The sequence below is a fragment of the Rattus norvegicus genome, chromosome 1 (assembly GCF_021556685.1).
Source record: "Rattus norvegicus strain SHRSP/BbbUtx chromosome 1, alternate assembly SHRSP_T2T, whole genome shotgun sequence".
Classification (NCBI taxonomy): domain Eukaryota; kingdom Metazoa; phylum Chordata; class Mammalia; order Rodentia; family Muridae; genus Rattus; species Rattus norvegicus.
Genome location: NC_141534.1, coordinates 61,162,467 through 61,223,414, shown reverse-complemented (window position 1 = coordinate 61,223,414; position 60,948 = coordinate 61,162,467). Strand labels below are relative to the sequence as shown.

At 45.9% G+C, this 60,948-nt stretch overlaps 3 pseudogenes across 3 annotated transcripts in view; all 3 read right to left on the bottom strand.

Annotated features, from left to right (window-relative positions):
- Positions 1–21,523: 21,523 nt before the first annotated feature.
- On the bottom strand, positions 21,524–23,179 carry LOC148007070 (sperm motility kinase Y pseudogene; annotated as a pseudogene). Its single transcript, XR_015646159.1, has one exon. The product of XR_015646159.1 is annotated as a sperm motility kinase Y pseudogene (transcript).
- A 25,546-nt stretch (positions 23,180–48,725) lies between these two features.
- LOC148007069 (sperm motility kinase Y pseudogene) lies at positions 48,726–51,397 on the bottom strand (annotated as a pseudogene). The gene is made up of 2 exons (XR_015646158.1): positions 50,780–51,397; positions 48,726–49,730 (listed from the first exon to the last, which is right to left on the bottom strand). The product of XR_015646158.1 is annotated as a sperm motility kinase Y pseudogene (transcript).
- A 5,709-nt stretch (positions 51,398–57,106) lies between these two features.
- LOC148007068 (sperm motility kinase Y pseudogene) overlaps positions 57,107–60,948 on the bottom strand; it is an 8,203-nt pseudogene continuing 4,361 nt past the window's right edge. Inside the window, exons 3-5 of the transcript XR_015646157.1 lie at positions 60,349–60,948; positions 58,054–59,888; positions 57,107–57,937 (exon numbers count right to left, since the gene is read on the bottom strand). The exon at positions 60,349–60,948 is cut by the window's right edge and continues 372 nt beyond it. The product of XR_015646157.1 is annotated as a sperm motility kinase Y pseudogene, transcript variant X3 (transcript). The remainder of the gene's footprint in view (positions 57,938–58,053; positions 59,889–60,348) is intronic.

The window sequence follows — 60,948 nt, the reverse complement described above, 5'->3', positions numbered from 1 at the left end:
ATAGGTCTCCCTTTATATGTTACTTGACCTTTTCCCTTACTGCTTTTAATATTCTCTCTTTATTTTGTGCGTTTGGTGTTTTGACAATTATGTGACGGGAGGTGTTTCTTTTCTGGTCCAATCTGTTTGGAGTTCTGTAGGCTTCTTGTATGTCTATGGGTATCTCTTTTTTTAGGTTAGGGAAGTTTTCTTCTATGATTTTGTTGAAGATATTTACTGGTCCTTTGAGCTGGTAGTCTTCACTCTCTTCTATACCTATTATCCTTAGGTTTGATCTTCTCATTGAGTCCTGGATTTCCTGTATGTTTTGGACCAGTAGCTTTTTCCGCTTTACATTATCTTTGACAGTTGAGTCAATGATTTCTATGGAATCTTCTGCTCCTGAGATTCTCTCTTCCATCTCTTGTATTCTGTTGGTGAAGCTCGTATCTACAGCTCCTTGTCTCTTCTTTTGGTTTTCTATATCCAGGGTTGTTTCCATGTGTTGTTTCTTGATTGCGTCTATTTCCATTTTTAATTCCTTCAACTGATTGATAGTGTTTTCCTGGAATTCTTTCAGGGATTTTTGTGACTCCTCTCTATGGGTTTCTACTTGTTTATTTATGTTTTCCTGGAATTCTTTCAGGGATTTTTGCGATTCCTCTCTGTAGGCTTCTACTTGTTTATTAATGTTTTCCTGTGTTTCTCTAAGGGAGTTCTTCACGTCTTTCTTGAAGTCATCCAGCATCATGATCAAATATGATTTTGAAACTAGATTTTGCTTTTCTGGTGTGTTTGGATATTCCATGTTTGTTTTGATGGGAGAATTGGGCTCCGATGGTGCCATGTAGTCTTGGTTTCTGTTGCTTGGGTTCCTGCGCTTGCCTCTCGCCATCAGAATATCTCTAGTGTTACTTTGTTCTGCTATTTCTGACAGTGGCTAGACTGTCCTATAAGCCTGTGTGTCAGGAGTGCTGTAGACCTGTTTTCCTGTTTTCTTTCAGCCAGTTATGGGGACAGAGTGTTCTGCCTTCGGGCGTGTAGTTTTTCCTATCTATAGGTCTTCAGCTGTTCCTGTGGGCCTGTGTCTGGAGTTCACCAGGCAGGTCAGTTGCAGCAGAAAAGTTGGTCTTACCTGTGGTCCTGGGGCTCAAGTTTGCTCGTGGGGTGTTGCTTATGAGCTCTCTGCGGCGGCAGCAACCAGGAAGATCTGCGCTGCCCTTTCCGGGAGCTTCCGTGCACCAGGGTTCCAGATGGAGTTTGGTGTTTTCCTCTGGCGTCAGAGATATGTGCAGAGTGCAGTCTCTTCTGGTTTCCCAGGAATGTCTGCCTCTCTGAAGGTTTAGCTCTCCCTCCCACGGGATTTGGGTGCAGAGAACTGTTTATCCCGTCTGTCCCTTCAGGTTCTGGTGGTGTCTCAGACGCAGCGGTCCTGCTGCACCTGGGCCCTCCTCTGCGGGAACCCAGAGGCCTTAAACAGTTTCCTATTGGGCCAGGGATGTGGGCAAGGGTGAGCAGTGTTGGTGGTCTCTTCTGCTCTGCAGCCTCAGGTGTGTCCACCTGACCAGGCAGTGAAGTCTCTCTCCCACGGGGTTTGGGAGCAGAGAGCTGCTGCAGGCCGGGATCCGCGGGTTTGGGACTCCCGGTAAACCCCGGAAGTGCCCAGTCCTAGAGGAATTTTTGCCTCTCTGTGTCCTGAGTTCACCAGGCAGGTCTCTTGCAGCAGAAAAGTTGGTCTTACCTGTGGTCCCGAGGCTGAAGTTTGCTCGTGTGGTGCTGCCTATGAGCTCTCCACGGTGGCAGCAACCAGGAAGATCTGCACCGCCCTTTCTGGGAGCTTCCGTGCACCAGGGTTACAGATGGTGTTTGGTGTTTTCCTCTGGCATCAGAGATGTGTGCAGAGTGCAGTCTCTTCTGGTTTCCCAGGCGTGTCTGCCTCTCTGAAGGTTTAGCTCTCCCTCCCACGGGATTTGATGCAGAGAACTGTTTATCTGGTCTGTCCCTTAAGGTTCTGGCGGTGTTTCAGACGCAGCGGTCCTGCTGCTCCTGGGCCCTCCTCTGCAGGAACCCAGAGGCCTTATACAGTTTCCTCTTGGGCCAGGGATGTGGGCTGGGGTGGGCAGTGTTGGTGGTCTCCTCTGCTCTGCAGCCTCAGGAGTGCCCACCTGACCAGGTGGTGAGGTCTCTCTCCCACAGGGTTCCGGAGCAGAGAGCTGCTGCGTTTCAGGATCTGCGGGTTTGGGACTCTCGGTAAACCCCGGAAGTGCCTGGTCCTAGAGGATTTTTGCCTCTCTGTGTCCTGAGTTCACCAGGCAGATCTCTTGCAGCAGAAAAGTTGATCTTACCTGTGGTCCCGAGGCTCAAGTTTGCTCGTGGGGTGCTGCCTATGAGCTCTCCGCAGCGGCAGCAACCAGTGACCCTGCCTTTTTTCTTTTCTCCCTACACCCTTCTGGTGGCTCAGGTTGGACAACTAGGTGCCCATGACCAACTCCTCATTGTGGATGAATTTAGTCTGGTTGGACTTTCTCAGGAAAGGTATGACTAATTGGTCACTTAAACGCGTCAACTAATTGGTTAGTTTTAGTGTACTGAAGTGATAGTTTGCATTTAATTTTGAAATTTGAATTCAAAAAGAAGTGATGTAAAAGCTCTTTGTGTTTACTCACCTTCACTATAACCCTAGTTCTTAGAGCACATGAATCTCATTTTGGGTTCACTCATAAGAATGTATATTAGTATAGAACATTTCATTAAATAATTATATAAATATGTACACATATACTTAGAGCTTGAAAATCTTTAAATATCTTAATGTTAATGTTATAGAATAGAATATATTTACCTGTTTTATAATTAATTATCATAAGTGATGTGGACAGAACATAATCTTCTGAAAGTCTGGTTTATTTCCCCAAACAGCAACCAGGCTGAGGAACCTAAGCACAAGTATTCTGAACATAGACTCCTCTATGACAGTGAGCGCTGTTTCTTTATATTTTCTTCCTGGGGCAGCAGAACTCATGACTACAACCAGTTCCATGGTTACACTGGAAGTTGCAAATCAAGGCATCCTCTCTCACTGCCTGTCCACCTGTCTTACCCAGCCATTGTCCTCCATGGTGCAGAGAGGTAAGAGCTAGTGACTCAAGCCAGGTTAGCCAACATATAGTAATCCTGTATTGAGATATGGCTCCTCCTAAAAGTTATCAAAATCTGGGGCTGGAAAGATGGTTCAGTATTTTACAACACCAGTGTTAGCTCACAACTGCCTAAAACTCTAATTTCAGGGGATTTGAAACCTTCTTTTAAGTTCTTTGGACACCAGTCAAGCATTCATGTGCACACATGCTGGGCAAACACTCATACACATAAATTATTTTTATAAAGTGAGACCCTAAAAGTCCCATGTAGTAGCTCCTACCACAGCTCTTGCTCAGCTTTTCAAGGAAGAAGTTAGTTGAGACTGAGTTCATGATGCTGAGAAATACTTCTGGATCATGATACAGATCAGATCTGATGGTACGGTTTACTAGATATATTCACAGTCTGTTAGGTGCAGTATTGTGAATCCTCTTCTGACCCTGACTCAGCTTTTATTTTTACTTTTTATTTTTTCAGTTTTATTTTTATTATGCTACTCAAGTAAATTAATACTAAATTAATGAATCTGGGAAAATGAGAATTAGTTTAAATGAGTAAATAAAATGTGAAATGTTTTTTATTGAAAGCATAGTGTCAAAATTATAGTTTTTAGCAGGGCATTTAATACATGCTTTTTAGAAAACCATTTATTTATTTCCTTTACAATCCTGTCTTCCCAGTAACCCACCATACAATTCTTCCCTCCATCACACGTTTCCTGAAATGGCAAAGCTTGTTTCGGGGTGTCAACCCCCATGAATGCTTTTTAAAAGATTGTAAAACAGATACCTGAGGAAAAAGTATGCCTTTTATGCAGTTTTAAGCATCTGATTGTTTACTTCTTTACATTTCACAAGAACAGACCCCTCTACCTAGACCTGAAGTTAGGAGCTAAATTTCAGGAGTGGCAATGCCACAAACAGCATGCATCAGTGTATAGAAAAAATCTTTTTATTCCTTTGTAGACACAGGAACAGCTGGCTACTTGGCCAGTGAGCCATAAAGCAGAGTCAGGTCTGGTTATATAACCATTCCCCAGTTTTTGTTACCTCCTCTGTGAGGAAGAAACATGCATGAAATTTTGCTAATATCTCTGGTGAGTCCCTGAAGTAGTATAGCTTCCTCTTTTCTTTTCTCAGCCTCTTACCCCATCCAAGGAAGAGCTTCAGGAAGTTTAACCTACTTGAGCTCCACTGAGTAGAGGCTGGCAGGGTCTCTAGTGTGACAGTGATATGTGGATCCAGAGGTCCTCAGTGGAATCTAGCACATGCAGCCAGGAGCACCTGAACTCTTCCTCCAAGTCAGTTGCCCCTGCTTCCACTCTGACAAAAGTGGTCCTGGCCATTGGGAAACCCCAGCAGAGGTGCTGCCCACCCCTGTGACTGTCTCCCAGCCCATATGAACAGACCTCCCTCTACCACCTCCTCTACCACAGGTCCACTACACCAGATATTGGTGGCATTTCAGTGGATTTGCCACTCCCCCCTCCTTCTGCAAACAAGGCAGCATCCCAGTCTGCACAGGTGGCTGGGAAAAAAGAGTGAGGAGCAGCAGTGGTGGTCTGAGATATAGAAGGCCTGTCTGGACAAGGAAGCAGAGAGGAAGCACAGGGAGCAGGAGAGGAAAGGGCGACAGATGCACTCTCATTCCCTGAACCTGCTTCCTTCTCATCTTTGACCACACCGACCAAACCAGGAAAAACTTCCACACTGCAGAGGCCCCAAGGAACAGTCATTCTGGTGTTGTAGTCCCCGCAGCAGCCCCCCACTATTGAGCACAGGGATCTGCAGTTCATAACTATCAGTAAAGAGGAGTTGTCCTCTGGGGAGTCTGTCTCCAGACCCATAAAAATAAGATGTCAGGAAGAAGCTGGAGAAGCAACAGCAAATGCACCTTGGGGATATGCTAAGCAAGGAGATCCATGAGTTGCAAAACAAGGGGGACGGTAGTGCAGAGGAGACTGACTGCCTGTGGACGCTTATGCTGGAGTGGCAGTTCCAGAAGAGACTTCAGGCCATATTTCTTGCGTTTCTCCCAGGTTCATTTCATAAAACTGTTCAAGAAGCACAACATTTGATGTTTCCATAGTAGAAATTTATAACAACAATGTTTTTGCCCTTCTGGCCTTAGACAGTTCTACAGTGGTGTCTATGGTTAAGTGCCAGGCAGTGAGAACCCAGGAGTAACATTCAGAGGTACAAAGAATGACGAGCAGGTGAGGTGCTCCTGGAGCCCAGTGTCCTGATTGCAGGTCCTCAACCTTACAGCTGCCCACTCCAGCTGTGCCTGGGATGGAGCCAGTGCTACCAACTTAGGAGGCATCTCAGGGAGTGTGCTTAGTATGTGCCCCATTGCTTCAGTGCATGACAAGGTTAATCTGCAGGAGTAGCAAGGATTTTAGCCAGCTCTCGTTCTGTATCTGAGGAAGAACATGTCTTTAAGAACATCAAGATGCTCACCTCTAGCACATATCAGCTTTATATATCAAAGATATCATAATAAAGCTGTTTAAAACATAAAAAGTTATAAGGTAGCTCAAGGGTAGGATTACTGACCCTGAGTATTATATCTAATTACACACACACACACACACACACACAAACACACACACACACACACACACACACACACACACACACACACACACACACAGAAAGAGCTACAAAAGTTGGAAAAATAAACGAATCTTAAAAATATATAAATAAATGTATAATTATTAAAATCTATATGAGAGTCAATGTTTATCACCCAGCATTGAGGAAGGGGCTTAGAGAAATGAATTATCCCCCTCCAACCTCAAAAAACATACGCACACACACAATCAATGACATGTGTAATTATACCAGGAAATACCCGTATTTTATAGAATGCCATAATCCAAAGTAAGAAACATCTTTTTTGTTAAGGGTTGCGAATACATTCTTTTTCCAAGGTGTGTGCAGCTGTGCCAGTCTTGTTCACTATGGGATGGAAGAGGTCCCTGACCTGTAAGCCTAGAGGTGAGCAGGGGATCTTTGCTCCATTCTGAGACTGAGAAAGGCAGGATGCCCACTCAAGGGTCCATAGCAGGGAAGGTTTTCAAGCTATGACAGTGCTGGAAAAGCCTATACAAGGCACACAGTTAGCAGTGATGTGTTTGCAGGGAGTCCAAGGAACCAGCTTTGTACTGATGCAGGTGGGCAAGCATTTATCATCCACCTCCCACTATGACAGCAATGAGAGTATTGCTTAAGTTTTATTTCATAGATTTGATCCCTGACCAAAATACCAAAAACTGCACCCTTAATGATGTAGCAAATAGAATAGTGGATGCTAGGCCAGGAACCTTTGACTCTTCTAATACCATTGTGTATTTCCGAGCAAGGAAGGAGAGGTATCAATGGACAGCAGTCTGTTTCCCCACGAGTACTCTACCACTGAGTTAGTAGCCTTAGCCCTCCTCACCTCTAGAAAAAGGGTGTCACTAAGTTGTCCAAGCTGATCTTAAACTCATGATGTAGACCAGGCTAGCCTTGAAGTTCTGATCCCCCTACCTATTGTGTGTCTTGAGTGTCTGGTATTACAGGCCCGTTTCTCTATGGATTAGTAGCCCATGGAAGAGTCCATGATCCCATGACCCTCTAGTTCTCACCCTGTGGAGCTATTGGCCTAAGAGGGAGATGGAGTCCATCTGAAGGGATGGGTCAACAAGACAACTCTGTAGAGTGGGGAACTCATCATTCATATTGGGTCCCTGCTGGGAAGAGGAGAAATCAAGAGGAGGGAGGAGATTGGTGTTGGGGAATCCTCCTCTTCCTCCTCTTTCTCCTCCTCCTCCTCCTTCTGCTGCTAATGCTGCTGGTGCTATTGCTGTTTCTCCTGTTGGTGCTGTAGCTTCTGCTGGTGTCTTTTCCTTGGCCATGTGTCTGAAATCACCTCCTGTTTATACTCAGGACATGACAGAATTTCAAGATGGCACTGTGAGAGAAAAAAAGTCAATTTATTCTAAGCAAAAATCTTATGCGGTAGAATACTTAGATTACCATTTGGAGCTTTGATTGCCTTATTATTTTATCAAATATTCTCTTCTACTTCTCAGTTAAGATTTTTGAAAGAAATCATTTAGAAATGTTACATATATATATATATATATATATCAATTGCTAGGTCTTAGGAATGAAAAAATCAGTATGCAAAACAATATGCATGCATGCAGGATTCTGACCATCAACAATAACCAACAAACTAGGTTGTTGATACTTATTCAGTGACAAACCTTGTTATTAATTTTAAGGCTTAATGGAGTGGGATGTTACATTTGAAAACATAAGACTCTGTTCTGCAGCACTTGTGATTGATGACCACATGTGCTAGAACCAGTAGCCCATGGATGAGTCCATGAGCCCATGAATCTCTAGTCCTCACCCTGTGGGAGCTATTGGCCTAAGGGGGAGCTGGAGTCCATCTGAAGGGATGGGTCAACAAGAAAACTCTGTAGAGTGGGGAATTCATATTGAGTCCCTGCTGGGAAGAGGAGAAATCAAGAAGAGGGGGAAGGCTTGGTGTTGGGGAAACCTCATAAAAGAACTTAGAGAAGATACAAGGTAAGAATTGTGGGGAAAATGGAAACCAGAGACAAAGGAAGGACCAGGATAGAGCAAACTAGAAAGGACAAAGCACGAAGGTACCTGGGCTGTGCCTGCTGCTTGTTATCTGGACTCTCCCTGTGGCTCATTTCTGTGGGGAGATTCTGTTCTGCCCCAGGCGAGGTTTCTTTCTCCTTGGCAAGCAGCAACAAAGCTTTATCAGGGCATTTGCTATATTCCTGGTCCACCCCTTAAAACCTCTGTGCCGGACCCTGCTGGAGATGGGCTTATCCTCTAATGGGGCTCTGTGGGAGAGTAGATTATCTTCTTTTATTTCCTTGTTGCTACTCTTCTCACTGAAGATGATTGTTGTTTGAATGTATGGGACACTCATGGCACATTTGTGATAGTGGTCCTGTGTAGGTGTCATCGGTAGTGGCCTGAGACGACCAGCCACAGTGGACCTTCTTCCTCCTTTTGGATGAACCTTCTGGCCATAATGAGATACGTGACCTTGGGAGAATGACACCTGCAAGGTGTCAAGGACTGGCAGGCTTCCACTCCTCTTTCTTTGTAATCTAAAAGCAGCAGCAGTATCAAGGCTAGGAAATGGGGCTGCAATGGGACGCACATGCTGTGCCTGGGCTGTGCAGCCATACCCTGGGAGAGCCTGCTGTTGTAGGAAGCAATAAGTTGCCATTTCCTCATTATATTTTCTTTTTATTAGGGAGTATTTTATTACAGAGGCTTGAAATCCCATGCATTTCATCGCACCCAAAATTTCAGGGTCTGGCCTGAGGGGAAGCAGTTCTTCACAACGAACTGTGAACCCCTTCCCATGTTCTTTGAACCAGGCGTGTTTCATCACCTCGCTGGCTGTTGGTCTATACATTGGATTTACTGTTAGTAATTGACTAAGGAGGTTCTCCAGTTCTTCTGAAACCCCACAGGGGGCAGGATACACCCCTGTAACAACTTGTTTTTGTAATTCTTGGATGATCACAGAATCAAATGGGAGCTTTCCCACTACCATATAATACAAGACCTCTCCTATTGTCCACATATCATTCTTCATCCCGTCATACAGAAGTCCAAGGAAGCGTTCCGGGAAACCAAAAGAATACGCACCGCAGTGCTGGTTTAGCATTTGTCCAGGTTGTGTTTCGGTGCTAAGCTCAAAGTCGATGACTTTGACCTTTTTGTTTTTATCAATCATTATATTGTCCACTTTCAGGTCTCGGTGAACAATCCCCTTTCCATGGCAGTAGCTCACTGCTGATAATATCTGTTCAAATATTTGCCGGGCCTCATCCTCCTCTATGTGCCCTGACTCTCTGATGTACTGGTAGAGTTGTTGGCCTTCCACCAGCTCCATTATGAGGTATATTCTAGTTTTGTTTTCAATGACTTGTAAGAGAGAAACAATGTTGGGGTGGTTGATCTTTCTCATTATGTTTGCTTCTGTCATGGCTGGCCGGAACCACTGCTTGTTCTTTCGGAGAACTTTGACCGCCACTCAGGTTCCTGTGAGCCGGCGGTGGGCCAGGAGGACCTTGGCATGGCTTCCTTTTCCAATAGTCTTCAATACTTTATATTGGGAACGAAAGGTTCCCTCCTCAGAGATACTGGGATCGGGGCTAGGAGGTGGTAACTCCTCCTCAGTCTCTGTAGGCATTTTATCAGTACTAATGCTACCTAAAAATAACAAACAAATGGAATCAAATAATGAAAAAGATGGAGCAATTCAGGAACTAAAATTACACATGTGGAACCTAAAAGAAACAAATGAAACAAAAAGAAAAAAATAATAACAAAGAAAAGACTAGACTAGAAAAATAGAGTAAAATTATGAACAGGGGGAAATATGAAGAATCATAAGTAAAAGCCACCCAAATAACCATCCCCAAAAGAGAAAGCCAAGAGCACACAAATACTAAACGTAATGATGAAAATAAAAATCGTCATACTACAATAGGATTGGGCGGCCAAAGATGGTCAATACTGTGAATGGATTGTTTGAAGAAAAAGGTCAGATGAAAGAAATGAGAGGAGAAAGACTGAGTATAAGACAAAACAAACAAATGTAAAAAGCCAACACTTAAGGGAAAACTCCATTGAATTTCAGGACCTAGTGATCCACAAAAATCCACAACTCTCCAGACCAAAATACTGAAAATTAAAATTAACCAACCACAAGGAATAAGGCAGTTAAATATCAGTGAATAGTAAACCTTAAACAAAGGTCGAAGAGTCAAAGTGTCACAAAGGGCAAATTTGTATCAAGTCTAAGCCAATGATTGCTTGTACTCAAAATAGAGAAACAGGAATAATGTAAAAGGATGAAACCGCAGGGCATTGAAAATGGAGATAGAGTTAATCATCCGACTGCAGAACCGTAAAAAATCAAAGCCGTAATATAGCATGTGAGAACATAAAAACCACCACCAAAATGAATCCAGCAATCCATAATAAATAAATAAATAAATAAATAAATAAATAAATAAATAAATAAATAAAACAAAACCACAATAAGGAAATAGCCAGTGGTCTTGAGAATATATGGCCTAATTCTATCTCTTAAACACATAGAAAAAAAATCAATCCATAAATAAGCAGCCAGCAGTCTACGTAGGCCTTTAATCTGATATTATTGGGTTGGCATATCAAATTCCTGGGAGCCACTGGAGAGCCAAGACAGGTACTTGGGCAGCTGCAGGCCAGTGAGAGAGCCTGTCTTGAAAATGAGGTTGAGGACCTGCCTCAGGAACAGGAGCCACGGTGACTTCTAGCCTCTACACTCTTTTGCACTGAGGTGCAGGTAATATAGATACAAGGGGCAAAAGGGGATAGGCACGTGCGTGCACACACAAACACACACACGCACAGGCACACACACAGACAAACACCCAGATTCATACAAAACACACTCACGTAGGAACAGGCACACACATACTTACACACAAGTAAACCTGGAAAAATGCACATCACAGACACACACACACACACACACACACAGGGACACACACACACACAAAAGAAGTGGTACACACATACAAACATACACACAAACAAACCTGTAAACTCACACACTCCTACATATACTGACAAAAACACAAGCAAAAGTGTACACACACTCACACACAGGCAAATCTGTCAGCACACACTCTCTTACACACACTGATACATACACATATATACAGTACAGTAAAATCCAATACAACCACACACAGCTCACAAGATACAAACAAGTCGCAGAGGGCTCCACTCCACACCTCCTCTCAAAGCACTCAAAGAAATCCAGGCCTGGCAACAGCTTAACATCTGTTGGCTGGGACGCCTCACAGTCGCTCCTCATTAGGTCACAATAGGACCTGTCATGACATGGTTGGGAAGGGCTTCAAGGCTCTGGCTTCTTGGGCTATGGAGAGATTTAAGGCTTTTAGAAATCAAAGCCTGTAAGATGTTTACCTCTCCTCGGTTCTCTGTTTTGAATGTTTTCTATGCCGCCTGCTTCAAAGTCGTCATGTCTACACTCAGGGTGTCACTTTTTCATTGAATTCTGAATGATTAGCCTCAAACTGATGGTACACTGTTAAAAAAATAAAAAAAAAACAAAGCTGTGTTTCTAAACTGACCCATCAAGATGACACTGATTTCATAAATCCTCAGAAAGGCTCTAGGTTATCATCAAACACCTGAGACAAAGCTGCAGGGATAGGCAGAGCACTTGCCTCCCAAGGGTAAGGAATTGAGTTTCAATCCCCAAAACCCCCATCAATGTTGGATGCATCAGCAAAGCCCATAAGCTCAACATCTGTGGAGTGGGGAGTGGTTGGGGCTTGAAGACAGGTGGTCTGACATGCAGGCGTGAGGACCTGTCAGAGGATGGCCTCTGACAGGACATGGAGTAGTGGTATGCATGGACACCTAGGCACATAAGGGGGTATGCATACACAGGCAGACACTTCCTATCACACAGAGGTTGGCATGATGTATAGAAAACCAAGTCCATCCTGAGTGTAGGGCTCACTTTAAATATTAAGGTCCAGTGATGGAACAGGCATGTATGAGGACAAGGAGCTCTGTGCAACCTGGGGCCAGAAGGAACAGAGTGGCTATGCTGACACAGTTGAAATGAATTCTCAATCACAGTCTGTGACAGCCAGGTCACAGGACCCAGTCTGCTGTGTTATTTGTGAGCAGCCAGTGCAGCCAGAAGCTAACTATTGAGCACTGACTGGCCCAAGCCCAGAAAGGGTCTCTGTTTCTCAGAGTGCTGGGGGCAGTGCAGTGTGTAGCGCTTTCCTTCTGAAGACTCTTCTGGGGTTTGGAGTCCCCTGTAGAGGACTCTCATGGCTGCAGACACTAAGCCTGGGAGGAAAGATCCTCATCTGTAGAGTTCACTGAAAGTCCTGAGAGCAGAAAAGGAAAGAAACAGCAAAATGTGCCACCTCTGCTCACTGTGGTTCAGCTTCTGCCTTTGCAGCTGAGCTCAGGTGCCCTGGAGTCCTCCCTAGCCTGAGTCAGTGATCTCAAGTTTAAGTCCCTACTTCCTGGTTTGTAGTATCAAACAAAGCACAGTTTCAGGCAAGAAAAGCTGTGAACACCATCTAGACATTGCTGTCTACATTTGAGGGGGACTGTTGAGCCCCAAAGGGAGCAAGGGTTACAAGGTCAGGTATTATAGGAATGGCCAGGGTTGGAATCCAAGTTCCAATCTCCCTTTGCTCTGGGCAGAGGGTAGGCCTCGCAATTGGTTCCTGCTGTGTACATGGGGAGAATCAAAGGGTCTTATGGGATCGCTGGCACAGACCTGCCCAAGCATGGCTTAGGGAGCCTCACACCAACTCAATATTTGATGTGTTCCCAGCTTTGTCTACCACCCTCAGCTGTGTGCCATTTTCCCTGCCTCCTGCAAGGGACTCTAAATATCTTCCTATAAAAGCGATCAAGGAGGAGTTGCACAAGGACAGGTGGGGCTCTGTGGGGAGGTTCACATGGGCTAACACATTAGAGGGCCACACTCCCTGGATTGATGCTGGATGGACACCCTCCTCTGACATCCAACAGAGAGATCTTCACAGAGATCAAGAGAAGGCTTCTCTGAATAGCTGTGCAGAGCACCTCCGATTCATGGACTTAGGACTGACACCCATAGGATGCTTTTGAGGAGCCAATTGTGATTCAAGGGCTCATCTGCCTGGGTCCATGTGCCTCTAGAGATGAGCCCAGGACTTGGCTGTGGCTGGTTATGGGGTCAGATCAGAGGATGGGAGGGGGCTTGTCCTTGGCTCCTGGGAGTAGAGCAATATTTCTTTCCCTGCCCCTACTTTTTTTGCTTTTCTTTCCTTGGTATAAAAAGGGACTGGAAGAAGTCTGTCAATGGGGAGTGAGGCTGGCTGGGAAACTGCTCGCTGTTCTACATTGTCATGCAGCTGGGGGCTTGGGGTTGTTGGCAGGATAACCTCTGCACCATTCCAGTCTGCTTCTCTCCACTTTATCCATGCATCCCTGTCCCAGGGCTGGGAGACCTGGATACAAAAGTCCCACGTGTAGCTTCCAGTCCAGGGATGGAGTCCCTCAGTGAATGGATTCCAGATGGTTCTGTGTAAAGCTGCATCAAACAGGGTAGTTACTGAACATGTGGGTACATGGAGGAGGATACTGCACTGCACCCACCCACATTTCATATAAAACCAATCCTCATGCTCTGGGACTAATTGTTTCTTTTTATACCTTTCACCATTTTTGCTATACACTGTACTGTTAAGGGTGAATTTTCATTGTTTCACTTCTGCAAAAAGACAGAGTTTAGCATTGGAGACTCCCTACAGCCTGGCTGGAAGGGAGGCCTACACCCATGTTTCCTTCTAGGAAAAAGCTCTTTCATAGGATGCCTCCCTGAGTCCCAGGATGTGTGGAGGGCTCTGTGCCCTACCCAGGGTTGACCTCAGTATATTAACGGGAGCAGAGGCTTCTCTCTGATAGAACAGTACCACCCTCCTGCAAGATGTCTATGATGGTTTGTATATGCTTAGCTCAGGGAGTGGCAATATTAGGAGGCGTGGTCTTGTTAAAGTAGGTGTGTCACTGTGGGCATGGGCTTTAAAACCATTTTCCTATCCACATGCAAGCCAATCTTCCTCAAGCAGCCTTCAGATGAATATGTAGACCTCCCACTTACTCTGGCACCATGACTGCCTGGATGCTGCCATGCTCCCAGCTTGATGATACTGGACTGAGTCTCTGAACCTGCAATCCTGTGTCCATTAATGTTGTCCTCATAAGAGCTGCATTGGTCATGGTGTGTCTGTTCTCAGCAGTAAACCCCTAACTGAGACAATGTCAATGTTCCCTGCTCCAGCTTCCTGGCTATAGAAGCTTCACACATGACCGGTATTCTCTTGGGATATGGGCCTAATAAGCTCTAGGCTGTCTGCTTGATCTGAGAGTGTTAGGACATCCTGCTCCTAAGGGCATTGTTACTGTTCCCATGCAATACTGTGAAAACATCAGCAGGCTCATGCTTTCTTACCCCCCTGAACACGATGCTGCCTTTTCCAGGATTGGATCCAACAGCTCTCAGAACCTCCTCAGGAACTATGTGTTACCCAAGGATTACCTGCACTTGCTTACACACCCCTATTCTGTGTCCTGAAAACTTTTCAAAGCCCATTAATCTGAGACTGGTGAGTTCAGGATAGTAGTCCCAAGTGTCTTGTCCTACGCTGACAGTTCATTCTCATGAGGCATCACCTGCCCTTGACAGAGGATTTTTCCAAGGGGCATTGGATGTGCAGGAGAATTGTGTGTGCTGACTCCTGTCAGACCAGCACAGGATAGCATCAAGGCCCCATTTGCTCTTGATTTTGGAACTCATGGTCTTGGCACTGTCTTGTTGGTATTTAGGTCCCTGTCAGTCCCTAATTGAATTTTAGCATGGGAACCCAGGGCAGTTGTCTACAAAGATATTCCTAGTATGGACCACATCTTCACCGTGCCATACGTAAAGCACAACAAAACACCAGGCAGGCAGAGAACCCTCAGGGGCTGGAAATGGCATGTACAAACACTCTGGCTTGACCTTGGCCAGCAGAGATTCAGAGAACAGCTTCTATGTAGGAAGATCTCCTTCCTCCTCTCAGAGTTTAGGACATCTAGAGGTAGGTTAAGGTGCTGGCACACATGTGAGCAGGGTCAGCACTCTGGGCTTGTTCAGTGTCAAAGCCTCCCTGCCACCCCTGTATCACAGTCACAGCAGCCCATCTCATGAGAATTCTAGGGGTGCTGATATCCTGGATGAATAATCCATGTTCTGCTGCTAGTTTCTTTGCTTCCACATGGACAACTGAGAGAAGGGATTGATTAAATGTAGGTGAGGAAGCCCTGCAAATATCTACTTGGTGTTACCAAAGACAATGGGTTCTGACTGGCAAGATCTTTGAATTAGATTTTGAAAAATGCCACCTAGGAACAGTTAGTAGGTACTCTCAGGAAGGTGCAGCATGGTGGGCACAATGGGACAGGATCCCTGAGGCTGGTGCAGTGGGACAGGGTCGTTGGGGCAGGTAAAACTGAGTAGGAAACGTGAGCCAGGAACAACCGGGCAGGGACCCTGGTTCAGTTACAACAGAGCAGGAATCCTGGGGGAGATGCAAGGGGGCATGATTCCTGGGGAAGGGATCTTGTAGTTGTGGCCCTGTGGCATGTGCAACTGGCAAGGACCCTGGGGCAGGTGCACTGTGACGTGCACCCAAGCTGGAATGTTCAGACAGGTGTGTGTTTGCTTCATGCAGCTGCTGTCTGAAGTAGAGAACACTGGCAAACTGCCCCAGAGGGGATTTTGGGAACTCCTTCCAAGAATCCCTTAGCTCCTAACTGAGAAGCTATACATTCCACAGATGGACCTTTATTGAGATGAGCAGATTCTAAGGGAGCTGCCTTGAATGAACAGCCAAAGAAAGCAGAAATGAAGAACAAGCAATTGCAGCAGACATGTTCAGTGTGTTTTCGACCAGAAAAGTAGGAAAGGAAGAAACTGATTAAGTCAAATCACTTCTCTGTCTATCCACCCACCCACCCACCCATCCATCCATCCATCCATCCATCCATCCATCCATCCATCCATCCATCCGTCCATCCATTTCCCTGAGGGAAGTCAGCTTTTCTTTCTGAGGTCAAAGCAGCGCTCCCTTGTGGTGACAATGAGGATTGCAGGCAGTGAGATAAGTGGGTATTTATTTATTTATTTATTTATTTATTTATTTATTTATTTATTTCATCTGCGATAGACTGCCACTTGTGGCCAGTCCCCATCTGCATCAGCCTTACCATAAACCCAGTCTCAGTGTGACACAGAAAAGGCCTAATTGGAAAGTATGTCCTCTCTCTAAGCGACACTGTATAATAACATACTCTGGACTGCAGGTCAGTCAAGGCCTGTGTTTAGGAGACTTGTGGACAGATGAATGTCTGTGAGTCTGGACTTAGACTCTGTGGAGGGCTCAGGTCACCTGACTGTCCTAAAGCTTCCCACTGTGATTTATTTCCCTCCTACAGAGCCAGACACCTGAGCAACTGCATTTCCTGGTTATCCCCTAATCCTCTTACACTGTGTAGTGTGTTCAATCTCAGGGAGGGCCTGGGAATCTGAGAGATACCACTGAGCCCCCTGGGCCTGGCTGACTCAACCTGAGGCTACTCTGTGTGTCTTCATTTTGCTCACCCTCCAGAGACCTCAAAAGTCAGCAGTGAGCTTGCTGAGAGGTCAGGAACCTCCATATTGGCCCAAGAGCAACTGTCCTCTTTTACAGGTTCATCCACAGAGCTTGTAATTCTGATTGGTGCAACAGTCAGGAAGAGTGAAAGATGTCATCTCCCAAGGACAAGTGCTGTGCTAGTGGACACTGAGGAACTTCAGGGATCAAACCCTTCCCCATTCTTCTTCAGCCTCTCTTGTTCTTCGTTGAGATGTTTCCTGAAGATCTAAAAGATCCAGGCAATCCATGACATGGGTTTGAACATAATCTCGACATTTTATTCATTGCCTGATAACTAAGACTAGGTAAAATTTATTTATTTATTCATTCATTCATTCATTCATTCATTCAATCAATCATTCGTTATGCATACGTACAGGGTAGCTGTATTTAGAAAGACCAGAGAGGGCATCAGATGTCATTAGAGACATTTGTGAGCCTCCATGTGTTTGCTGGGATATGAACTCAGGACCTCTGAAAGAGTATTCAGTGCTCTTAGCCACTTATCAATCTTTCCATTTTCCAGGCTAACTTTTTTACTTCCAATAATGTCTTCTTTATTCAGGTTACATCCTGATCCCAGTCACTCTCCCTCTTCCCTTCCCAGTCCCACCTTACAAATCCTTTCTACCATAATGCTCTCCCTTCTCTTTGGACAAGGGGAGAGTCCCTGGGTACCACACCACCCCGGGACATCTAGTCCCAGGTGGCCCGAGCACATTCTGCCCCACAGATTTACAATCAGGCAGTCCGGGTATGGGGAACAGATCCAATGGCAGGCAACACAGACTGAGACAGTCCTGGATCTACTTGTCAGATGACCCACATGGAGACCAACTGCAGATAGCTAACCTGGCTCTGGGGTTGGTTGCACAGGCTCTAGCATACTCCATGGTCCAAGGTATCTGACGGTAGGGGACTTCTTGTAGTGTTTTATCCCAATCAGTTTCCTTGTCACTCTCCCCCCACTCTTCCACAAGACTTCCCGAGCTCCATCTGAGGATTGGCTGTGGCTTTCAGCTGCTGAGTGAAGCCTCTGGAGACAGGTGTGCTACTTTTCTGTCTGCAAGTAAATCAGAAAGAATATCATAAATAGCGTCAGAGGTTGTGTCTGTCACATGAGACAGATCTCACTTTGTGTCAGTCATTGACTGGTTGGTCCCTCAATATCTGCTTTACCTTTATCCCTGCACACTTATTGGCAAGACAGATTTCGAGTTGAAAGTTTTGTGAATGTATTGATGTCTCCTTCCTCTTCCAGAAGTGTTTCTTGTTACAGGAGGTGGCCATTTCGTTTTCATGCTCTGGTAAGCCTGCAAGGGAGGCTTTGTGTTGGGTCCAGTAGTTAAAAGCAAGACCTGGGAAGAGGAACGGCAGAGTTGTGATCTAGGACTTCCTGCAGCAGCCAGCTCTGGGTCCTGGGAGCCTAGGCAGGCTTTGCAGTCATAGAGCTCCATCCACTGCCCAAGTCCCATCCTGACACCTTCTCCATCTCTATTACAGACCATTGTAATTCTGGCATAGTCGCTCTGTCCTGGGCCCGATAGGCCATCCTACCCTGGAAGAACAGAGAGTTCAAGGACGGCCAAATTGCACTTAAGCAAACTTGTTCTCAGACTGTGTGGTTGCTCTGTCTTAGCTCTCATAACACACTTTCCTCTACGTTGCCTTAGGCTGTATCCTCCAAGCATCCCACCATGCATCAGCTCCATATCCTGACGAACCTACCTTAGGGTCCCTGATAATTCCAGATACTTTAATGTTCTCCCAGGATAGACTGTGGCCTCTGGTGTGGCTCACATTGACCCTAGAAGTTCTTGGGAGCCTCCATGCCATGGCATAGGATGTCTCTGAATCCGCACTGGCCTGAGGGATTCCATCTGGCACAGGATTCTCTCCCTATTGTTGAATTTTGGCTCTTACGTTTTTCAGGAATGGCTCTGCATGTGGTCAACACACACTACCCTGGAAGACCAGAGAGTTCAAGGACGGCCAACTTTCACTTAAGCAAACTTTTTCACAGAGTGTGTGGGTCCCATCAGCAGAGAGTAGCCTCCACATTGCAATGATGTGCAAACTTCTGCCTTTCAGCCATGATGGACTTTAGGATCTACCCTGAGGACCCTCCACAAGCCACAGGTGGGTGATGTGTAAATTGGGCATGTTATTGGGTCAGGTCTTCAGTGCAGTGCCTTAAGCTGACAGCCTTTTGGGAGGGCATATGCTTCTCTATTAAATGAACTGGTTCCACTGTTGGCCTGGACTCTGCTGTGTCTGCCGCTCATGCTCTCCTCCAAGTCTCTAACTGTCCCTAACTCTCCTTGACTGGCTGGTCAATCAGTCTTCATACCAGTCTAGAGCCATTCTATAAACACAGAGCCCAGACTGTCCTCTGCCGACGTTTAACAGGGCTGATGGTTTAGTGTCCTGGGTTCCCTATGGGGGTGCAAACTCAAGTTTCTTAGGTCCCTATGTGTCTGACAAAAAGCCTTTAGAACAAGGTAGATGTGAAGAAATCAGGAAATAAACTCCTGCAGTACTTCATGTCTACCACTGGAGGGCTCTACACTTTTCTGGTCCTGGTGTGCTACTCAGCAAACCCTCTCACTGGAAGGCTCTGTGCCTGAAGCAGAGAACCTCTGCTAAACACAATGTTACCAAGAAACTGGCTGTATCTTCACGGCAGCCTGTAGAAGATTCTCCACGACCCTGGGGACCCAATTGGGAAAACTTAGGTAGGCAGGGTGTGGGAGCCACCAGGGCTTACCCAGAATTTAATCTCCAGCTGTGCATTCCGATTAACATGACCCACACTCCTATGAAGGTCTCTGGGTGGCTCCTGATATGAGTTGGGGGAGGGGGGAGGACAAGGAAGCTGGGTCAAGACAGAAGCACTGTCCTTACTCACTGCGTCTGGGCTTGTTCCTGCCCTAACTGGGAAGCAGGAACCAAACACCCACTCCTCATGGGACTGTCCGTGATGAGGCCAGCTGAGGATCTGAACTGTCAGCAAGAAAGACAGGAGCTGTATGTGCCACAAACCAGAGCACAGTGTCCCGCATAAGCCCATCTTCAAATGATGCCATCTCCTCCCTAGAGTGGCTCCAGTCTGGGTTAGGAGTGGGTCATGTATTCCGAGCTCTCTGCTACTCCTGCAAACACAGCAATGGTGCCTTCTCATGCTCATCTATACTGAGCCTAGGGAGCAGCCAGAGGTCATACTCATGGGAATTCAGACTCAGTTCAATCTGCTATCCTGTAGCCCATGAGTCTGGACTCAACTTTAGTGGTCAATGCCAGTGGTTTATTTCCTGGACAAGACTTTAAGAATGTTAGTGACACATTGTATGCCCTTGGCTGGCCTTCACTCTAATAGCCCTGAGTGACTATTCCAGCCTGCACCCAGGGATTCAGATCAGCATTGGCCAGAGCAGGCTCTTTGCTACCTGGTCCTATAGCTCACCCCCACTGTAGTTCATGTGTCCTGGCTGCTGCAGCTGCTCCAGAAGCTACCAGATGTCTTCCCACAGAATCCTGTAGTCCCTGTGGGCTCATCCACAGACATCTCACACTCTCCCTGCTGGGAGTTAGGCTGGATGCCTGCTGTGTGGGAGCTGCCTTGCCTTGTGGAGCAGAGTCAGAAGCAGTGGAGGAGATGTTGTCTGTTGCTCTTAATGTCCTCAGTGCCCAGGGCTTGCCTGTGGTGTGGTTGTGGTCCAGCTCCAGTTAATCACTGATATAAATTCAGCCCGTAGAAGCTGCGTACCCCATGAGGCACAGGGAGGACCATAACTGAGGGGGAACCATGCAATCCAGGACCCTGTGGGGATCAGGGAATATTCCAGGTCCCCTCTCACGCAGGATGCAAGGCTAGGAGCTCTGTGTGCCCTGACACAGGGGCATGGGACCGTGACTCCCATGAAATGCTCCTTCATACCTATTACATCATCAGCTTTGAGAAGGTCTTCCTCAGTAAGAACATTCCACACTGCTTGCCTCTGCCATCTGGCTCTCTTTTCCAGGGCTGCATGCCCTCAGGAACATTGACATGTCTTCTATGAACATTAATATTCTGTTAAATCATTTTGATAAACAGTTCTCAGCATGATATCTGTGTCCAGAATTAGTCATCAGCAATTCTCACGGGGACAGGGAATCAAAATCTTCCCCCTGCTGTTCATCCTCCTCTTTCTCCTCCTCTTCCTTCTCTTCCTCCTCCTCCTCTTCTTTCTCCTCCTCTCTTCATCTTCCTCTTCCTCCTCCTCCCCTACCCTCCTCGCTCTCCTCCTCCTGCTGCTGCTGTGCCTAATGCTGCTTCTGCTATTGTTGCTACTCCTGTTGCTGCTGTAGTTTCTGCTGGTGTCTTTTCCATTGCCATGTGTCTGAAATCACCTACTGTTTATACTGAGGACATGAAAGAATTTTCAGATGACACTGTGAAATAGACAAGACAATTTATTCCAAGCAAAAAAGACAGTGAGGTAGAATTCTTAGCTTTCCATTTGGGGCTTTGTTTTGCCTTACTATATTATAACTTCTTTTTTCTACTTCTCAGTTGAGGTCTTTGAAATAAAACATTTAGAACTACTACCTATAAAATTCAATAGATCACTAGGTCTTAGGAACAAAAAAAAAACCAGTATGCAAAACAATATGCATGCATGCAGGATTCTGACCATCAACTATAACCCACAAACTAGGTTGTTGATACTTATTCAATGACAAACCTTGTTAATTAGTTTTGAGGCTTAATGGAATGGGATGTTACATTTGAAAACATAAGACTCTCCTCTGCAGCACTTGTGATTGATGACCACATGTGAAAAGATCAGTAGCCCCTGGAGGAGTCCATGAGCCCATGACCCTCTAGTCCTCACCCTGTGGGAGCTATTGGCCTAAGGGGGAGCTGGAGTCCATCTGAAGGGATGGGCCAACTAGAAAACTCTGTAGAGTGTGGAACTCATCAATCCTATTGGGTCCCTGCTGGGAAGAGGAGAAATCAAGAAGAGGGAGAAGGCTTGGTGTTGGGGAAACCTCATAAAGAACTTAGAGCAGATACAAGGTAAGAATTGTGGGGAAAATGGAAACCAGAGACAGAGGAAGGACCAGCATAGAGCAAACTGAAAAGGACAAAGCACAAAGGTACCTGGGCTATGCCTGCTGCTTGTTCTCTGGACTCTCCCTGTGGCTCATTTCTGGGGGGAGATTCTGTTCTGCCCCAGGCGAGGTTTCTTTCTCCTTGGCATGCAGCAACACAGCTTTATCAGGGCATTTGCTATATTCCTGGTCCACCCCTTAAAACCTCTGTGCCGGACCCTGCTGGGGATGGGCTTATCCTCTAATGGGGCTCTGTGGGAGAGTGGGTTGTCTTCTTTGATTTCCTTATTGCTACTCTTCTCAGTGAAGATGCTTGTTGTTTGAATGCATGGGACACTCACGGCACATTTGTGATAGTGGTCCTGTGTAGGTGTCATCGGTAGAGGCCTGAGACGACCAGCCACAGTGGATCTTTTGCCTCCTTTTGGATGAGCATTCTGGCCATAGTGAGATACGTGACCATGGGAGGATGACACCCGCAAGGTGCCAAGGACTGGCAGGCTTCCACTCCTCTTTGGTTCTAATCTAAAAGCAGCAGCAGGATCAAGGCTAGGAAATGGGGCTACAACGGGACTCACTTGCTGTGCCTGGGCTGTGCAGCCATCCCCCTGGAGAGCCTGCTTTTGTAGAAAGAAATAAGTTGCCATTTCCTCATTATATTTTCTTTGTTTTAAAGAGTGTTTTACTACAGAGGCTTGGAATCCAATGCTTTTCATGGCATCCAAAATGGCCGGGTCTGGTGTGAGGGGAAGCATTTCTTCATAGGGACCTATCAATCCGTTCCAGTGTTCTTTGAACCAAGGGTGTTTCATCGCCTTTCTTGCTGTTGGTCTAAAGTTGGGATTTACCCTCAGTAATTTACTAAGGAGGTCCTCCAGTTCTTTTGAAACCCCACAGGGAGCAGGATATACCCCTGCCACTACTTGTCTTTGCAGTTCTTGGATGATCACTGAATCAAATGGGAGCTTTCCCACTACCATACAGTACAAGACCACTCCTATAATCCACATATCATTCTTCGGCCCGTCATACCGATGGCCAAGGAGGAGTTCAGGGGAACCAAAAGAGTACGTGCCGCAGTGGTGGTTTAGCATTTTTCCAGGTTGAAATTGGGTGCTAAGCCCAAAGTCGATGACTTTGACCTTTTTGTTTTTATCAATCATTATATTGTCCAGTTTGAGGTCTCGGTGAACAATCCCCTTTCCATGGCAGTAGCTCACTGCTGACAATATCTGTTCAAATATTTGCCGGGCCTCATCCTCCTCTATGTGCCCTGACTCTCTGATGTACTGGTAGAGTTCTTGGCCTTCCACCAGCTCCATTATGAGGTATATTCTCGTTTCCTTTTCAATAACTTGTATGAGAGACACTATGTTGGGGTGGTTGATCTTTCTCATTATGTTTGCTTCCATCATGGCTGGCTGGAACCACTGCTTGTCCTTTCGCAGAACTTTGACAGCCACCGGGGTTCCTGTGAGCCGGTGGTGGGCCAGGAGGACTTTGGCGTTGCCCCCTTGCCCAATTGTCCCCAATACTTGGTATTGGGAATGGAAGTTGCCCTCCTCAGAGATACTGGGCTCGGGTGTAGGGGTTGGTAACTCCTCCTCAGTCTCTGTAGGCATTTTATCAGTACTAATGCTACCTAAAAATAACAAAAATGGAATCAAATAATGAAAAAGATGGAGCAATATAGGAGCTAAAATTACACTTGTGGTACCTAAAAGAAACAAACAAAAGAAAAAGAAAAAAACAAACAAAGACAAAGTAAAAACTAGACTAGAAAAATAGAGCAAAATTATGAAAAAGTTAAGGGGAAAATATGAAGTCATAAGTAAAAGCCACCCAAATAACCAACCCCAAAAGAGAAAGCCAAGAGCACACACATACTAAATGCAATGATGAAAATAAAAATCGTCATACTACAATAGGATTGGAAGGCCAAAGATGGTCAATACTATGAATAGATGTTCATTGAAGAAAAAAAAACAGATGAAAGAAACGAGAGGAGAAAGAATTAGTATAAGACAAAACAAACAAATATAAAAAGCCAACACTTAAGGGAAAACTCCATTGAATTTCAGGACCTAGTGATCCACAAAAATCCACAACTCTCCAGAGCAAAATACTGAAAATTAAAATTAACCAGCCACAAGGAATAAGGCAGTTAAATATCAGTGAATAGTAAACCTTAAACAAAGGCCGAAGAGTCAAAGTGTCACAAAGGGCAAATTTGTATCAAGTCTAAGCCAATGATTGCTTGTACTCAATAAATAGAGAAACAGGAATAATGTAAAAGGATGAAACCGCAGGACATTGAAAATGGAGATAGAGTGAATCATCCGACTGCAGAACCGTAAATAATCAAAGCAGTAATATAGCATGTGAGAACATAAAAACCACTAAAAAATGAAACCAGCAATCCATAATAAATAAATAAATAAATAAAACAAAAAACAAAACCCCAATAAGGAAATAGCCAGTGGCGTGGCAATATATGACCTAATTCTTTCTCTTCAAGTCATCCAAAAATCAATCAATCAAACAAGAAATAGGCAGCCAGCCATCTCCATAGGCCTTTAAACTGATATTATGGGGTTGGCATACCAAATGCCTGGGAGCGACTGGTCAGCCAGCCCAGATACTTGGGCAGCTGCAGGCCAGTGAGAGAGCCTGTCTTGAAAATAAGGTTGAGAACCTACCTCAGGAACAGCAGCCAGGGTGACTTCTGGCCTCTACACTCTCTTGCACTGAGGTGCAGGTAATATAGATAAAGGGGCAAAAGGGGATGGGCACGTGCACAAAGAGACACACACACACACACACACGCACAAACACACACACACGGGCACTCACACAGGCACAGGCACACACACAGGCACACACACAGAAATACACAGAAGTGAACTTATACTCACACAAACTCTTACAAAAACCCAGATTCACACAAATCACGCATACTTACACACAAGCAAAGCTGGAAAAACACACGTCAGACACATACACACATACACACAGGGATACACATACGCACAAGAAGACATACACACATACAAACACATACACACATACAAACCTGTAAACTCACACACTCCTACATATACAGACAAACACACAGGCAAAAGTGTACACGCACTCACACACAGGCCAATCTGTCAACACACACTCTCTTACACACACTGATACATACACATATACACAGTACAGTAAAATTCGATACAACCACACACAGCTCACTAGATACAACCAAGTCGCAGAGGGCTCCACTCCACACCTCCTCTCAAAGCACTCAAAGAATTCCAGGCCTGGCAACAGCTTAATATGTGTTTGCTGGGCCGCCTCACAATCGCTCCTCATGAGGTCACAATAGGACCTGTCAACATGGTTGGGAAGGACTCTGAGACCGTGGCTTCTATGGGCTATGGAAAGACTTTAGGCTGTTAGAAATAAAACCCTGTAAGATGTTTAGCTGTCCATAGTTCTCTGTTTTGAATGTTTACTCTGCATCCTGCTTTAAAGTCCTCATGTCTACACTCAGGGTGTCACGTTATCTTTGAATTCTGAAGAATTAGCCTCAAACTGATGGTATAGTTTTCTTTTTTTAAAGACAAAGCTGTTTCTAAACTGACCCATCAAGAGGACACTGTTCTCATAAATCCTTAGAAAGGCTCTAGGTTATCATCAAACACCTGAGACAAAGCTGCAGGACTAGGCAGAGACTTGAGTTTGAATCCCCCAAACGCCTAATGGTTGCATCAGCAAAGCTCATAAGCTTTCTCTGTGGAGAAGTTAACATGGACCAACAGATTAGAGGGCCAGAGCCCCAACCCATGCTGGGTGGACACTCTCCTCTGACATCCAACACAGAGATCTTTGTACAGAGATCAGGAGAAGGCTTCTCTGAATAGCTGTGCAGAGCACCTCAGGCTCAGGGACTCAGGACTGACACCCATAGAATGCTGTAGAGGAACCCTTTGTGATTCAAGGGCTCATCTGCCTGGGTCCCTGAGCCTCTAGAGATGATCCCAGGACTGGGCTGTCTCTGCTTATGGGCTCAGACAGGGAGGTGCCAGGGGGTTTGCCCTTGGCTCCTGGGAGTAGAGCAGTTTTTCTTTCCCTGTCCCTGCTTTTTGAACTTTTCTTTCCTTGGGAAAATGGAAGGACTGGAAGAAGTCTGGCTATGGAGAGTGAGGCTGGCTGGGAAACTGCTCGCTGTTCTCCATTGTCATCCTGCTGGGGGTTTGGAGTTGTTGGCAGGTTAGCCTCTCCACCATTCCAATCTGCTTCTCTCCATTTAATCCATGCATCTCTGTCTCTTCGCTTCGTGACATGGTTGCACAAGACCTACCTGTAGCTGCCACTCCAGGGCATAAGTCCCTCAGTGAGTGAATTCCAGATGGTTCTGTCTAGAGAGAAATTGTACAGGGTCGTTGCTCAGTATGTAGGAACATGGAAGAGGATACTGCACTGCACCCAAACACATTTCATATAACATCAATCCACATACTCTGGTACTCATCGGTTCTATTTACACCTTTCGCGATTACTGCTATTCACTGTACTGTGAAGTGTGAATTTTTATTATGTTTCACTTCTGCAAAGGAAGAGACAGTGTTTAGCACTGGAGATTCCAAAGGCCAAGCTGGAAGGGAGGCCTTGACACACAGGTGTGCTCCTGGGAAATAGCTCTTTCATAAAACTCCCCGTTGAATCCCATGATGTGTGGATTGCTCTATGCCCTATCTAGGGTTGACCTCAGTGTGTGTGTGTATATATATATATATATATATATATATATATATATATATATATATATATATATATATATATTAACTTGAGTATTTTTTATATACATTTCCAGTATTCCCTTTCCCAGTTTCCGTGCAAACGTCCCCTTCCTTCCTCCCCATCCTCCCCCCCTTGTCGCCCTCCTCCCAACAATCTAGTATCTAGTTCACTGGGGGTTCAGTCTTAGCAGGACCCAGGGCTTCCCCTTCCAATGGTGCTCTTACTAGGATATTCATTTTCCATGTTCCCTTCCCCAGCTTCCAGACTTTAGATGACTGGATGCCCTGACTGATTTTTACACAGGATAAAAGTCGGCTACATTTGTGTTTGATTATTAACAGTGCCTCTGGAACTAAACTCAGATCATCAGCTATTCCTTTCACCTCTGAACCATCTCAAAAGCACACACTATATATTCTGTTCTGTCCTCAGTGTACCATGTATTGCTATAATCACCAGCATTGTTAAAGCAAGCCAAAGGAGATTTATGAAATCTTCAGATTTTGAAATTTACATTCTCACATAGCTTGTGCTACACATCATTAATCCCCCTTTCATGAGAGAGAACGTCTCTTTACTGTCCAAACCACCCTTGTGCACAGGGTGAGTTTTAGGACAGCTTCAGTTTGTGGTAACACTCTGTCTCAAATTAAGCACACAACAGCAACAACCCAACCACACTCACACAGAAACACATGCATGGAACACACACACACACACACACACACACACACACACACACACACACACACACACACACACAGCACTTTCCAGTTGCTACCCTTCCCATTCCTCAAGTGAGCATTCAGTGTAACTGTACTTTAATCTCACCTACCTCAGTCCTTCCAGTCTGTAGGCTTCTCTTAAACCCTCAGGAATTGGCAACTGACATCAGGCCGGTTTCTGCTTGCTGGTGGGGAAATTGGGTTGTGTTGCTTTGTTAATCTGTACTCCCTCAGCCAACTTCCCCAGGCCCTGAGAAGTTTCCATTAACCTCCTTCAGAGTACTTCAGTGTTTTTAAGTCATACTCAACAAAGTAAGAAACCATTTGGTTTGATTGCAGCATTTAGGATTGTGTTGAGTAGGTACCAGCAGAATGTACACTGTTTATGAAGTAGGTCTGTGAGTAAGGGCTAGGTGTAATTTTATCTGCTGAGTGAGTGAGCGTTTGCTCCATATCGTTACCCATTTTGGCTTCTGTGGTATTTTTATTCCTATAGACTAAACGGTTTGAGTTTGTGTTGGCTTCTTCTCTGATTTCAGTATCCAGCACCTCTGAACTTATCCTATAAGTATGACCAGATTAACAGGGCTGTTGATTTTCCATGGAGATGCTTGTTTACATTTTTACTTAATCCACATCTTATGTTCAAGAGGAGGGAGAGCAGCTTGCTGGCTTTGCAGCAACACACATTGACCCAGAGTGAAGGTTCTCTCTGTTACTGATTCGAATTCCTGAATCATCATGACATTTTGCATGAGCTATCCTCCACTGTCTCGGACATTTGAGTACTCCTTTCCCAGTTGCTGACTCTGTTTGGCAAGACTCAGGAGGTGTGCCCTTGCTGGAGAAAGAGTGCCAGTGGGGCTGGGCTTTGAGGTTTTAGTGCTCTGCACCACTCCCTGTGCACTGTCTGCTTTGTACTTGTGAATCCAGATGTGAGTCCTCTGCTTCCTGCTCCTTCCACTGTGCCCTGTCGTCATAGAACTTAACCTATGGTAACAGGTGGTCTGTGAAATAGGATCACTAATCGCCTACATGTTTTATAGTTTGCTATGCTCATGGCATTTCTGTCACAGAAATACAAAGGTAACTAATGCAGAAGGGGATGTGATAGAGCGGACTCTTGCTCTGTGATACCTGACCATGCCAGTTTGTGTTTGTTACTTGTTTTGGAAAATATGCAAGAATTCAGAACTTTGAACTAGAAGTTGCCCAGTGCTCTAAGAAGAGTTTAATGGGGTATACTGGCAGGAGCTTGGGAGTCAGGAGTGCCAAGACCTATCCAGAATGTGGAAGCCCAGGACCAGGGGATTCAGAAGGCAATAATATTTGTAACTGGCCTGGGATAATTTGTATGATGCTTTTACAAAAATGTGGCTTCCTTCAGCCCACATCCTAAAAACCTACCTGAGGCTAAATTAAAAAGTAATAAACAAATTTCTTCGATGAAAATTTGAAGAGAGCCCAGTATGGCCTCTGTTATACTGAGGTTATAGGACTTCAATGAAAAAGAGCAAATGGGGCAAATAGAAATGCAAAATGTATAGTTTACAGAGAAGAAGACACTGGGAAGATTAATATTATAGCCAATGCCTAGGCCAGAAGAGAGCCTGCAATTACTTAGGACATTAGAACCTTAATAAGAGGCCATGTCTCCTCAGGTGATGACATCACTCAATTAACCTCGTAATCTGTGGTAGAAAGTGACTTACTTAGGGTTTTCCTGCTATTAACAGACACCATGACCAATGCAAATCTTATAAGAAGAACACTGCATTGGGTTTGGCTTACAAGTTCAGCAGTTTGGTTCATTATCATCAAGGTGGGAGCATGGCAGCATCTAGGCAGACATGGTACAGGAGGAGCTGGGTGTTCTACATCATCATCTGAAGGCCGCTACTAGAAAACTGATTTTCATGCAGCTAGGACAAGGAACATCTACAGTGACACACTTCCTCAATCAAGGCTACACCTATCCAATGAGGGCTCATCTGCAAAGAGTCCCACTCCCTGGGCTGAGCATATTCAAATCAACACAGGAACATTAGGCATTTTCAGTTCCTGAAATCACCTGTGATCAGAAGCTGTTGCTACTGTGGGTCATGGGGCCCAGCGCTTTCCAGAAATCAGGCATCTTCTCATGTACTCTCATCAGTCACTGGGAGTAAGGAAGCTCAGCAAAGGACTGCTGTGTGGGCTGAGACAGCTGAGAAAGTCTGCTTGGGAAGGTGTGTCAATCTTCATCTCCACATGGAGATAGCATGGGGGTTACCTGACCTTACCTGACCAGTTTCCATGTTTGGTACCCCTGGATCATATTCATTGTCAGGTAGGAAAGTGTTATTTGGCACCCAATGTCATGCTGTGCTTATCATGTACCCAAAGTTGATAGATGACTTAAGAATGTAGGCTTGAAAGGTATCCAGTTTCTAATCTGGGAAGGAGAACAGCAGGCCTGAGAGGAACAGGCCTCATGTGCAGAGGGATGTACCATCTGTACATGGTTGGGAGAAGCTCAGAGAAGGTTAGTCAAAGCTGTCTATCCAGTAGAGGTTAGTTAACTGTGGAAACTATCACTAACAATAAAGGTAACTTTGAACTCTGAGGAAGAGAAGGTTTGTTGCCATTGTTTGTGGACCATGCTTCAGAGGTGATGAGACACAGAGAAGCTGTGTCTTGGGTTCATGCCAGGAAGCATGCTAGCTGAGCACTTCACATCTTAAGTTGTGTAGGTCGTCAGGGCCCTTACACAAAGGTGATCTAGTGACAGTTTCGTGCTTTGTTTGTAGCAATCACATGAATTTAAATTTCCTACTTGTTCTTGTTCTTAAAAACTCACTGATTACTTTTAGCTGAGACTCCTGGGAGACTTTTCTCTCACATGCTGTAAGTTTTAAAGATTTGGTGATTAACATAAATAACTATTCATAGGTCAACACAGGGCCCACACTGACCTCACCTTGCTATCTGGAACTGTTACTCCTGAGCCAAGGGTCTCAAGGGTCTCTGCCTCAGAAAGAAATGTGGAAAAGTGATCTCATAATCTATTCACTTTCCTTGTGTCATCCAGAATATCTGCTAGAATGAGCGGATCCTTCCCTGCTCAGGGCAATGTAGATACTGCTTCCCCAGGAGGAAAGAAAGGGCCATGTCCTCCCTCCGTGGGACAGCCCCTGATGTTCACTGTAATGTCACCCAACAGTCCCACCTTGAATCTGCTGTTCCACTTGAGCATGGAGACTCCCTTTTATTCTGGGAGATAAATAGGAATCTCCAGCTAGGAACAGTGGTCTAAACATGAGGTTAAGTGAAGGCAGTGAGAATGATGTATACACACTAAGGGTTTCTGATTGAATGATTCTGAACTTAATGTACTTCCTACTAGAGTCATCTGTAAGTGACATGTAAGCTTTGTATTAAAATGTACCTTTAGGTCCAAGATTTCATGGTAGGACAATGCCCTACTTGCTTTTAAAGATATCCTAAAAACTGGATAGAAAAGAGAAAATACAGAACAGAAAATGTTCCTAGGTGTACAAGACTGGTTTACATGTGCAAGTCTCTGTGCTCAACGTGAAGAGCACACAATATGCCTTAGAAAATAGATGATAAGCACTCCCTTCTCTCTCTCTCTCTCTCTCTCTCTCTCTCTCTCTCTCTCTCTCTCTCTCACTCACTCTGTTTCTACCTCTCCCCCTCTCATGGGTGGTTGTGTCCGTGTCTGTGAGTGTGTGTGTGTGCATGTGTGTGTGTTTCTGTGTCTGTGTGTCTGTCTGTCTCTCTCTCCTTCTCTCTCTCTCTCTCTCTCTCTGTGTGTGTGTGGTGTGTGTGTGTGTGTGTGTGTGTGTGTGTATGTGTGTGTGAGAAACTGAAGGTGAGCTCAGGGTCTGCATGACCCAGTTGGAACTAGAATCCCATGTTGATTGACTCCCACCTTGACAAGTATCATGTTGTTGGGATGACCAGCATGTGACTATTGGGACAAGATAGAAGTATTTACAAAGCCAACAGTTTTGACCAATTTATGCGAATTAGGGCAGATTTGAGAGTACACTTAAGAGTTTTAAACTTTGTTTGAAAAAACAAAAAACAGTGTTCTTGGAATAGTTTCTTTGGAGTAGAGCGCATAAGGCCAAATTTTAACTGATTGTTGGTGAGCACCTGTGGGTTTTTGTGTTCCTTATGTAGTATCCCTTAGGTTTGGGTCAGACAATGTAAACCTTATCATTTCCACTGTTGTTAACATCTCAAATGATGTCCCACGTCCTAGGTGCCAATCCACAAATGCCCACTCCTACATCTTTTCCCTCCTCCCTCCATTTTGCCACTATGATGCTGCTCCTAAACTCACCCAACTTTTCAAAACCCACCACTCCAGCCTCCTCCTATGTTCGAGCATCACATCTCCACAGGACCAAGGGCCTTCCATCCCATTGGTTTCAAATAATGCCATCCTCTGATATATATTGGTTGGTGGTCTATTTTCTGGAAGCTCTGGGTCATCAGCCAGCATATATTGTTCTTCCTCTATTGCAGGACTCCTCTGTCACAGGACATCCACTGTTTAAGCACCACCACTACCTCAGGAAGTCCACTGTCTGTGTGTCAACTCCACTGTTACAGGACCACAAGTGTCTCAGCACTTCAACTATCACAGCACTTCTACTGTTCAGGAGCTCAAGAGTCTCAGCATCTCAAGTGTCACAGGACCTCCTTTGTCCAAGAACTGGACTGTCCAAGCAATACTGCTATTGCGGGACCTCCACTGTCACAGGATTTCCACTGTAGGAGCACTACAACTGTCTCAGGACACCCACTGTCCTATCACCTCCACTATCCCAGGAATTCCACTGTCGTAGCACCACCCGTAGCAACTAAAGTGTTTCAGGACATCATCTGAAGCAAGATCTCCCATGATTCTGCAACTTCACTGCCCCAGGATCTCTACAGTGACAGGAATACCCCTGTATCAGCATTTCCAATTTTGCAGGACCTCCACTGTAGCAGAACCTTCAATTGTGCAGCAGCTCCCCTGTATGTAGATTGACCTCCACGATCTCAGTGCCTCCACTTTCAAAGGACCTTCACTGTCACAGAACCGGCGCTATTTCAGTGCCTCCACTGTCGCAGGACCTACCTCTTCACAGGATCTGCACTGTTGCAGCAACTGTAATTTCAATTTTTCAAAGTCATTGCTGGTTATTAGATTTCAGGCTGAATGAAATGAGATGTTACTTTTGAAAGCTTAAGAATTTGTTCTATACCTCTTGTGATAAATGCCGTGTGTGCTAGGACCAGTAAAGTATGGAAGACTTCTTCAGCTCATACCACTCTCCACCTCACTTTGTGGAAGCTGGTGTTTTTAGAGTGTGATAAACTTCAGGTGAATGGATGCATTCAGCTGCACCACGCTCTAGAGTGGGCTACACAGCAGTCATATTGAGTCCTTGCTGGGAAGAGAAGAAATCCAGAAGAGGGAGAAGGCTTGGGTTGGGGGAAGAATCATAAAATACTTAGAGGATATTAGAAGGTAAGAATTATGGGGAACTGGAAAACAGAGCCAAAGGAAGAATGAGCACAGAGCAAACTGGGAAGGACAAAGTACAAAGGCACTTGGGTTTTGCCATCTGCGTGTTCTCTGGACAATCTCCCTGGGCCACATTTCTGGGAGAAAACTCTTCCCCCACCCCCTTGTAAGGTTTCATTCTTGAAGGAAAGCAGCAACACAACTTCATCAGTGAATTTCCCCATTGGAATTGGTTCATCCTTTAATGCCTCTGGGAAATCCCGAGCTGGGGAATGTCCTGCTCTCTGCTGAGAGACAGCAGGAAAGTAGGTCGTCCTCTGTTTTCTCGTTGCTACAGCTCTTCTAAGTATGGCTGATTGTTGAGTGAAGACACAGGATACTTCTGGTGTGTATGTATGCTTTGTTCACTGTGGGTGTTGTTGGGAGTGTCCTGAAAAGAAGGGCATGCCCAATGGCACTTCTGCTTCCTCTTTGACTAGCCTTATGATCATAGGGAGACACTAGGCCATTGGAAGATGAGGAGAGCAATGTGTCTAAGTTGTGTTCACTTCTATTCCTATTTAGTCCTAGAGGGAAATCAGCAAGGGTGTGAGGAATGCTGCTGTGCACTGACTGTGTGGTGTGAGGAATGCTGCTGTGCACTGACTGTGTGCTGTGAGGAATGCTGCTGTGCACTGACTGTGTGCTGTGAGGAATGCTGCTGTGCACTGACTGTGTGCTGTGAGGAATGCTGCTGTGCATTGACGCTGCCTTTTTTCTTTTCTCCCTACACCTGCATCCTTCTGGTGGCTCAGGTTGGACAACTAGGTGCCCATGACCAACTCCTCATTGTGGATGGATTTAGTCTGGTTGGACTTTCTCAGGAAAGGTATGACTAATTGGTTACTTTAAAGCTGATTGGTTAGTCTTACTGTATTGAAGTGATATTTTGCTTTTTATTTTGAAATTTGAATTCAAAAAGAAGTGCTGTAAAAGCTCTTTGTGTTTACTCATCTTCCCCTATAATCCTAGTTGTTAGAGCACATGAATCTCATTTGTGTTCACTCATAAGAATGTATATTCTTTAGAGTATTTCCTTAAATAATTATATAAATATGTACACTTATACTTAGAGCTTGTAAAATGTTTAAATATCTTAATGTTAATGTTATAGAATAGAATATATTTACCTTTTTTATAATTAATTGTCATAAGTGATGTGGACAGGACATAATCTTCTGAAAGCCTGGTTTATTTCCCACACAGCAACCGGGTTGAGGAACCTAAGCACAAGTATTCTGAACATAGACTCTACTGTGACAGTGACCGCTGTTTCTTTTCTACCTAAGGCAGCTGAACTCATGACTAGTACCAGTTCCACGGTTACCCTGGAAGTTGCAAATCAAGACATCCTCTCTCACTGCCTGTCCACCTTTCTTACCAACCCATTGTCCTCCATGGTGCAGAGAGGTAAGAGCTAGTGACTCAAGCCAGGTTAGCCAATATATAGTAATCCTGTATTGAGATATGGCTCCTCCTAAAAGTTATCAAAATCTGGGGCTTGAAAGATGGTTCAGTATTTTACAACACCAGTGTTAGCTCACAATTGCCCCTAATTTCAGGGGATTTGAAACCTTCTTCTAAGTTCTTTGGACACCAGTCAAACATTCATGTGCACACATGCTGGGCAAACACTCATACACATAAATTATATTTATAAAGAGAGGCCCTAAAAGTCCCATGTAGTAGCTCCTACCACAGCTCTTGCTCAGCTCTTCAAGGAAGAAGTTAGTTGAGACTGAGTGCATGATGCTGAGAAATACTTCTGGATCATGATCCAGATCAGATCTGATGGTACAGTTTCCTAGATACATTCACAGTCTGTTAAGTGCAGTATTGTGAACTCTCTTCTGACCCTGACTCAGCTGTGGAACCTGCACACCCTAGCCCTGACCTTTGTAGCTGGAGTATCAACAACAGTATCAGCATCTGACAGCCTAGAATCCTGTTTACTAAAGCGTAGGACAGGAAACAATCCTGGCTAGACCATGTGTTGGCATGTTAAAGCAGAACACCATTTACTAACTCAAAGAGGGACGTGGGTAACAAATGAGTCCCAGGTGAGCAGACAGGAAGACTAAACTGTGAACAGGTGTGGATAATCACACCAGGTGACAGCACCATGTGATGCTGTCATTCTGATGGATAATAATATGTGTGTTATCAGGTGAGAGAAGAGAAGTTGAGTGCTTTTTAAAAAATACTCTAAAAAAGGTTACTTTGTTATTTACAAATTACAATTCAGGTGTTGAGAAAAAAAATAAGGTCAGTTTCCCCCATAGATACTTATTAAGTAAATGAAATGTTTTTCTAGACACAATATATGTAAAAGCTTTTAAAAATGTTCATATAAAGCTATTTGTGGTGGCATGTACCTTTAATGCCAGCTCTAAGAATGCAGAAAGAGGCAGATTTCTGTTAGTTTCCGGTGCCCCTGTCTGTGTAGTGAATTCCAGGCCAGCCTCAAATATATAGTGAGACCCTAGGCTATGGTTTCTTCTGATTGCTTGGTTGTTTTTGCATTTTTACGCTAGTCAAAGAATGTATATAAAGATCACCCTATTGTACCAAGAGCAGTTATTAAATATAAGAATTTTAGACGCATACTTTGAAGCTCTTCAAGTCTTAGAACCAGTAAGAGGGAGAGAATGAATGAATTGGCTTTGGTTTCAGTTTCAGATCGTTATGGCTCAGGTAAACCCAGAGCACAGAGTGAAGTTTTTATGAGTTTTATTTTTCTTGGATATTTTATGAATTCACATTTCAAACGTTATCCCCTTCCCATGCTCTCCCAACCCCCTGCCTCTGCTTCTATGTGGATGCTCCCGCTCCCACACACCCATTCCCATCTCAGTGCTCTGGAATAAGGATGCTTGCATGTAACCATTGCACTGAATAGGGGGACCCCAATGGAGGAGTTAGAGAAAGGACTGAAGGTGCTGAAGGGGTTTGCAACCCCACAGGAAGAACAACAATATCAACCAACCACAACCCACCAGAACTACCAGGTAGCAAACTATCAACTAATGAGTACACATGGAGGGATCCATGGCTCCAGCCACATGTGTAGCAGACGATGGCATTGTCCATCATCGATAGGTGGAAGAGTAAAGGTTTTGAGCTCTATAATAATTCAGCTCAAAACGGCTCCCCAGAGAGTCCTCAAAAGCCTTGGACAGAGCACAGTGATGCAACGAATCTGCCTGGTAAAGACAGGCTGATGAAAAACAGAGCAGATCACCTTTTCAGCCCCAATGTGACAAGAGGAGGCACTCTCTAAGTCACCTTGTAACCCAGAAGCCAGTGAGGCACATTGTACTTCGATCATTGTTGTTTTCATAGAGGTCTCAAATTAGTCCAAAATTAGGATTTTACTTGAAAACCCCTTGACCTTATAGATCAAAATGCACTGTAAATGTGTCTTCAAAAAAGTGTCAGGTTTCCAAGGTAGTGGAGATCATTTTTACACTTAAAAGGCTGGCTAACAAAGTAGTGAGGATGGAATATCCTGAATAGGGACCCCAACCTCCAAAAGGCTTCAACCTCCAAAAGGCTTCACGTATTTACTCTCATGTCTCTAGCACAGATCTCATCTGGTCCTGGAGAAAGTCCTTATCCTGGTCTGTGGTGTCAGGAGACTTGTAGGGGTGCGTGAAGCCGACTTCTGGTACATCTTTGTCTCTGGCTCAGTGCTAAACATCCTGCCCTCAGTGTATGATGGGTATGACATGGCTCCTGCATTTAAAGGAACATTGTTATGTTTATTTTACTTGTCATTTAATGTGACACTTGGGTTTTTAACACTATTTCTAATAGATCAGCCTCCTATTCCTGAAGAGAAGTGTGCATATACCACTAGAACAGCAGCTAACATCTGTCTCCACTGGAGACCTCTGCACTGAGGTCTGAGATGAGCTGGAACACTTTCTTACTTGTGAAATATCTGACTTCTTTGATACAGTTCTCAACAAATTACATTAACTATCATTCCTGAATTTAGTTCACTGAAGTTTTATTTTTATTACGCTACTCAAGTAAACTAATACTAAATTATTGAATCTGGGAAAATGAGAATTAGTGTAAATGAGTAAATAAGAAAATGTGAAATGTTTTTTATTGAAAGCATAGGGTCAACATTACACTTTTAGCACAGCATTTAAAATACATGCTTTTTAAAAAACCATTTATTTATTTCCTTTATAATCCAATATTAGCCCTTCCTGTCTTCCCAGTAACCTACCATACAAATCTTCCCTCCATCGCCCTTTCCTGAAATGGCAAAGCTCCTTTCGGGGTTTCAACCCCCTTGAATGCTTTTAAAAGATTGTAAAACAGATCCCTGAGGAAAAAGTACGCCTTTTATGCAGGTTTAAGCATCTGATTGTTTATTTCTTTACATTTCACAAGAGCAGACCCCTCAACCTAGACCTGGTAAGGAGCTAAATTGCAGGAGTGACAATGCCACAAACAGCATGCATCAGTGTATAGAAAAATCTTTTTATTCCTTCATAGACACAGGAACAGCTGGCTACTTGGCGGGTGAGCCATAAAGCAGTGTCAGGTCTGGTTATTCACCCATTCCCCAGTTTTTGTTACGTCCTCTGTGAGGAAGAAACATGCATGAAATTTTGCTAACATCTCTGGTGAGTCCCTGAAGTAGTAGAGCTTCCTCTTTTCTTTTCTCAGCCTCTTACCACTTCCAAGGAAGAACTTCAGGAAGAGTTTTACCTACTTGAGCTCCATTGAGTAGAGGCTGGCAAGGGTCTCTAGTGTGACAGTAATATGTGGATCCAGAGCTCCTCATTGGAATCTATGACATCCAGACAGGAGCACCTGAACCCTTCCTCCAAGTCAGTTACCCCTGCTTCCACTCTGACTAAGACTGTTCCTGGCCATTGGGAAACCCCAGCAGAGGTGCTGGCCACCACTGTTACTGTCTCCCAGCCCATATGAACAGACCTCCCTCCACCACCTCCTCTACCACAGGTCCACTACACCAGATTTTGGCGGCATTTTAGTGGATTTGCCCCTCCCACCACCTTCTGCAAACAAGGCAGGATCCCAGTCTGTTCAGGTGGCTGCTGGCTAGCAAAAGAGAGTGAGGAGCAGCAGTGGTGGTCTGAGATATAGAAGGCCTGCCTGGACAAGGAAGCAGAGAGGAAGCACAGGAAGCAGGAGAGGAATGGGTGACAGATGCACTCTCATTCCCTGAACCTGCTTCCTTCTCTTCTTTGACCACACCGACCAAACCAGGAAAACCTTCCACACTGCAGAGGCCCCAAGAAACAGTCATTCTGGTGTTGTAGTCCCCGCAGCAGCCCCCCACTATTGAGCACAGGGATCTGCAGTTCATAACTATCAGTAAAGAGGAGTTGTCCTCTGGGGAGTCTGTCTCCAGACCCATGGAAACAAGATGCCAGGGAGAAGCTGGAGAAGCAACAGCAAATGCACCTTGTGGATATGCTAAGGAGATCCATGAGCTGCAAAACAAGGGGGACGGTAGTGCAGAGGAGAGTGACTGCCTGTGGAAGAATATGCTGGAGTGGCAGTTCCAGAAGAGACTTCAGACCATATTTCTTGTGTTTCTCCCAGGTTCATTTCAGAATACTGTTCAAGAAGCTCAACATTTGACGTTTACATAGTAGAAATTTATAACAACAATGTTTTTGCCCTTCTGGCCTTAGACAGTTCTACAGTGGTGTCTATGGTTAAGTGCCAGGCAGTGAGAACCCAGGAGTGATATTCAGAGGTACAAAGGATGACCTGCAGGTAAGGTGCTCCTGGGGCCCAGTGTCCTAAATGCAGGTCCACAACCTTACAGCTGCCCACTCCAGCTGTGCCTGGGATGGAGCCAGTGCTACCGACCTAGGAGGCATCTCAGGGAGTGTGCTTAGTATGTGCCCCATTGCTTCAGTGCATGACAAGGTTAATCTGCAAGAGCAGCAAGGATTTTAGCCAGCTCGCGTTCTGTATCTGAGAAAGAACATGTCTTTAAGAACATCAATATGCTCACCTCTAGCACATATCAGCTTTATATGTCAACGATATCATAATAAAGCTGTTTAAAACATAAAAAGTTATAGGGTAGCTCAAGTCTAGGATGTACTGACCCTGAGTATTATATCTAATTACACACACATACCCACACACACACACACACACACACACACACACACAGAGAGAGAGAGAGAGAGAGAGAGAGAGAGAGAGAGAGCGCTAAAAAAAGTTGGAAAAATTAACAAATCTTAAAAATATATAAAATACTGTGTAATTATTAAAAGTCTGTATGAGAGTCAATGTTTTTCGCCTCGCATTGAGGAAGGGGCTTAGAGAAATGAATTATCCCCCTCCAACCTCCAAAAATATACGCACACACACAATCAATGACATGTGTAATTGTACCAGGAAATACCCGTATTTTATAGAATGCCATAATGGAAAGTAAGAACCATCTTTTTCGTTAAGGGTTGCCAATATATTCTTTTTTCAAGGTGTGTGCAGCCGTGCCAGTCTTGTTCACCATGGGATGGAAGAGGTCCCTGACCTGTGAGCCTAGAGGTGACCAGGTGCTCCATTCTGAGACTGAGAGAGGCAGGATGCCCACTCAAGGGTCCATAGCAGGGAAGGTTTTCAAGCTATGTACAGTGTTGGAAAAGCCTACACAGGGCATACAGTTAGCAGTGATGTGTTTGCAGGGAGTCCAAGGAACCAGCTTTGTACTGATGCAGGTGGGCAAGCATTTATCATCCACCTTCCACTCTGACAGCAATAAGAGTATTGCTTAAGTTTTATTTCATAGATTTGATCCCTGACCAAAATACCAAAAACTGCACCCTTAACGATGTAGCAAATACAATAGTGGATACTAGGCCAAGAACCTTTGACTCTTCTAATACCATTGTGTATTTCAGAGCAAGGAAGGAGAGGTATCAATGGACAGCAGTCTGCTTTCCCCACGAGTGCTCTACCACTGAGTTAGTAGCCTGAGCCCTCCTCACCTTTAGAAAAAGGGTGTGACTAAGTTGTCCATGGTGACCTTGAACTCATGCTGTAGACCAGGCTAGCCTTGAACTTCTGATCCCCCTTCCTACTGAGTGTCTTGATTGTCTGGTATTACAGGCCCATTTCTCTACAGTTGACCAGCTTGCTTGCTTCCTCCTTTCTTTTCTTCTCCTTTTTATCTCTCTCTTTCTTTCATTCTTCCTTCCTTCCTTTCTCTCTCTCTCTTTCTCTCTCTCTCTCTCTCTCTCTCTCTCTCTCTCTCTCTCTCTCTCTCTCTGCCTTTCTTGATTTTTCGTTCTTTCTTTCGTTCGTTCTTTCATACTTTCCTTCCTTTCTTTCATTCTTTTCTTTCTTTCATTCTTTAACTTTCTTTTCTTCCTTCTTTCATTCCTTTGTTCCTTTCTTTTAAGATTCAATTATTTGAGTGGTCTATCTGCATGTACATCTGTGTGTCCAAAGAGGGCATCAGATCTGATTATAGTTAGTTAGTATCCATAATATGGTGACTGGAATCAAACTCAGGACCTTTGAAAGTGCAGCCAGGCTCTGAACCACTGAGCCTGCTCTCCAGCCCCAGCCCATTTTCTTAAACTTAGCACACTTGGTTCACATGAGAATTGTCTGTCCATGAGCAAGATAAGGTTAATCATAGCAAAGAGTGCTTATCCCTTGCCAGATCAACCTGGGGTCTCCTGTGACTTATGCTGTCCTTTTCCAGGCCTGTCACCAGTGCCTTGGCGTTTGTGGGACTCATCCACAGAGGCATGCAACTCAGAGAACTGCACCCCAACTTGGTGCACAGGAACTCTTTCAGGTGTCACTTGATTGTCACAGGTTTCTACTCGGTCAGCAAGGAAGGGAAGCCTAGCCCTGTGCCAGGTCAGTTCCCAGTACAGAAGTTCATTCATGGCAAACCCAAGTGATCATTGCAGTGAGCGTTGGCGGTCTAGAGCCCACATCAAGGAGGCCTTCCACACTTTGGAAGTGGAGAGGGAGGGAAGAAAACAAAAGTATGGTACACTCACACTTTGGAAGGACACACATCCATCCTAAGTGAAACACAAGTTCTGTTTTCCAGTTGACAAGTATATAACATGGCTCTTAAGGCTACACCCACATTGTAAAAGCCGGTGATGTCAATCACAGCAGGTAAGATGTCAGCCACCTGAGTCATGCAGAGTTTGACCACATGAGACTCACCCCAGGACTTAAATGCAGTGAGTTCAAGGACTCACATGCTATGCTGCGTGGGCTCCTCCTTATGCCACACCTTGACCCCATTGCACCCTGGGCCTCCACACCATAAGCCAGAGTGCAGATCCCTGGGCACAGTAGGACACACCTAGGCTAGTTTCCACTCCCATGGATGTTCTTGTGGCCTTGTCAGAGCACTGTGACCACATCCCACATCTGAACAGCAAGCTAATCAACAGGATGCTCTAGGAGTCCACCCGTTTGTCTTCATCAGAGACCCCATAATAGAGGGGGCAGAAATCCAGGCTTTAGGGAGCTACCACAGCCATGATTGTTCATTTGTCCCAGCCACTCCACCTTTGGCCAAGTTACATCTCTGCCAGGCCCTGCCATGTTGTCTTCAACATGTTTGTGTGTCAGTGATACTTGTATGAACTATGCTACACGTTGGCCTAGAGGCTGGGCTTTCCTCTTGCATTTCCAGCAAGACTACAGAGTTCCCGGGGGAGACTCTCATGGCTCTTCATGTTCTGGCAGCACAGTCTGCAGATGTCTCTAAGGTATTGGACATCAGACCCCACTGAGGAGTGAGAGGCTTTCAGTGGGTTATAGACCCAGGGCCTGGGCATGATGGCCTTTATTGTGTGTTTGATAGCATGTATGCTCTGCTCCAAGTGTAGACAGACACTCCCCATGCCTGTAGTCTGTGCTTGGAGTGTGGGTACACACTCTCCATGCAAACAGCTGTCTACGCACACACAGATGCCATTTTCATGATTTACACCTGTTATCTTTGATGTTTCTTTTAAAAGACAATCATATAAAGTTACTGTGATTTTGTGCTGGCTTTCTTTACCCAGCCCACAGATGAATATTGGAAGGAGACTTGAATCTGCGTGGGCTCCTCCTTATGCCCATACCCTGACCCCATTGCACACTTTTAGGCAGAGGCATGGCAGAGCGTGGCCTGTAATTGTCCTGTCCATTCCCTATGGATTGTGACCACAGTCTGCAGTTCTGCAAAGCCTGGCATCCAAGGAAATTGGTATAGTTCCCTACAATGTCTCCACAGGCCCAGAGGAAGGACATAAATAGAATCTTTATGAGACCCAAGTGGCTTCTCAGGGTCAGCCAATGCTCTTGGCTCCTTCTTGTCTCTGAAGACACAGGGCACAGGTCCTGACCTGCATGCACCTGTAGCTGCTGCACACACTAAGGATGACTTGTGCTGGCCTCTGATGCTTCTGGGAGTCCTGAAAACCACAATCCCTGGGCCAAGGGGACTAGTGAGGGACAAGTGAGCACAAGGCCTCTGCATGCTCCCTGGAGACCAGAAGCCCCAGCAGGGTTCTCACTGCTGTGTTCCCCAAGATAATGACAAGCACCTGTTACAGCAGGTCATGCTCTGGTGGGAAAGGCAGACAGGCACATCCAAGGCTGTTCTGTGGCCATGCTGGGCCTGCCTGCTCTTCAGGGGCATACTCTGCCATGCCACTCAGCATATCCCAAGCTGTGTCTGGAGTGCTTTGGTCTCACAGGAATGCTGTGTTCATGGAGACACTGACAAACTAAGGACCAAGACCCTGTCAAGTACCCATCCACACATGACTCCTGCCAGGAATCAGCAGTATGGGCAACCACGTAAACATGGAGACATGGATTATTTCTTCCTTGGGAGCACTTGTGAACCACAGGGTCAGGTGACAAGCTCTAGACCAGGAAAGGATCAGGAGGAGCAGAGTGACCTCACCTGAACTTGAGGAATAGGGAACCCAGCAAGGGGAGTGACCACCCTTGGTTCACACAATTTAGGGACATATGTGGTGGGAAGAAGCTAAGTTGAGGCAACCTGGACACATCCCAAGATAGCAGGTGATGGGGGGGGGCGGTGTAGGCTTGCATGAAATGAAGTGTTTTTGTGTGTGTTTGTCTGTGTGTGTGTGTGTGTGTGTGTGTGTGTGTGTGTGTGTGTGTGCCTGTGTATGTCTGTGAATGGGCCTATCCTGACACCAGACCTGACCGATGCCAGGCACCCACAGTTGGCACAGACCCCACTTTACACTAGGGTTTTTGTTCCCAAAGGTTTTCTAATGGAAGGTAATATGCGTCTTGTGCAGGGCTAGTTCACCAGATTTTCTACGAAAGATGAAATCTGATCTTTAGAGATTGGAGTCTGAGCTAGCCTTGTGGACCCTCCTCTTCCCACTGTTCCCAGTCTGTTTCGTGTCACAATGTCCAGGGAATAGAACCCTCAGTTCTGCCAGCACCTCTGTGTGAGGCATTGCATCAGCTGACATCCAGAATGGTTGTCCCAACTCCACATGTTCTGGCCGAGGTCAAGATGCACACAAGAAGGCCTAGATGAGGAGGTACTGCCCCACCCAGCCAGACAGACTTCATCTACTCTAACAGATGTTAGGAGGAGGTGCAGATATGACTCACAAAAATGCATCCACTATTGGGCTCAACTACCAAGAACCTGTGAGCAGCAGTGACATTCAAGTCTCCTCTCATCCAAGTAGAGGGACATCAAATACTTCTTTGGACCCTGGGCAGTAAAGAAATCTTGAGGGCTCCATGAGTAGATAACATACCATGAACCATATCAGAGCCCATGGACTGTACCTGCTTGATGACCCTGGACCTCCTTGGCTAAGGTGAGGAGAGGAGACCCCAAACAGCCCTATACCAGTGACTCAGAAACACTGTCAGACAGGATGGACCAGCCTCCACAACCTGAGATGTGCAGTAAGGGTTCTTTTCCATTCCGTACAAAGATGTCTGGTTTGCAGTGTCTCAAATGGATCTGAGACATACTGCAAGGGAGGCTTTGTGTTGGGTGCAGTAGTTAAAACCAGGACATGAGAAGGGTAACTGCAGAGCTGTGATCTCGGAAATTCTGCAGTACCCAGTTTGGATTATTGGAGCCTAGGCAGGCTTTGCAGTCATAGACCTCCCTCTACTGCCCATGTCCCTTCATGACACCTTCTCTAGCAGATAAGACCAGAGTCCAGGCTGCTTCAGGGCTAACAAGACACTTGTTTCTCTCATACACTTACGCTCCTGAGAATCCTAGTAGCTTACAACCAGAAACAGGAAAAATAGAGCCCATCCAAAGCCCTATGATTAAGTCAGAGCTAGTCCCATCTCCTACAAGTGGGCAGGGAAAGGCGACTGATGTGGTGGGCAGAAGTGGTAAGGGCCAACAACTGACTTGCTTGGAAAAGGCTGGAGACTGGTCATGATGGAATGATCTCAAGCAACCTTCAAGGCTGGCTGGCACAGAAAGGGCTGCTGGATATCTCTTGCCCAGACCACAATGTCCTCCAGGGTTCTGTCTTCACCAGGCCAGTATAGGAAGAGGTAGCACCTGAACTTCATGCCATTGAGAGAGCTAACCTCTTGAGGAACCAGCTGGTCCACCAGTGTGCAGTCTCAGGTTTCGCTGGGTGAGAGAGTCGTGAGCTGTCTGTATGATTGAGTAGACACTTGTTGTCCAGGCTGAGGACATACTGGGCACCTCTGCGGTTGTTCTCTGCCTCTTCAACCTACAGGGAGATAGAAAACATGGAGGTAGTCTGCACCCTGACTTTTGGCACTTTCTATGCTCCTACAATCCCAGGACTGAACGTCTACATAGACCATCTAATTCTGGCAGAGTCGATCTGTCATGGGCCAGATAAGCCATCCTGTTGGTTGCTCTGTCTTAGCTTTCATGACACACTGCCCTCTATTTTACCTCAGGCTGTCTCCTCCAAGCATCCCAGCATGCATCAGCTCCATATCCTGCCCAACATACCTTAGGGTCCCTGATAATTCCAGATACTTTAATGTTCTCCCAGGCTGCACTGTGGGCTCTTGTGTGCCTCAATTCATCCTAGAAGTTCTTGGGAGCCTCCATGCCATGGCATAGGATATCTTTGTGTCCACACTGAGCCAAGTGATTCCATCCAGTATAGGATTCTCTCTCTATTGTTGAATTTTGGCACTTATATCTTTAGGAATGACTGCATATGGTCAACACACACTACCCTGGAAGACCCGAGAGTTCAAGGACGGCCAACTTTCACTTAAGCAAACTTGTCCACAGACTGCGTGGGTCCCATCAGCTGAGAGTAGCCTCCAAATTGCAGTGATGTGCAAACTTCTGCCTTTCAGCCATGATGGACTTTAGGATCTAACCTGAGGACCCTACACAAGGCACAGGTAGGTGATGTGTAAATGAGGCATGTTACTGGGTCAGGTCTTCAGTGCAGTGTCTTAAGCTGTCAGGCTTTTGGGAGGGCATATGCTTCTCTATTAAATGAGCTGGCTCCTCTGAAGGCCTCAACTCTGCTGTGTCTGCCGCTCATGCTCCCTCCTCCAAGAATCTAACTGTCCCTAGCTCTCTGTGACTGGCTGGTCAGTCAGCCTTCATGCCACTCCACAGCCACTCTACAACACAGAGCCCACACTGTCCTCTGCAGAAGTTTCACAGGGCTGCTGCTTTAGTCTCTCTGTTGCGCTATGGGGGTCCAAAGTCAAGTTTCTTAGGTCCCTAGGTGTCCCTGAAAAGGCTTTAGAACAAGGTAGAGGTGAAGAAATCGGGAAATAAACTCCTGCAGTACTTCATGACTACCACTGGAGGGCTCTACACCTTTCTGGTCCTAGTGTGCCACTCAGCAAGCCCTCTCACTCACTCTACGGTTCTGAGCCTGATGGAGAGGACTCCTGCTAAACCCAGTGTTCCCAAGAAACTGGCTGTACCGGCAGGGCTAACTGTAGAGGATTCTCCACGACCCTGAGAACACAATTTGGAAATCTCAGGTAGGCAGGGTGTGTGGGGGAGCAACCAGGGCTGGATGGAGACCTTACCCAGAATTTGATCTCCAGCCCTGCATTCTGATTAGCATGAACTACACTCCTGTGAAGGTCTCTGGGTGGTTCCCGAAATTAGGTGGAGGAAGAGGAGGAGAAGGAGGAGGAGGAGGAGGAGAAGGAGAAGGAGAAGGAGGAAGAAGAAGAAGAGGAGAAGAAGGAGGGGGAGGAGGAGGAGGAAGAGGAAAAAACAAGTAAGCAAGGACAAGACAGGCACATGGCCCGTACTCACTGCAGTGGCCCATCGTATCCTAGGTGTTTTCCTGCCCTAACTGTGAAGCAGGAACCAAACACCACTCCTCATGGGACTGTCTGAGATGAGGCCAGCTGTGGATCTGAACTGTCAGCAAGGACAGGAGCTGTCTGTGCCATACATCGAAGCATAGTGTCCCACATAAGCCCATCTCACAAATGATGCCATCTCCTCCCCAGAGTGGCTCAAGTAAGGGTTAGGAGTGCCTCATGAATGCCAAGCTCTCCCCCACTCCTGCAGACCCATGAATGGTGCCTTCTCAGGGCCCATCTATCCTGAGCCCAGGGAGCAGCCAGAGGGCATATTCATGCGATTTCATACTCAGGTCAATCTGCTATCCTGTACCCCATGAGTCGGGACTGAAACTCAGTGCTCAAGACCACTTGTTTTTTTCTGGACAAGACTTTCAGAATGTGGTCACACACAGTGTTAGTGACACATTGCATGCCCATGACTGGCATTCTTTGTAGCCCTGAGCACCCAGGTATCCAGATCAGACTCTTTGCTACCTGGTCCTAAAGCTCACCTCCACTGTAGTTCCATGTGTCCTGACTGCTGCAGCTGCACCAGAAGCTACCAGATGTCTTCCCACAGAATCGTACTGTAATGTGGGCTCATCCACAGACATCTCACACTCTCCCTGCTGGGAGTTAGGTTGGATGCCTCCGGTGTGAGAGCTGCCTTGCCTTGTGGAGCAGAGAGAGAAGCAGTGGAGGAGATGTTGTCTGTTGCTCTTATTGTCCTCAGTGCCCAGGGCTTCCCTGTGGTTTGGGTTCAGATCCAGCTCCAGTGAATCACTGATTAAATTCAGCCCATAGAAGCTGCAAACACCATGGGGCACAGGGTAGACCAGGAATGAGGGGCAACCAAGCAATCCAGGACCCTGTGTGGACCAGGGAAGCCAATAATCCAGGTCACCTCTCAGGCAGGATGCAAGGCCAGGAGCTCTGTGTGCCCAGACAGACGTAGATGGGACCCTGACTCCCACAAAATGCTCCTTCAGAACTATTACATCATCAGCTTTGAGAAAGTCGTCCTCATTAAGGACTTTCCGCACAGCTTGCACTGCCATCTAACTCTGTCTTCCAGGGGTGATCCTCTTCAGGAATATTGACATGTCTTCTATGAATGGTTAATATTCTGATAATTTGTTTCATAAACATTGCTCAGCATAGTATCTGTCTCCAAAAGAAGTCATTCAGCAATTATCCCAGGACAGGGAAGCAAAGTCCTCCTCCTCTTCCTCCTCCTCCTACCCCTCCTCCTCTTTCTCCTCCTCCTTCTTCTCCTCCTATTCCACTTCTCCTATTCCTTCTCCTCCAGATTTTTCTCCTCCTCCTCCTGCTCTGCCTCCTCCTGCTCTGCCTACTCCTCCTCCTCCTCCTCTTCCTCCTCTTCCTCCTTCTGCTACTGCTAATGCTGCTGGTGCTATTGCTGTTACTCCTGTTGGTGCTGTAGCTTCTTCTGGTGTCTTTTCATTGGCCATGTGTCTGAAATCACCACCTGTTTACACACAGGATATGACAGAATTTCAAGATGGCACTGTGAAAGAAAAAAAGAATTTATTCTAAGCAAAAAAAAATGAGGTAGAATACTTAGATTACCATTTGCAGCTTTGATTGCTTTATTATTTTATTACTTCTTCTCTTCTACTTCTCAGTTAAGATTTTTGAAAGAAATCATTTAGAAATGTTACCAATCAGTAGGCCTTAGGAACAAAAAAAATCAGTATGCAAAAAACTATGCATGCATCCAGGATTCTGACCATCAACAATAACCCACAAACTAGGTTGTTGATACTTATTCAATGACAAACCTTGTTATTAATTTTAAGGCTTAATGGAATGGGACGTCACATTTGAAAAGATAAGACTCTGTTCTGCAGCACTTGGAATTGATGACCACATGTGCTAGGACCAGTAGCCCATGGAAGAGTCCAAGATCCCATGAACCTCTAGTCCTCACCCTGTGGGAGCTATTGGCCTAAGGGGGAGCTGGAGTCCATCTGAAGGGATGGGTCAACAAGACAACTCTGTAGAGTGGGGAATTCATCATTCATATTGGGTCCCTGCTGGGAAGAGGAGAAATCAAGAAGAGGCAGGAGGCTTGGTGTTGGGGAAACCTCATAAAGAACTTAGAGAAGATACAAGGTAAGAATTGTGGGGAAAATGGAAACCAGAGACAGAGGAAGGAGGAGCAGAGAGCAAACTGGAAAGGACAAAGCACAAAGATACCTGGGCTATGCCTGCTGCTTGTTCTCTGGACTCTCCCTGTGGCTCATTTCTCGGGTGAGATGCTGTTCTGCCCCAGGCGAGGTTTCTTTCTCCTTGGCAAGCAGCAACAAAGATTAATCAGGGCATTTGCTATATTCATGGTCCACACCTTAAAACCTCTGTGCCGGACCCTGCTGGAGATGGGCTTATCCTCTAATGGGGCTCTGTGGGAGAGTAGATTATCTTCTTTTATTTCCTTGTTGCTACTCTTCTCACTGAAGATGCTTGTTGTTTGAATGCATGGGACACTCATGGCACATTTGTGATAGTGGTAGTGCCCTGAGAGGACCAGGCACAGTTGACCTTCTTCCTCCTTTTGGATGAGCCTTCTGGCCATACTGATATACTTGACTGTGGGAGAATGACACCTGCAAGGTGCCAAAGACTGGCAGGCTTCCACTCCTCTTTCTTTGTAATCTAAAAGCACCTGCAGGATCAAGGCTAGGAAATGGGGCTGCAATGGGACGCACTTGCTGTGCCTGGGCTGTGCAGCCATACCCCGGGAGGGCCTGCTGTTGTAGGAAGTAATAAGTTGCAATTTCCTCATTATATTTTCTTTTTATTAGGGAGTATTTTATTACAGAGGTTTGAAATCCCATTCATTTCATCGCACCCAAAATTTCAGGGTCTGGCCTGAGGGGAAGCAGTTCTTCACAACGACCTGTGAACCCCTTCCCGTGTTCTTTGAACCAGGCATGTTTCACCACCTCACTGGCTGTTGGTCTATACATTGGATTTACTGTTAGTAATTGAGTAAGGAGGTTCTCCAGTTCTTCTGAAACCCCACAGGGGGTAGGATACACCCCTGCAACAACTTGTATTTGTAATTCTTGGATGATCACTGAATCAAATGGAAGCTTTCCCACTACCATATAATACAAGACCACTCCTATTGTCCACATGTCATTCTTCATCCCGTCATACAGAAGTCCAAGGAAGAGTTCCGGGGAACCAAAAGAGTACGCACCGCAGTGCTGGTTTAGCATATGTCCAGGTTGTGTTTCGGTGCTAAGCTGAAAGTCGATGACTTTGACCTTTTTGTTTTTATTGATCATTATATTGTCCACTTTCAGGTCTCGGTGAACAATCCCCTTTCCATGGCAGTAGCTCACTGCTGACAATATCTGTTCAAATATTTGCTGGGCCTCATCCTCCTCTATGTGCCCTGACTCTCTGATGTACTGGTAGAGTTGTTGGCCTTCCACCAGCTCCATTATGAGGTATATTCTAGTTTTGTTTTCAATAACTTGTAAGAGAGAAACAATGTTGGGGTGATTGATCTTTCTCATTATGTTTGCTTCTGTCATGGCTGGCTGGAACCACTGCTTGTTCTTTCGGAGAACTTTGACCGCCACTGGGGTTCCTGTGAGCTGGTGGTGGGCCAGGAGGACCTTGGCATGGCTTCCTTTTCCAATAGTCTTCAGTACTTTATATTGGGAATGAAAGGTTCCCTCCTGAGAGATACTGGGATCGGGCCTAGGAGGGGGTAACTCCTTCTCAATCTCTGTAGGCATTTTATCAGTACTAATGCTACCTAAAAATAACAAAAAAATGGAATCAAATAATGAAAAAGATGGAGCAATTCAGGAACTAAAATTACACATGTGGAACCTAAAAGAAACAAACGAAACAAAAAGAAAAAAAATAAAAACAAAGAAAAGACTAGACTAGAAAAATAGAATAAAATTATGAAAAGGGGGAAAATATGAAGAATCATAAGTAAAAGCCACCCAAATAACCAACCCCAAAAGAGAAAGCCAAGAGCACACACATACTAAATGCAATGATGAAAATAAAAATCGTCACACTACAATAGGATTGGGCAGCCAAAGCTGATCAATACTGTGAATGGATGTAGTTTGAAGAAAAAGGTCAGATGAAAGAAACGGGAGGAGAAACAATTAGTATAAGACAAAACAAAGAAATGTAAAAAGCCAACACTTAAGGGAAACTCCATTGAATTTCAGGACCTAGTGATCCACAAAAATCCACAACTCTCCAGAGCAAAATACTGAAAATTAAAATTAAACAACCACAAGGAATAAGGCAGTTAAATATCAGTGAACAGTAAACCTTAAACAAAGGCTGAAGAGTCAAAATGTCACAAAGGGCAAATTTGTATCAAGACTAAGCCAATGATTGCTTGTACTCAATAAATAGAGAAACAGGAATAATGTAAAAGGATGAAACCGCAGGACATTGAAAATGGAGATAGAGTGAATCATCCGACTGCACAAATGTATATAATCAAAGCAGTAATATAGCATGTGAGAACATAAAAACCACCACCAAAAAATGAAACCAGCAATCCATAATGAAGAAAGATAGAAAGAAAGAAAAATCAAAACCACAATAAGGAAATAGCCAGTGGTCTTGAGAATATATGGCCTAATTCTATCTCTTAAACACAGAAAAAAAAAATCAAACCATAAATGAGCAGGCAGCCGTCTACGTAGGCCTTTAATCTGATATTATGGGGTTGGCATATCAAAATCCTGGGAGCCACTGGTCAGCCAACACAGGTACTTGGGCAGCTCCAGGCCAGTGAGAGAGCCTGTCTTGAAAATGAGGTTGATGACCTACCTTAGGAACAGGAGCCCGGGCTGACTTCTGGCATCTACACTCGCTTGCACTGAGGTGAAAGTAATATAGATACAAGAAGGGGCAAAAGGGGATGGGAACGTGTGTACACACACACACACACACACACACACACACACACACACACACACACACACACACATAGGCACACACAGAAGCACACACAGAAATACACAAAAGTGTACTTATACTCACACAGACAAACTCTTACAAACACCCAGATTCACACAAAACCCAATCACATATGAACAGGTACACACATACTTACACACAAGCACACCAATAAAAACGCACATCACAGACACACACAAACATACACACAGGGACACACACACATGCACAAGAAAACGTACACACATACAAACACATACACACAAACCTGTAAACTCACACACTCCTACATATACTGACAAACACGGGCGAAAGTGTACACACAGTCACACACAAGCAAATCTGTCAACACACATCATCCTACACACATAGACACATACACATATACACAGTACAGTAAAATCCGATACAACCACACACAGCTCACTAGATAAAACCAAGTCGCAGAGGGCTCCACTCCACACCTCCTCTCAAAGCACTCAAAGAAATCCAGGCCTGGCTACAGCTTAACATCTGTTGGCTGGACCTCCTCACAGTCGCTCCTCATGAGGTCACAATAGGACCTGTCATGACATGGTTGGGAAGGGCTTCAATGCTCTGGCTTCTGTGGGCTATGGAGAGACTAGGCTTTTAGAAATCAAAGCCTGTAAGATGTTTACCTCTCCTCAGTTCTCTGTTTTGAATATTTGCTGTGCCCCCTGCTTAAAGTCCTCATTTCTATGCTCGCTGTGTCACTTTTTCTTTGAATTCTGAATGATTAGCCTCAAACTGATGGTACAGATTTTAAAAAATGAAAAAAGACAAAGCTGTGTTTCTAAACTGACCCATCAAGATGACACTGTTCTCATAAATCCTCAGAAAGGCTCTAGGTTATCATCAAACACCTGAGACAAAGCTGCAGGGATAGGCAGAGCACTTGCCTCCCAAGGGTGAGGACTTGAGTTTGAATCCCCAAAACCCCAATCAATGTTGGATGCATCAGCAAAGCCCACAAGCTCAGCATCTGTGCAGTGGGGAGGGGTTGGGGCTTGAAGACAGGTGGTCTGACATGCAGGCGTGAGGACCTGACCAGAGGATGGCCCCTGACAGGACATGGGGTAGTGGTAGCATGGACACCTAGGCACATAAGGGGGTATGCATACACATGCAGACACTTCCTCTCACACAGAGGTTGGCATGATGTATAGAAAACCAAGTCCATCCTGAGTGTAGGGCTCACTTTAAATATTAAGGTCCAGTGATGGAACAGGCGTGTATGAGGACAAGGAGCTCTGTGCAACTTGGGACCAGAAGGAACAGAGTGGCTGTGCTGACACAGTTGAAATAAATTCTCAATCACAGTCTGTGAGAGCCAGGTCACAGGACCCAGGCAGCTGTGTTATTTGTGAGCAGCCAGTGCAGACAGAAGCTAACTATTGAGCACTGACTGGCCCAAGCCCAGAAAGGGTCTCTGTTTTTCAGAGTGCTGGGGGCAGAGCAGTGTGTAGCGCTTTCCTTCTGAAGACTCTTCTGGGGTTTTGAATCCCCTGGAGAGGACCCTCCTGGCTGCAGACACTAAGCCTGGGAGGAAAGATCCTCATCTGTGGAGTTCATTGAAAGACCTGAGAGCAGAAAAGGAAAGAAACAGGAAAATGTGCCACCTCTAATCACTCTGGTTCAGCTTCTGCCTTTGCAGCTGAGCTCAGGTGCCCTGGAGTCCTCCCTAGCCTGAGTCAGTGATCTCAAGTTCAAGTCCCTACTTCCTGGTTTGTAGTATCAAACACAGCACAGTTTCAGGCAAGAAAAGCTGTGAACACCATCTAGACATTGCTGTCTACATTTGGGGGGACTGTTGAGCCCCAAAGGGAGCAAGGGCTACAAGGTCAGGTATTACAATAATGGCCAAGGTTGGAATCCAAGTCCCAATCTCCCTTTGCTCTGGGCAGAGGGTAGGCCTGGCAATTGGTTCTTGCTGTGTACATGGGGAGAATTAAAGGGACTTATGGGATCGCTGGCACAGACCGGCCCAAGCATGGCTTAGGGAGCCTCACACCAACTCAATATTTGATGTGTTCCCAGCTTTGTCTACCACCCTCAGCTGTGTGCCATTTTCCCTGCCTCGTGCAAGGGACTCTAAATATCTTCCTATAGAAGGCGATCAAGGAGGAGTTGCACAAGGAGAGGTGGCGCTCTGTGGGGAGGTTCACATGGGCTAACATATTAGAGGGCCACAGTCCCAGGACTGATACTGGGTGGACACTCTCCTCTGACATCCAACACAGAGATCTTTGACAGAGATCAAGAGAAGGCTTCTCTGAATAGCTGTGCAGAGCACCTCCGATTCATGGACTCAGGACTGACACCCATAGGATGCTTTTGAGGAGCCGATTGTGATTCAAGGGCTCATCTGCCTGGGTCCATGTGCCTCTAGAGATGAGCCCAGGACTTGGCTGTGGATGGTTATGGGGTCAGATCAGAGGATGGGAGGGGGCTTGTCCTTGGCTCCTGGGAGTAGTGCAATTTTTCTTTCCGTGCTCCTGCTTTTTTTGATTTTCTTTCCCTTGGCATAAGGAGGGACTGGAAGAAGTCTGTCTTTGGGGAGTGAGGCTGTCTGGGAAACTGCTCGCTATTCTACATTATCATGCAGCTGGGGGCTTGGGGTTGTTGGCAGGATAACCTCTGTACCATTCCAGTCTGCTTCTCTCTACTTTATCCATGCATCCCTGTCCCAGGGCTGGGAGACCTGGATACAAAAGTCCCACCTGTAGCTTCCAGTCCAGGGATGGAGTCCCTCAGTGAATGGATTCCAGATGGTTCTGTGTAAAGCAGCATCGAACAGGGTAGTTACTGAACATGTAGGTACATGCAGGAGGATACTGCACTGCACCCACCCACATTTCATATAAAACCAATCCTCATGCTCAGGTACTAATTGGTTCTATTTACACCTTTCACCATTTTTGCTACTCACTGTACTGTGAAGGGTGAATTTTTATTGTTTCACTTCTGCAAAGAGACAGAGTTTAGCATTGGAGACTCCCTATAGCCTGGCTGGAAGGGAGGCCTTAACACCCATGTGTCCTTCTAGGAAAAAGCTCTTTCATAGGATGCCTCCCTGAGTCCCAGGATGTGTGGAGGGCTCTGGGCCCTATCCAGGGTTGACCTCAATATATTAACTGGAGCAGAAGTTTCTCTCTGATAGAACAGTACCACCCTCCTGCAAGATGTCTATGATGGTTTGTATATGCTTAGCTCAGGGAGTGGCAATATTAGGAGGCGTGGTCTTGTTAAAGTAGGTGTGTCACTGTGGGCATGGGATTTAAAACCCTTTTCCTATCCACATGCAAGCCAATCTTCCCCAAGCAGCCTTCAGATGAATATGTAGACCTCTCACTTACTCTGGCACCATGACTGCCTGGATGCTGCCATGCTCCCAGCTTGATGATACTGGACTGAGTCTCTGAACCTGCAATCCTGTGTCCATTAATGTTGTCCTCATAAGAGCTGCATTGGTCATGGTGTGTCTGTTCTCAGCAGTAAACCCCTAACTGAGACAATGTCGATGTTCCCTGCTTCAGCTTCCTGGCTATAGAAGCTTCACACATGAGCGGCATTCTCTTGGGATATGGGCCTAATAGGCTCTAAGCTGTCTGCTTGATCTGAGAGTGCTAGGACATCCTGCTCCTATGGGCATTGTTACTGTTCCCTTGCAATACTGTGAAAACATCAGCAGGCTCCTGCTTTCTTACCCCCCTGAACACAATGCTGCCTTTTCCAGGATTGGATCCAACAGCTCTCAGAACCTCCTCAGGAACTATGTGTTTCCCAAGGATTACCTGCACTTGCTTACACACCCCTATCCTGTGTTCTGAAAACTTTTCAAAGCCCATTCTTCTGAGACTGGTGAGTTCAGGACAGTAGTCCCAAGTGTCTTGTCCTACGCTGACAGTTCATTCTCATGAGGCATCACCTGCACTTGACAGAGGATTTTTCCAAGGGGCATTGGATGTGCAGGAGAATTGTGTGTGCTGACTCCTGTCAGACCAGCACAGGATAGCATCAAGGCCCCATTTGCTCTTGATTTTGGAACTCATGGTCTTGGCACTGTCTTGTTGGTATTTAGGTCCCTGTCAGTCCCTAATTGAATTTTAGCATGGGAACCCAGGGCAGTTGTCTACAAAGATATTCCTAGTATGGACCACATCTTCACCGTGCCATACGTAAAGCACAACAAAACACCAGGCAGGCAGAGAACCCTCAGGGGCTGGAACTGGCATGTTCAAACACTCTGGCTTGACCTTGGCCAGCAGAGATTCAGAGAACAGCTTCTATGTAGGAAGATCTCCTTCCTCCTCTCAGAGTTTAGGACATCTAGAGGTAGGCTAAGGTGCTGGCACACATGTGAGCAGGGTCAGCACTCTGGGCTTGTTCAGTGTCAAAGCCTCCCTGCCACCCCTGTATCACAGTCACAGCAGCCCATCTCATGAGAATTCTAGGGGTGCTGATATCCTGGATGAATAATCCATGTTCTGCTGCTAGTTTCTTTGCTTCCACATGGACAACTGAGAGAAGGGATTGATTAAATGTAGGTGAGGAAGCCCTGCAAATATCTACTTGGTGTTACCAAAGACAATGGGTTCTGACTGGCAAGATCTTTGAATTAGATTTTGAAAAATGCCACCTCGGGACAGTTAGTAGGTACTCTCAGGAAAGTGCAGCATGGTGGGCACAATGGGACAGGATCCCTGAGGCTGCTGCAGTGGGACAGGGTCGTTGGGGCAGGTAAAACTGAGTAGGAACCCTGAGCCAGGGACAACAGGGCAGGGACCCTGGTTCAGTTACAACAGAGCAGGGATCCTGGGGGAGATGCAATGGGGCAGGAGTCCTGGGGAAGGGATCTTGTAGTAGTGGCCCTGTGGCATGTGCAACTGACAGGGACCCTGGGGCTGGTGCACTGTGACGTGCACCCAAGCTGGAATGTTCAGACAGGTGTATGTTTGCTTCATGCAGCTACTGTCTGAAGTAGAGGACACTGGAACTGCCCCAGAGGGGATTTTGGGAAGTCCTTCCAAGAATCCCTCAGCTCCTAACTGAGAAACTATACATTCCGCAGATGGGCCTTTATTTAGAAGAGCAGATTCTAAGGGGGCTCCCTTCAATGAACAGCCAAAGAAAGCAGAAATGTAGAACAAGCAATTGCAGCAGCCATGTCCAAGGTGTTTAGCTCAGAAAAGTAGGACTGGAAGAAACTGATTAAGTCAAATCACTTATCTGTCTATCCATCCATCCATCCATCCATCCATCCATCCATCCATCCATCCATCCATCCATCCATTTCCCTGAGAGAAGTCAGCTTTTCTTTCTGAGAAGGTCAAAGCAGCGCTCCCTTGTGGTGACAATGAGGATTGCAGGCAGTGAGATAAGTGGGTATTTATTTATTTATTTATTTATTTATTTGTTTATTTATTTATGTATTTACTTATTGCATGATCTGTGATAGACTGCCACTTGTGTCCAGTCCCCATCTGCATCACCTGTACAACAAACCCAGTCTCAGTGTGACACAGAAGAGGCCTAACTGGAAAGTATGTCCTCTCTCTAAGGGACACTGTACGATAACATACTCTGGACTGCAGGTCAGACAAGGCCTGTGTTTAGGAGACTTGTGGACAGATGAATGTCTGTGAGTCTGGACTTAGACTCTGTGGAGGGCTCAGGTCACCTGACTGTCCTGAAGCTTCCCACTGTGATTTATTTCCCTCCTACAGAGCCAGACACCTGAGCAACTGCATTTCCTGGTTATCCCCTAATCCTCTTACACTGTGTAGAGTGTTCAATCTCAGGGAGGGCCTGGGAATCTGAGAGACACCACTGAGCCCCCTGGGCCTGGCTGACTCAACCTGAGGCTACTCTGTGTGTCTTCATTTTGCTCACCCTCCAGAGACCTCAAAAGGCAGCAGTGAGCTTGCTGAGAGGTCAGGAACCTCCATATTGGCCCAAGAGCAACTGTCCTTCTTACAGGTTAATCCACAGAGCTTGTAATTCTGATTGGTGAGACAGTCTGGAAGAGTGAAAGATGTCACCTCCCAAAGACAAGTGCTGTGCTAGTGGACACTGAGGAACTTCAGGGATCAAACCCTTCTACATTCTTCTCCACCCTCTCTTGTTCTTCCTTGAGATGTTTCCTGCAGATCTAAAAGATCCAGGCAATCCATGACATGGTTTTGAACATTTTCTCGACATTTTATTCATTGCCTGATAACTAAGACAGGGTAAAATGTATTTATTTATTTATTTATTTATTTATTTATTTATTTATTTATTTATTCATTCTTTCATTCATTCAATCATTCGTTATACATACGTACAGGGTAGCTGTATTTAGAAAGACCAGAGAGGGCATCAGATGTCATTAGAGACATTTGTGAGCCTCCATGTGTTTGCTGGGATTTGAACTCAGGACCTCTGGAAGAGCATTCAGTGCTCTTAGCCACTTACCAATCTTTCCATTTTCCAGGCTAACTTTTTTAGTTCCAATAATTTCTTCTTTATTCAGGTTACATCCTGATCCCAGTCACTCTCCCTCTTCCCTTCCCAGTCCCACCTTAAAATCCTTTCTACCATAATGCTCTCCCTTCTCTTTGGACAAGGGGAGAGTCCCTTGGGTACCACACCACCCCAGGACTTCTAGTCCCAGGTGGACCGAGCACATTCTGCCCCACAGATTTACAATCAGGCAGTCCGGGTATGGGGAACAGATCCAATGCAGGCAACACAGACAGACAGTCCTGGATCTACTTGTCAGATGACCCACATGGAGACCAACGGCAGATAGCTAACCCGGCTCTGGGGTTGGTTGCACAGGCTCTAGCATACTCCATGGTCCAAGGTATCTGACGGTAGGGGACTTCTTGTAGTGTTTTAACCCAACCAGTTTGCTTGGCACTCTCCCCCACTCTTCCACAAGACTTCCCGAGCTCCATCTGAGGATTGGCTGTGGCTTTCAGCTGCTGAGTGAAGCCTCTGGAGACAGGTGTGCTACTTTTCTGTCTGCAAGTAAATCTGAAAGAATATCATAAATAGCGTCAGAGGTTGTGTCTGTCACATGAGACAGATCTCACTTTGTGTCAGTCATTGATTGGTTGGTCCCTCAATATCTGCTTTACCTTTATCCCTGCACACTTATTGGCAAGACAGATTTCGAGTTGAAGGTTTTGTGAATGTATTGATGTCTCCTTACTCTTCTAGAAGTCTTTCTTGTTACAGGAGGTGGCCATTTCATATTCATGCTCTGGTAAGCCTGCAAGGGAGGCTTTGTGTTGGGTCCAGTAGTTAAAAGCAAGACCTGGGAAGAGGAACTGCAGAGTTGTGATCTAGGACTTCCTGCAGCAGCCAGCTCTGGGTCCTGGGAGCCTAGGCAGGCTTTGCAGTCATAGAGCTCCATCCACTGCCCAAGTCCCATCCTGACACCTTCTCCATCTCTATTACAGACCATTGTAATTCTGGAATAGTCGCTCTGTCCTGGGCCCGATAGGCCATCCTACCCTGGAAGAACAGAGAGTTCAAGGACGGCCAAATTTCACTTAAGCAAACTTGTTCTCAGACTGTGTGGTTGCTCTGTCTTAGCTCTCATAACACACTTTCCTCTACGTTGCCTTAGGCTGTATCCTCCAAGCATCCCACCATGCATCAGCTCCATATCCTGACGAACCTACCTTAGGGTCCCTGATAATTCCAGATACTTTAATGTTCTCCCAGGATGGACTGTGGCCCCTGTGTGGCTCACATTGATCCTAGAAGTTCTTGGGAGCCTCCATGCCATGGCATAGGATGTCTCTGAATCCACACTGGCCTGAGGGATTCCATCTGGCACAGGATTCTCTCCCTATTGTTGAATTTTGGCTCTTACGTTTTTCAGGAATGGCTCTGCATGTGGTCAACACACACTACCCTGGAAGACCAGAGAGTTCAAGGACGGCCAACTTTCACTTAAGCAAACTTTTTCACAGAGTGTGTGGGTCCCATCAGCAGAGAGTAGCCTCCACATTGCAATGATGTGCAAACTTCTGCCTTTCAGCCATGATGGACTTTAGGATCTACCCTGAGGACCCTCCACAAGCCACAGGTGGGTGATGTGTAAATTGGGCATGTTATTGGGTCAGGTCTTCAGTGCAGTGCCTTAAGCTGACAGCCTTTTGGGAGGGCATATGCTTCTCTATTAAATGAACTGGTTCCACTGTTGGCCTGGACTCTGCTGTGTCTGCCGCTCATGCTCTCCTCCAAGTCTCTAACTGTCCCTAACTCTCCTTGACTGGCTGGTCAATCAGTCTTCATACCAGTCTAGAGCCATTCTATAAACACAGAGCCCAGACTGTCCTCTGCCGACGTTTAACAGGGCTGATGGTTTAGTGTCCTGGGTTCCCTATGGGGGTGCAAACTCAAGTTTCTTAGGTCCCTATGTGTCTGACAAAAAGCCTTTAGAACAAGGTAGATGTGAAGAAATCAGGAAATAAACTCCTGCAGTACTTCATGTCTACCACTGGAGGGCTCTACACTTTTCTGGTCCTGGTGTGCTACTCAGCAAACCCTCTCACTGGAAGGCTCTGTGCCTGAAGCAGAGAACCTCTGCTAAACACAATGTTACCAAGAAACTGGCTGTATCTTCAAGGCAGCCTGTAGAAGATTCTCCACGACCCTGAGGACCCAATTGGGAAAACTTAGGTAGGCAGGGTGTGGGAGCCACCAGGGCTGTATGGAGACCTTACCCAGAATTTAATCTCCAGCTGTGCATTCCGATTAACATGACCCACACTCCTATGAAGGTCTCTGGGTGGCTCCTGATATGAGTTGGGGGAGGGGGGAGGACAAGGAAGCTGGGTCAAGACAGAAGCACTGTCCTTACTCACTGCGTCTGGGCTTGTTCCTGCCCTAACTGGGAAGCAGGAACCAAACACCCACTCCTCATGGGACTGTCCGTGATGAGGCCAGCTGAGGATCTGAACTGTCAGCAAGAAAGACAGGAGCTGTATGTGCCACAAACCAGAGCACAGTGTCCCGCATAAGCCCATCTTCAAATGATGCCATCTCCTCCCTAGAGTGGCTCCAGTCTGGGTTAGGAGTGGGTCATGTATTCCGAGCTCTCTGCTACTCCTGCAAACACAGCAATGGTGCCTTCTCATGCTCATCTATACTGAGCCTAGGGAGCAGCCAGAGGTCATACTCATGGGAATTCAGACTCAGTTCAATCTGCTATCCTGTAGCCCATGAGTCTGGACTCAACTTTAGTGGTCAATGCCAGTGGTTTATTTCCTGGACAAGACTTTAAGAATGTTAGTGACACATTGTATGCCCTTGGCTGGCCTTCACTCTAATAGCCCTGAGTGACTATTCCAGCCTGCACCCAGGGATTCAGATCAGCATTGGCCAGAGCAGGCTCTTTGCTACCTGGTCCTATAGCTCACCCCCACTGTAGTTCATGTGTCCTGGCTGCTGCAGCTGCTCCAGAAGCTACCAGATGTCTTCCCACAGAATCCTGTAGTCCCTGTGGGCTCATCCACAGACATCTCACACTCTCCCTGCTGGGAGTTAGGCTGGATGCCTGCTGTGTGGGAGCTGCCTTGCCTTGTGGAGCAGAGTCAGAAGCAGTGGAGGAGATGTTGTCTGTTGCTCTTAATGTCCTCAGTGCCCAGGGCTTGCCTGTGGTGTGGTTGTGGTCCAGCTCCAGTTAATCACTGATATAAATTCAGCCCGTAGAAGCTGCGTACCCCATGAGGCACAGGGAGGACCATAACTGAGGGGGAACCATGCAATCCAGGACCCTGTGGGGATCAGGGAATATTCCAGGTCCCCTCTCACGCAGGATGCAAGGCTAGGAGCTCTGTGTGCCCTGACACAGGGGCATGGGACCGTGACTCCCATGAAATGCTCCTTCATACCTATTACATCATCAGCTTTGAGAAGGTCTTCCTCAGTAAGAACATTCCACACTGCTTGCCTCTGCCATCTGGCTCTCTTTTCCAGGGCTGCATGCCCTCAGGAACATTGGCATGTCTTCTATGAAC